The sequence below is a fragment of the Heloderma suspectum genome, chromosome 4 (assembly GCF_057233095.1).
Source record: "Heloderma suspectum isolate Gila_16-S chromosome 4, 16-S_ref, whole genome shotgun sequence".
NCBI lineage: Eukaryota > Metazoa > Chordata > Lepidosauria > Squamata > Helodermatidae > Heloderma > Heloderma suspectum.
Window position 1 is genome coordinate 301,476,781 of NC_139461.1, and position 58,038 is coordinate 301,534,818.

At 44.8% G+C, this 58,038-nt stretch overlaps 2 protein-coding genes across 2 annotated transcripts; one reads left to right on the plus strand and one right to left on the minus strand.

Moving 5' to 3' along the window:
* Positions 1-3,077: 3,077 nt before the first annotated feature.
* On the minus strand, positions 3,078-14,980 carry PSMA7 (proteasome 20S subunit alpha 7). The gene is made up of 7 exons (XM_084854324.1): positions 14,808-14,980; positions 8,886-9,012; positions 7,596-7,720; positions 6,815-6,937; positions 5,739-5,858; positions 5,076-5,138; positions 3,078-3,296 (listed from the first exon to the last, which is right to left on the minus strand). Exons 1-7 carry the CDS (start codon positions 14,901-14,903, stop codon positions 3,204-3,206), a joined length of 747 nt encoding a protein of 248 aa, XP_084710450.1. The 5' UTR covers positions 14,904-14,980; the 3' UTR covers positions 3,078-3,203.
* Positions 14,981-15,496: 516 nt separating this feature from the next.
* Positions 15,497-53,603, plus strand: SS18L1 (SS18L1 subunit of BAF chromatin remodeling complex). Its single transcript, XM_084854325.1, has 11 exons — positions 15,497-15,990; positions 25,454-25,530; positions 29,168-29,252; positions 32,809-32,953; positions 36,560-36,757; positions 37,438-37,602; positions 42,009-42,110; positions 44,067-44,159; positions 46,410-46,529; positions 48,346-48,473; positions 50,261-53,603. Exons 1-11 carry the CDS (start codon positions 15,922-15,924, stop codon positions 50,285-50,287), a joined length of 1,209 nt encoding a protein of 402 aa, XP_084710451.1. The 5' UTR covers positions 15,497-15,921; the 3' UTR covers positions 50,288-53,603.
* The last annotated feature ends 4,435 nt before the right edge of the window (positions 53,604-58,038 follow it).

Below are 58,038 nucleotides of genomic sequence, written 5' to 3' on the forward strand. Positions count from 1 at the left end.
CCAGGATCACTTCTTGATCATCCCAGAGGGCAGGACATGGAATCATGGGCTCAAGTTACAGGAAGCCAGATTCCGGCTGAACATCAGGAAAAACTTCCTGACTGTGAGAGCAATACGACAACGGAACCAATTCCCCAGGGAGGTGGTGGGCTCTCCCACATTGGAGGCATTCAAGACGAGGTTGGACAGCCACCTGTCAGGGATGCTCTGACCTGGATTCCGGCACTGAGCAGGGGGTTGGACTCGATGGCCTTGTAGGCCCCTTCCAGCCCTACTATTCTATGATTCTTTTCAGGGTCTCCACAGCAGAACATTAAATTGCCGCGTGAAGGGAAGTGTTCCTTGGTGGTCATCCTCATGTTTCTCCTTTATTCCACCACAGAAACTATCCTGTTCTAGAATGTCTCCTGAATTGGTGAACCAGGAAATTGGGGGTTCGCTATTGAACCTGCATCCGCCAGGAACCTCTAAGCTCTTCTTGATGTGCTAACCTCTGTGATCTACTTCATTAAGTGACCAAATATGAGCCTCTGGAAATGGGGCAACCTGACTAGCATGTTAGAACTTGAGCTTTAAGCAGTTCCCCCTTACAAGAAAAATGAAGCTATAAACCATTAAGTAGGCATAAGGGCAGAGTGGATTGCACTCATGCAGGCTCTATACAGTTGCATCTTACACTTGCAAAGCCTGAGCTTTCTAGAACACCTGCAAGGATGAAATGTTACATCGAACACCAAAATAAAGACATATGCCTTACCTTCAGCCTTCCTCTATTAGGCATATACCCACCACAGGGTTATTCCTTGTGCAACACTTGTCATTAGGTGCTCAGATTTATGCTTTGGGAAAGTATGGCCTCTTGTAGGGTTACTCACCAGCAATGGTATGAAGGGAAAGATAAGGCATTTAACAAGGTGACTGCTGAAACAAATCAGTTCTATGGGAAGTTCAGATTAAATCCAAGGGAGATCTCATATTGTTTGATGATCCAGTGAACAAGGGGAAGTTGCATACTGTGGATGGAATGTGAAGTGATTCACTGTGCAAGGGCCAGTTGTTGGCAGCAGGCAATCAAGGCCATCACTTGCCTCTTCATGGACATTCCAGGGATGTCCAGTTTTCATTCCAACAAAGGTCTACCCGTTTTACTTGAGAGACATAAGGAAAAATATGCTGGCATGATTCAACCCAATTGCTCACTAAGGTAGTACATTTTAGGACTTCCTGTGTTCTACCCACTCTGTGGGAAAACACTTGGGTAACAGTAGCCCTCAGCAACTTTAAAAACATTTAATGCATTAGACTACTTCTGGTTATTTTTATTTTACATATGTGACTTTTGCTCCTTCCCCTTAGGTTTCCTAAACCATAAAATTTCCAGCTACAGGCCCTGCTCAAGGTAACTGTGGCAGTGCCAGCCTGAATACAGTTCCTAACGCTACTTATAGAGGGGCGGCAGTGGAGCAGCATACTTTCCTCTCTATTTAGTGCCTGGGCTTCTCTGCAGAGATGAAAGCTCAAGACCTGCAGTGAGTGATGGGTGACAACAGCTACTGCTTGCATAGTGCGATGGGCTGGAGTAGTTTCACAACACTACAGATCATGAAATCCCACACATGCAACATTCACAGTGCACTGGAAATTAACTGGAGGTGTAACGTCTCTTTAGGGTGCAATTCTATTCAGATATGCAGCTGCCTCCAAAGTTGGAGGCAACCACCTATTCAATGCAGGGCAGGAGAAGCACGGAGGGGATCGTTCCCTCCGCGCTTCTCCTGTCCTGCATTTTTTGGCTAGATAGCCAATTGCAGCTGTCTAGCCACGGGAGGGCTGAGCAGGGGAGGAGGCTGCTGTACAAGACATTGGATGTGTCATACAGGCATTTCCGCCCTCCCTGCCCTGGAACACCCCTTTTTGGCTGCTCCTGCTCCATGCTCCTCCAAGGCAGCGTGGAACAGTTTCCGGGAGATGAGTTCCCAGAAAACCAGATATCCTATGGCCATCTAGCTGCTGTCTAGTGACCATAGGATTGCTCCCTCCGCCTCTCTAAAAAAAAAAAATTTTCCTGTATGCATACAAGCCATTGGGTGGAAACTCGGGCACTTTTCCTTGCCATGCATCACAACTAGGGCAGTTACTGATTTCAGTAAGCTGGAAGAATATGGACCTGCCCTACTAGTGCTCACTCAGTTTGACACAGACAGCTAGGTGTCTCACCTTTTGTTAGAGTGGCAATTACAGAAATACCCATTTTCCCTCACTACTTTCCCTTTATCACAGCATATTAGAACATGCCTCACCTTCTGCTATTGAGCACACTGCAAACTATTCCCCATTCTTCCTGAAAGGCGCTACTACAAAGATCAGTATGAATAACTAGGGTGTCTCTCATTGCTGCTGCTAGGTGTACAGTTACCTATATTAATCCTTTCCATTTACCATAATGGGGAAATTGCAAATTGACTATTCCATAGAAAACAGATTTTAATCTGCCACAAAAAGGTATTTCACCTGTATTTCAGGTACAAAAAAGACCTTTGAGAAAGAGTACACAGATTAAAATCACATTCCCACATTTCTAATATTAAACTGCAATACCAGGGAAAGGCACAACTGACAAGCATTTTCCCATACTGAACCTACGTGTGAGAATGTGAAATGAATATTTTATTGAAACTGGAAGAACTATTTACTGTCATGCAGTTATAAAGCCAGTTCACATATATAAATCAACTGTCAAAACTTCCAGAGAAAGCAAGTTTAAATTTTTACTTCCATACCCAAGTGCAGCACTGTGTTTTGAACCAGCTTACATTATGCTGAACAAAAGATATGGCAAATGTAAGTTGTTGATGCGATTATGTCAACACATGAGCTGCAGTAGATCAGAACATACAAATCAGCAAGGTACTGGTGGCCATAAACAGTAAGAGAGCAGGGCTGAGTAATTTTCCTCATCAAATTTTGTATTATTAAATATAAGTTATGAAAACAGCTTTTCATCTCTTATAGAAAAGTTGCAGTATTATGACCATATTGCAGTATATACTGAAGAATGGAGTCTTACAGTAACAAGCTTAAAAAACCAGGTGGTTTATTGTCGGCCTCTTAAAAAGAGGCACAGGATAGGAAAATGGAATGCCTACATGTCTACACAGAACTCGTCTAGTTTTGGTTTTTAAATCACAACTGAATTTCATTCATCATGTTGTTTTCTTCTGTTTCTTCTTCTCGTTTTCCTCCTTCTCCTTTTCAATTTCAGCAACATACTTTTCAATTTCATCAGGGCTTAAGATCTGTAAGAGAGGTGACATGATCACAATGGGGGATGGCCTTCGGAGGGCCTCCCCTCTCACTGAAGACCTTCACAGCTCCTGAAAACTGCTCCCAAGGGTGATGCAGAGGAATGTCTTTATTCCAGTACTAATGGGCAGGGTTGTGGGGACCGGACAGGCCAAGTAAGAGAAAGAAAGGTGGGACTAGTAAGATCCATCCCCAACTTCCACTTCTCTTGGTATAACCCAAACAGTCCTTCCAACCTGGATGTTGTTGCTAAATGACAGGGCTGTCTGTAATAAATCCATTCTCCGTGACTTGAACTAAAGGAGAGGGCCAATCTAGTTGCATTACAAAGACCTGAGCTGGGGACCCCCAAGTGGGGCTCTCTCAGATGAATCTTCCAAGTACAGATTTGCTAGCACTGTACCAACATAGTTGCTAGCACTGTACCACCACAGGCTTGAGGCTGGGGGTGAAGGGGGTCGCTGTGGTTCTACAGGAATTCCCTCATCAGGACACCCATCAAGCAAGGACTCCAATTCAAGTGTTTGTACCTAGTGCTGGTCTTTAGCAACAGAATAGGGGTGCTGCTGGTTAGCGCCTACCTTGCTTCCCAACAATCTTCCTACCGGAGTTGTCAGATGGTCTCAGATCTAGCACTGAGCAGCTCAGGAATATGGCCACTATAACAACCATGGGGCTGTCCCAACTTAACCCCAGAAAGACAGATGGACTATGGCTGGATGGTTCCCTAGTCCGGGAAGGAGGAATTCCACCTATTTTGCATGAGGTTGCACTTCCTCTGAAATATCAGGTTCGTAGCTTGGGAGTACTCCTTGATCCAGCTTTGTTGCTTGAGGCCCAGGTGTTTTCAGTGGCACAGAGGGCTTTCTAGCAGCTTAGACTGGTACATAAACTATGACCTCCCTGGGACAGGGATAATCTGGCAACAGTGACCCATGCTGGTGACATCCTGTTTAGACTACTGTGACCTGTTGTCTGTGGGGTGTCCTTCAAAATGGCTTGGAAGCTGCAATTAGTTCATAATACAGTAGCCAGGATTTTGACTGGGATGGCTCACCAGGATCATATCTCACCAGTTTTAACAGCTCTACACTGGCTACTGGTTTGCTTCTATGCCCCATTCAGGGTGCTGGATTTGACTTTTAAATCCCTTCATAACTTGGGGCCTAGGTACATTAAGAACCATGTTCTCTCACATCAACCAGCCTAACCACTGAACTCTTCCACAGAGGCTACTCAGAGTGCTGCTACCATCAGAGATTGAGTGACAACAAAAGAGGGCTTTCACATCTGTGGCACCTTAGCTGTGAACGTCCTCCCAAAGGAGGCTCACCTGGTGCCCACTTTTATTATCTTTTAGGCATCAAGTTAAGATGTTTATTTTCCTCAGAAGATTGAGATCCCTATCCCCCGACTGCAGGTGCAATTACTTCAGGCTGGAGAGAAAGCACTGCTTATTTTACTTTTGTTGATTTAATGGAAAAAGTCAAGAAATGCTGATGGTGTGTATATGAGCTGCAGAAGGGGCTGAAATGGTGAAGCAAGTTTAGGAGATGGCTTTGGAATGAACCTCTTCCTCCATCAGTTTGGCTGCTTATTTGTCTTCATGAGTGTCACATGCACATGCTGATTGTCTACACTACTTAGGATACTGGAAAGCCACTCGATTTCAAACACAGAGCTCCCACTTCAGATGGTGAAAGTGGACCACAGACTAGCTTCACATGCATGAGATTCAACACAAAAAAGCAAAATTACTACAGATACTTTACCTTGAGAGGCTGATTTCTTCTCATAACAGCCAGCTCAATATTTTTCCCACCAGACTGTACAACCTTAAATCCAGGAAAGATGAAGTGTTAGAAAGAGGCTTTAATACAACTCTACTACTGTCAGTTTTTCCCCCCATGTGGAAAGTTGGTATTGCAATCTGAGCTGCATGTCAAAGGTTTGTGCAGGAAGCTTTTTCATTCCAGTAAACTTACTGCACACACAATTGCACTTTTGAACCAATATTAGAACTGAAAAAGAGGTTGTATCCAACTATGTCATACAGCTGAGAGAAGCATTTCTGCAGCCAAAAAAGGAGGAGGCAATATACACACATGCATATACGTGTGGACCCTCAAAATCTGCTTCAGAGGGTTTTTAGGCAGTGTGAAGAGCAAGAGAAAGTTCCATCATACTAGCAGACTTCCACCAGCATGACACTGAATTTAACCCAAGGTATTTCAGTTATTAATCTTACTGAATGAAATCAAAATATGTCAGAGTCTTAGGGTATTAGATCTGGTTTGATAAACCCATTAGAGCCAGTGCTCTAATCTTCCAAGAAATTGAATGTGCATAAAATTTATCAATAGCCACCCAATGTGCTAGCTCACAGAAGAGTCAAATTCAACACTAGGAGTAGGAACTCAGAAGTGCAGACTTACTTCAAGAAGAGCTTTGATAACAAGCTTAATTGTCAGATCATCTGTTTCAATGGCTTCATCAGTGTAGTTTTTTTCCAAAAATTCACGCACCGACTTTGCTCCTCTGCCAATTGCATTAGCCTGGAATGAAAAACAAGTTTATTCTTAAAAGTTTCTAAGCCAATAAAAAATTAAGTAAAGTAATGAATTCAATTTTTGCATTTAGATTTTTTGTCTACACTACACTAACAGAGGAGATAACATTTAAAATTGGAGTAGCCGAGATGAAAGGACAATGAAATCAGATTGTAAGTGATTGGTTGTACCTTAAAACCCCAAATGCAGCATTCCTAATGGGACAGGCAACAATTCTTTCTTCCACACAACTATAAGAAAGCCCTCAACCCACCAGTAGATTTCAGTACAAACCCCAATTGCATACTCCAACCTGCCAAAAAAAAAGAAAAAAAAAGAGAGAGTACAGTCCCCTCACATTTCAAGGGCCTGGGGAAAGAAAGCAGAATAGGGCACAATTCCACACACACCCCACACACACTCACTGCTCAGAGATAGCAGCATTTGGCAGCCAGGGCTACACTTTTCAATTGAAGTGAGCTAATCTCAGGAAGTGGAATTACTGTCTATCATTTACCTCAAGCATTCTAAAGGAAAAACTACTGTAGATAACCTGGAGACAGCAGCATGAGAAGATGGAGATAAAGTTTTAGAAGAGCTAGCTAGTAGTCAGAATACTCAAATCCTGAAGTTGTGGCCAATTAATGACAGCAACAATTAGTATGTTTTCTCCATATAATTAAGCAGGCAGAAATGTGCAGATGATTATCAGTAGTGAGTCTACTATTTTTTAATCAGAACACTGTTACAGACATCAGTTCTCTGAGAGAGACTGTAAGTAGTCCAGAATGGGAGGCAAGGAATAGAGGGCAGATGAGTAAATAAGGCTGGAGCAGACTGTGCACTGTACGCCTGATCTTATATAGGTTATGAGAGGGGGGTTAAACTGTAGACAGGATCTACATGTGTGAATAGAGTGCTTCTATCTCTTTTATCTCAGCAAGACAACCAAACCAACTCACCTTCCAAGCATGGTAAGTGCCAGAAGGATCAGTCTGATACAGTCTTGGAGTTCCATCAAAGTCAAATCCTACAATAAGGGCAGAAATACCGAAGGGTCTGCGGCCATTGCTCTGGGTGTACCGCTGAGGAGGAACAGGAAAAATTTTATGTTAGCAGAACTGTATGCTTGGAGAAGTAGAGATTTCTCATGCAATACATGCACAAAAGGGAACTTGGACAACACTGGATATTTTTCTCAACCCGTTTACTACTAAGGAAAACATACCCATTACTTGCCAAGTGTTTTGAAGTGCTACTTTCTGTAGCCATTTAAGAGTGATCTCCAGGCTGGAACCAGAAAGACTCAACTGCTTTTGGTAATTCCATCCCATATTTGTGCCTGACAAAGTCAAGCATTTTTACTAAGTGCAAGACTGAGGCTGTGATCCTAAGCCCCATTTAATTCATGGCACTTGTAGGACTGCACTGAGACTTGCTTCCGATGAAGTCAGGGCTACGCTCCAAATTTATTGGAAATACCAGGCTTACTTGTGGCCAAAACATACATTCAATAATTACTGTATTAATGATAGGTCCTTCACTGATCCTTACTCGCTACCGAAACTTGCAGTAGCAGATAATAAAAGATCTGATAAGGGAATGGACTTTTGGTTTTAGCTTTTTGAAATGCATTTTTGTTACATACTCTTTTGGGAACTGCATATTCAAATACATCTTCCTTCATTCTTTTTGTACAACTCAGCTAAGAAAAAGTTACCCAATTCTTTTCTTTGTACTTACCTGCTTCAGGCTAGCAATATAACGTGTAATATACTCTACAGTGACAGGATCCTCCACTGTAAGCCTATGGCTTTGACACTCCACCCGAGCTCTGTTTATAACTATCCTGGCATCTGCTGTGAGCCCTGCAAATATAAAAAGTAGCACAATGTTCACATAGTGAACGTGCAAAAACATCTCTAGTTTAGAAAACTTACTACAGGAAAGGAAGAGTGTTAATGACAGGTGACATAGGTATTTCTGTGGCTGATTTTTTAAAATATAGATGTTCACAGTTATGTTATGCACTTCAGTTATCATTTCCTTCATGCTCAAAAAAATGGTGCCATTCTAGAGGAAGTATCCAACGCGTAACCTCCAGTATACTGGAGCAACACTGTTTATTGAGCTTCCCCAATATAATTTCAAGCTGAAACAGGAGGGGAAAGGATTAAGTGGACTCTCTGACTGCCATTCCTCCACTCAAGATTGCCGAGGCTGCTTTTTGGCTAAAAAAAAGAGGAAAGACATGGAATTCTGCATCACATTTGCTAGGTTTTTAGTGAAGGATGAATGGCAGATCAAGAAATGACTGTTATCCTCCCAGTGAATATGACAGCTGCCAATATAATATTGTTTTTAGACCTACAAAACATTCACTTGCAAGTTTTAACTTACCAAGTATAAGGGATCGGGCAACAAATTAGGAAAACTAATACTTTTATACCTAGAATAATCAGATTACCATTAAATAAATAGAAATAATAAGAGCTAGACCTTAGTTCCACTGTTTAACTACTTTTTATATTGAAAGAAAAATATAATACTTTCACTATCTGCATTCAAAGGTTTGAAGCAGCATTAGATTACGTGACCAAGTAATTTAAATGAATTCAATTTGTTTTACAAGAGGTTTAATACAGAAGTGTGCAAGACAGAAAACACAACAGCCCCTTCCTAACATAGTCTTCAAAACACTCTAAATCCAACAAGCAGAAGAGGAGTAACTTTAAGGTTTCCTCCTTCAGTCTGTAACACCGCCTGTTTTAGATTTTTGTTCTTTGTAATAAAGACATTTACAATGCAATCCTACTATACCTGTCTATTCTATAATAAATTCAGTGGTGCTTACTCCCAGGTAAGTATGCATAGGACTGAAACCTTAGAAGATCTAACAGATATATTGTTTTAATCATGAGAGAGGAAAACAAAAGATGACTGCTTGATTTTGCTGTATTGCAAAAGTATTTTAACAAGTAGCACAATTTCATTCCAAGGCATGTTCATAATATTTAAGGGAATTCATGTTACCTGCAAAAGCCATGCAGACATTGTCATCAAGGGCGCAGATCTTTCGGACAGTTCTTTCATCCTGAAGTTTTGCCACAGATTTCTTCTCCACACCAAGAACAACAATATCTTTTCCACGTACTCCAACCTTTAATATTACATTAATTATTAGAGATCCACTGTCCCTATAAAATATATCTAAGACTATCAAAAGCAAAACATATTTAGTTACAGCTCAAGTTCACTGAATTCAATAGAACGTCAACCACTGACTTACACGGGGTGTTGATTGCACTTGGTTTACACTAAGAAATATGAGATTTTAACATGCAATACTGTTTAGATTTGCATATTAGAATCTCATGTTTCTTAGTTTACTGTGTAAACTCTAAAGTTTTACTGTGACAATGTAGCTGGAAAATCATATTTCAATAAGTTGAAGAAAACTGAAAATAATGTACTGCCTTAAATGATTTTAAGGTAGATGCAAAACACTTCAAGTTAAGTTCCAAACAGCCTGTAAGGGCGCAATCCTATTCAGATTGGCGGCCGCCTCCGAAGTTGGAGGCGACCGCCTCCGAAGTTGGAGGCGACCGCCTATACAATGCAGGGCAGGAGAAGCACAGAGGGGATCGTTCCCACCATGCTTCTCCTGCCCTGCATTTTTGGCTAGACAGTCTAGCTGCAGGAAGGCTGAGGAGGGGAGGAGGCTGCTGTACGACACACTGGATGTGTTGTACAGGCATTTCCGCCCTCCCTGCCCCGGAATGCCCCTTTTCGGCCACTCCGCACTCCTCTTGCAAGCATGGAGGATGGGGTTGTTCTGCGCTGCCTCTGAGGCAGCGCAGAAGGGTGGGGAGGTCAATTCCCAGAAAACCAGATATCCTATGGCCGTGTAGCCGCTGTCTGGTAGCCATAGGATTGCTCCCTCCTTTACTCATGTTTGATCTTTTTTTAGTATTCCTGCAAAGTACAGAATTTCGAGAATCTATAGTCTCTAAGGGCGAACAAAACATTAATACAGCTGTATCAGTTTATGTTAAGATTGTAAACATCAACGCAATTATTAACAAAGGTAACCACCTTTTTTCAAAGCTTTTTAGAAATACGAAGGGGAAACAAGTTAAACAATCTGTTAATTTTGTCATCTCAATGACTTTCCAAATGTTTGCTAATCATTCTCATGTTTTAGAGTTTCTACTGACTGTCATGTGGACATGCCGATTTTTTGCTGCTGTTTGTAAAATTCAGGACTGAGGTGTGATATTCTTTAATTGCTAGATTGTCAAGACATATCAACAGAATACTTAGTTTTTCTTCAAGATTTGTATTTCTTCAAGATTAGTATCCTGCCTGTCTATAAAAAGATGTCCAAGGTATCTTATAGTCAAAATTAAAATATAAAAACAAACACTATGATTATAGGGCTGAAGGAGATGTTGTAATCGGTCATAAATTAATTGCATAGACAACCTTTTTTCCAGAACATGCATACATGTATAAGATCAGCAACGCAGCATCAGCAGTTGTTGCATCACCGACAGTTGTCTTGGTTAGTGTTAAGTATTTTCTCTAACTAGTATTTATACATCAATTTATTGTGATTCTCTTTAAGATGAATACAAGGTGATGCAGTTGGGTCCAAGGTAAACATTTCCACATGTCTTCTGATAGCCCACATAAAATGGCAGGCTAAGTTCTTATCCTGATGTATTTGGCACCAATCTTCAAGACATTGCTTGATAGCATCTATCAGTTGTCTCTTAAGAAATGTGCCACAACAAAGTTTCAGTATCATACATATTCAAATACGAATATCCCTAAGGTACTACTGCCTACTTAGGATAAAACAGTTCACCATATCCTTACAGTAGATCCTTAACACACATTGCAAGAACATGTCTGTTGAGACAGAGCAGGGAGTATTCAAACCATGTAAATGTCTGTGAACCTCTTTAAACTCTTATTACAAAGCAGAGCTCAGTATGACTTTTCAAATAAAGAAAGCAACTATGCAAGGTGTATTCCATTGCTCTTGCCCGTTTCCTTAACGTTCCTCTTCTGAATTATCCTTGTACAAAGATTGGATTGTTGAGTCCACATCTAAACTCAATCCTATCTTACTATTTCTTTTTCTTCATCCTAATGAAGCAGCAGCATCTTTTAGGATTTTAAATAGCACAGCTGGAAGACTGTCATCTCCGCTAGCTTTGTTGTTACTAATGCTTCCTAAGGCCCACTTGACTTCACTCTCGAGGATGTCCGGCTCAAGTTCAGTGACCGCACTATCATGGCTATCAGGGACATTCAGATCTTTCCTGTATAGTTCTTCTGTGTATTCTTGCCACCTCTTCTTAATCTCATCTGCTTCTGTTAGGTCCCTGCCTTCTTTGCCCTTTATCATGCCGTCTTTGCACAAAACGTTCCCTTGAGATCTCCAATTTTCTTGAAGAGATCTCTAGTCTTTCCCATTCTGTTTTTTATTTAAAATTTAAATTATTTATTTAAAAGTTATTAAGTTAAGTTATTTAAAATCCTAAAAGATGATGCTGTTAAAGTGCTGCATTCAATATGCCAACAAATCTGGAACACTCAACAGTGGCCACAAGACTGGAAAAGGTCAGTTTACATTCCAATTCCAAAGAAGGGCAACACCAAAGAGTGTTCAAACTACCGCACAATTGCACTCATTTCACATGCCAGCAAGGTGATGCTCAAAATCCTACAAGCTAGGCTTCAGCAGTATGCGAACCGAGAACTACCAGAAGTACAAGCTGGATTTTGAAGAGGCAGAGGAACTAGAGATCAAATCGCCAACGTTCGCTGGATCATGGAGAAAGCAAGAGAATTCCAGAAAAACGTCTATTTCTGCTTCATTGACTACGCTAAAGCCTTTGATTGTGTGGATCACAACAAACAGTGGCAAATTCTTAAAGTGATGGGAGTACCAGACCACCTTACCTGTCTCCTGAGAAACCTGTACGAGGGTCAAGAAGCAACAGTAAGAACCAGACATGGAACAACCGATTGGTTCCAAATTGGGAAAGGAGTACGACTAGGCTGCATATTGTCACCCTGCTTATTTAACTTATATGCAGAGTACATCATGAGAAACGCTGGGTTGGATGAATCAGAGGTTGGAATTAAGATTGCCGGGAGAATTATCAACAACCTCCGATATGCAGACGATACCACCCTAACAGCAGAAAGCGAAGAGGATCTAAAGAGCCTCTTGTTGAGGGTGAAAGAGGAGAGTGCAAAAGCTGGTTTGAAACTCAACATTAAAAAAAACTAAGATCATGGCATCTGGCCCCATCACTTCCTGGCATATAGAAGGGGAAGAAATGGAAGCAGTGACAGATTTTATTTTCTTGGGCTCCAAGATCACCGCAGACGGTGACTGTAGCCATGAAATTAAAAGACGCTTGCTCCTTGGGAGGAAAGCTATGGCAAACCTAGACAGCATAGTAAGAAGCAGAGACATCACCTTGCCAACAAAGGTCCATCTAATCAAAGCTATGGTTTTCCCAGTAGTAATGTATGGCTGTGAGAGCTGGACTATAAGGAAGGCTGAGCGCCGAAGAATTGATGCTTTCGAACTGTGGTGCTGGGGAAGACTCTTACGAGTCCCCTGGACTGCAAGGAGGTCCAATCAGTCCATCCTAAAGGAAATCAAACCTGAGTGCTCATTGGAAGGACAGATGCTGAAGCTCAAATATTTTGTCCACCTAATGCGAAGAGAAAACTCTCTGGAAAAGACCCTGATGCTGGGAAAGACTGAAGGCAAAAGGAGAAGGGGACGGCAGAGGATGAGATGGCTAGATAGCATCACTGATGCAATGAATATGAACTTGAGCACACTCCGGGAGAGAGCGCAGGACAGGAAGGCCTGGCATGCTATGGTCCATGGGGTCACGAAGAGTCGGACACGAGTGAACAACAACAATGAAGCAGCAGGACAGGCCACTAACATTCCCTTGTAGACTGTTACATATCCAAGGCTGTTCAACAAAGCTGTGTCAGAGCAGGAACGTGAACTTAGGTCCTCTGGGCTGTTACACAGTTCACTCTCTTCTTCACTCTCTCTCTCTTCCCCACTCTCTCTCTTCTTCCTCCCAACACAGTCAACATACTTCCCCATCCACCAGCTCAATTCCTGCCATAGTCACACCTACTCCTTTTCTCTCAGCATCTTTCAACCCCCTCTTTCATGCTCACCTGCACCAATTAAGCAACTTCTGAACTCTAAAGTTATTTCTTCCAACACCTATTCTTGCTTCACTTCCTTCACTCCCATCAGCCTTTCAGCTTACCTTCTATGCAGCTCTCCTTTCAAATACCAAACACCCAATTTATGCAGAATCATGAGACCTTAACATATAGAACCCTGTAACAGGCACCTCTCCCTTCCCAGTTGACTTTCACATAGCTCCCACATTCTCTAGTTGCACCCTTCCCCATTCACATTAAGCCCACTTCCCTCATTCCTTATAGAATCTATCTGATGTGCCTAACCCCTCAAAGTCCCTCATGCAACCTCCACCTCTCAGGTATAACTATTTCTCAACTATCCAAAACAGAATTCCTCTGAATCTGTAACTGCAAGCTTTTTCCAGTCTCCTTCAGTCAAGCAACCGCACTAATCTTTTGTATGGCCAGTTTAGCCTACTCCCACACCATCCCCAAATGAACTAGTGTGTGCTGGTTACTGGGGACACTTGGGCTCAAATCGCTTAACCATATATTTGATTTCTATCTCACTCTTCAACCTGCTCTGCAGCTCCAGTGTGGCTTATAATGAAAAAAGCCATAACAATTTCAGTTAACATCTATACAATACGTCTAAAACATCAGAAAGCAGCATAAAAATCAGAACCTTAAAAGCAAATTAAAACCACAATTAAACGGCACTGGTACAAAGTTCTTCACCTACCACTGATGAAGCTCACTAGGTACCTTTGGGTTAGTCACCCTCTCTCTCACTAACTTACCTACCTCACAGGGTTGTTTGGAGGGCAAGATGAGGTACCTATGCTGCCCTGAGCAAATTGGAGGAAGAGCAGAAAGTGATATGGCTGAGGCTTCTGTAAGGCAGGCCAATGATCTATCTGTAACAGGTAGGGTGAGCCAAGAGAGAGAGACTAAAAGCTTTCGTTTCCATGACTCTTAATTCTTCTCTAGCCTCCACCACTATATACATGTGTTATGCATCTTACACATTTACACAATCAACAAGACTGAATAAGCTTTTCTTGGACTGTGTACTACTACAGTCCGTAAGCATGGCGGGAGAAAAAAGTAAAGGAAGTCTGAAGTCGCCTACACTGGGGGGTGGGGGGAGGAGGAGCCGTAAGCACACGAAGACAAAAGGCTTCGTCTAAACACGCGGAAGACTACAGCACCTCGGACTACAGCGGGGCATTTTAGCATCAAACGCTCCTCAAATGTGTGTGTTAAAAAGAAAAAAATCCACGCAACTAGGTAACCACCAGGAAGTAGCTAGAGAAAAAGACCATATCCAAGTCCATCGCCCGCTGCTGCCGCTTTCTATGCACAAGTGCGCGCGTGCTTTAAACGCAGGAGAGCGTTGTTTTCAAAAGGGACCACAACACCTGCCACGGGGCCAGTCCATTCTACGCTCTCAGAGCCCTTGAACCGCTTCATCCTGCTGCACGAGCAGACCAGGTCCAACACGCCATCGAGAGGTCTGGGCTCAACCCTTCGCCCCTCCCTGACATGCTAGCTTTCTGCGTGCAGGGCGGCGCGGCGTTGCCTTGTCACGGCGTTCAATCGCGCCATCTCTCCAGCGCCGCCCGGAAGGGGCCCAACCTGCTTCTCCTCGGTCCCCCCCCGGGAAAACTGAGTCTCTCCCACACAGGCGGCAGCCCTCCGTCCCTCCCTTTCGACCCGCCGCCCCTTCCCCCGCAAGCGCTCTGCCTTTACCGCGGTGGAGCCCTTTTTCACGGCCTCTTGGGCGTACTCGACTTGGAAGAGGTGCCCGTCAGGGGAGAAGACGGTAATGGCCCGGTCGTAGCTCATGGCGGAGGCGGCGGGGCCCGGACCCGACAGCGAAAGGAAGCGAGGCGGCCGCTCGAGCCTTCCCTCAAAACAGCACCGTCACCTTCCCTCAGCGCGCAGGCGCGACCCGACCCCGCGCGCGCAGGCGCGCCACAAGCTATTCACGCAACGCCCTTGCGCAGATTCCGCCGCTTTTACCATAGAGGGAAGCGTCCAACGCACCCCGGGGAAGGCGGGCCGTACGTCAAGTGCGCACTTGCCGCCGCTCGCGCCTCGACCTATCGGCTTCGCCTACGCTCCAGGCGCCCCGCAGCGGCTGACGGGATTGGTCAGCTAGGAAGCGAGTAACTCCCTCCCCCTCCCCCCCCCTCCCTCCCTTCCTCCCCCGTCCCTCTCCTAAGCCGAAGTCATAAGGAAGTAATTAGGCTTCTTGGTACGCCAGTAGCGCTGGTGAGGTAACCGGGCGAGCGGCCGGAAAGCTCGCTGACGTTACTCATATGACGTACGCGCGGGTTCGTCCGCTCTTTCTCCGCCGCTCCACCTGCCGCTCCCACGCACTTGGCGCAACGCGGCCCGCTTTGCCTACGCACTTGGCGCAGCGAGATGCGCCTGTCGGCCGAGGCAGGCAGAGATGCGATTGGCTTGCGACAGGAAGCCCGGCGGCAGGGATGCACCATGTGCACCGCGAAGGGGAGGAGGGGGAGGTGGGCCCGGGGAAGCAGGGGCGGGGGGAGCAAAGCAGCGCAGGTGGCGCCGCCGCCGCCGCCGCCAAACCTCAGCCGCTGGCTCTCCGCCTCGCGCTGCGAGTAGAAGAGTCCAGGTAAAGGGGGCGCGCGGAGGCTCGCGGCGCGATGCCCCGGGCTCCTCGCGCGGCGCAGAGCGTACCATCTGCCCAGGCGCCCCTCCGCGTGCACTGCGGCGAACGCTGTGCCTTTGCGCGGCGGTAGCAGCCGGATAATAACAAGAATATTATCGCAGCCCGGGAGCCGCTACCTCACTGGCGCATCTTATTGAAAGGGGAGCGCGCGACCAGCCCGCCATGTCGGTCGCCTTTGCTTCTGCTCGCCCAAGGGGCAAAGGAGAGGTCACCCAGCAAACTATCCAGAAGGTAACCGAAAAAGAAAAGCGGGGGGGGGGGCGGGGGGAGAGGGAGAGAGAGAGACACGCGCACACACGCACACACACACACACAGGCGCGCGTGTTTTTAATACGGACTAGCGGTTTTATGGCTGCGTGCGTGCGCGTCGAGAGAGGTTTTCCGCCCCCCCTGTGGCCGGGGGGCCGGGGAGGGGGGCGCGGCGCGGCGCGGCGCGCGCGGAGGTGCCTAATTCTGTCAGATGCGCCTGGCAAGTAGTGGATTTGCAAAGGCTTGGGAAGGAGGGATAGCTGGAGAAGGGAAGGAGGAGGTGGAACAAAGCGGAGGTGTTCCGACGATGGCAAAGAGAGGGAGATTGAAGGGATCGAAGGCAGCCGGGGGAGGCTGGGCAAAAATGGCATGGGTACGTTTCGTCGCGCGTGTTATCTCCTCCTGGCAGGGAGGTGCTTTCCATGCTTGGGTACGCTGCAGAAAATAGCCAAACTGTAAAGCGGGGGGTGGTGGTGGTGGTGGCGGCGGGGGGGGGGGTGTTGCGTGTTTTTGACAGCATATCCGCGTTTTGGGAGAGAAAGGAAGCCCCCCAGTCGGAGGCTTTGCGCCGTTTATCTTTTTGTATGCTCCCCGTTCGTTTTGCGAAGGGGGGAAAGGCTTGCCGCGGTTTTAAAAAGGGGCACAAGGAAGCCCCTGAGTCATCACCGATGTTTGTCTCTAGGGTTCCTTATTCATTCATTCATTCATTCATTCCGAAAGCAAACGCGTGTAGGGATGTCGAGCGTTTGGCCTGGGATGGTGCTGTTAAAAAAAATAACTGCAGATTCAAAGGGAAATCCCTAAGCACTTGGTGGAGGGAGGTCTGGGCATTTAAAAAGAAGGGGGGAGCCGAATTGTGACCCGTCATAACCTTTGTAAGGAAAACAAGGCTGGTGTTCTCCTGGATGCAAGTTTGGAATACCGCTTTCTGAAGAGAAGGTGCAAGGTGGGGGGAGACAAGGGAATGTTCTCTCCAAACTGTCCCCCTGCCTCCCTTTCCCAGGGAAGGTGCTGTGAATAATGGGAGAGGTGTGGAGATCTCGGTAATGAGTAATTGATCTGTTAAGACTTAAACAATACCCCAGCCTCCCTCCCTCCTTTCCTGGTCATGACATGCACCTGGCTTTGTTGTAATAATGGATAAGGACTCCGCTTACTCTAGGGCAACCTGGTAGTCCAAAACATCTGGAGGGCACAACTCCCATCAGCACTAGCCAGCATGGCCGACGGTCAGGTATTATGGGAGTTGAAGTCCAAAACATCTAGAGGACACCGGATTTCCTCCCCCTGGGCTTGGGTGTCTTGGGAGAAATTGAGAAAGAAAGGTCTGATGGCCTCTTTGTCAGTGAGTTATTTGTTTATTTGTTCCATTTATATCCCACATTTCCTCCAAGGAGCCAAAGGCAGCCTACAGGATCCTGCTCCCCTCCATTTTATCCCCACAACAACCCTGTGGCGTAGGTTAGGCTGCAAGTTGTGACTGGCCCAAAGTCACCCAGTGAGCTCAATAGTGGAGCACAGGCTGGTCCCAGCCCAATACTTTAACCGCAACACCACACTGGCAAACACAAGAAGGAGCACAAATCTACAGTTCTTGGTCAACATTTTCTCCCACGTGGCAAAATGCAAGGGGTCTGAGTTTTAAAAACTCAGCCCAGCATGCTTAGATCTGGGTGTGTACATTCATATTGGTTAGGAACCCCTGAAGGTGAAAGGTGTCGCCTACTTCCCTCTTAATATAGGTAGGGGAACAACACAGCCAGAGTTAAGCACTCTTAAGGCATTCCAATGCAAACTGTGAGAAGTAAATAGCCTTGGAAGCAAGGGGCTTTCCTTCTGAGCAAACCTTGGGTGAAATTTAACATAAACCTTACTTAGACCCATTGAAATGAATGGATTTTAACTTGGTCATGACTAACTTAAGTCCCATTCATGTCAATGGGTCTACTCTAAGTAGGACTTACGTTGGATTCTACCTCTCAGCTGCTATTTATTTCATAGAACCATAGAATAGTAGGGTTGGAAGGGGCCTACAAGTCCATCAAGTCCAACCCCCTGCTCAATGCAGGAATCCAGGTCAGAGCATCCCTGACAGATGGCTGTCTAGCCTCGTCTTGAACGCCTGCAGCATGGGAGAGCCCACCACCTCCCTAGGTCATTGGTTCCATTGTCGTATTACTCTAACAGTCAGGAAGTTTTTCCTGATGTTCAGCTGGAATCAGGCTTCCTGTAACTTGAGCCCATTATTCCATGTCCTGCCCTCTGGGATGATCAAGAAGTGATCCTGGCCTTCTTCTCTGTGACAACCTTTCAAGTACTTGAAGAGTGCTATCATCTCCCCACAGTCTTCTCTTCTCAAGGCTGAACATGCCCAGTTCTTTCAGTCTCTCTTCATAGGGCTTTGTTTCCAGTCCTCTGATCATCTTTGTTGCCCTCCTCTGAACCCTCTCCAGTTTGTCTGCATCCTTCTTAAAGTGTGGTGCCCAGATCTGGACACAGTAGTCCAGATGAGGCCTAACCAGTGCTGAGTAGAGGGGAATTAGTACTTCCTGGGATTTGGAAGCTATGCTTCTATTAATGCAGCCCAAAATAGCATTTGCCTTTTTTGCAGCCACATCACGTTGTTGGCTCATATTCAGCTTGTGATCGACAACAATTCCAAGATCTTTCTCGCTTGTAGTGTTGTTGAGCCACATATCTCCCATCTTGTAACTGTGCATTTGGTTTCTTTTTCCTAGGTGCAGAACTTGGCATTTATCCCTATTAAATGTCATTCTGTTGTTTTCTGCCCAGTGCTCCAGTCTATCCAGATCACTTTGAATTTTGTTTCTGTCTTCCAAAGTATTAGCTGTCCCGCCCAATTTTGTGTCATCTGCAGATTTGATCAGCATTCCCTGCACCTCCTCCTCCAAGTCATTAATAAACATGTTGAAGAGCACTGGGCCCAGGACTGAGCCCTGCGGTACCCCACTCGTTACCTCTCCCCAGTTTGAGAAGGTCCCATGGATAAGCACTCTTTGAGTCCGATTCTGTAGCCAACTGTGGATCCACCGGATCGTTGTTTCATCTAGCCCACTTTGAGCTAGTTTGCTCATCAGGATATCATGGGGCACTTTGTCGAAAGCTTTGCTGAAGTCGAGGTATATGATGTCTACAGCATTCCCACGGTCTACAAGGGAGGTGACTTGATCAAAAAATGAGATCAGATTTGTCTGCCAGGACTTGTTTTTGGCAAATCCATGTTGGCTTCGAGTAATCACGGCATTGTTTTCAAGGTGCTTCCAGATGGATTGCTTTATCATCTGCTCCAGAATTTTCCCAGGGATTGATGTCAGACTGACTGGTCTGTAGTTCCCAGGTTCCTCCTTTTTACCCTTTTTGAAGATAGGGACCACATTAGCCCTCCTCCAGTCATCTGGTACTTCCCCCGTCCTCCATGATTTCTCAAAGAGAACAGACAGCGGTTCTGAGAGTTCTTCTGCCAGTTCCTTTATGACTCTAGGATGCAGTTCATTTCTATACTGCGCATAGCCGAAGCTCTCCGGGCGGTTCACATGCAAATCATATTGACTTTCACGAGGGAGATTATTATTTATCTAGTACCATCAGTATGCAAGACATTTTACATATGAACAAGAGGACAAACCTTTCCCTGAAGAGTTTACAGTCTAACAGGAGATCTGAGCACATGCTTAACTCTCCCACTGAAATCAGTGGGGCCATAAAATGCTTTACCATTGGCTGTATCAGGTCCTAAGTTTCCTTTTCTTACTGGTTGCTTGTTGGTACTGGATTATGCTGGAGCTTAGTTGTCAAAGCTACTTATTAGGCTGCCACAATGCTGGGAAGTAGATCTCATAATTCAAATAAAACATGCTGCATGTTATAGTTCTGAAAACAGTTTGCTATAAGTGTCTTTAGTGAGATCTATGTATAAATGGCAGCTCCCCTCCCGTTAAGTACAAGTGCCTTCTGTTAAAGTGAGCCCTTGTGGGTTGTGTTGCAAACACTTTATTAGACCCCTTGGAAATTGTTTTGGTCTCTTGGATTGTATACTACTATGCTATATATTTAACCTCGAAGTTGAAGAGAAGGGGAACTAATTAAGGCTGGTTGGTATTATTTATCCTTAATTTGGAATTCTGGATTATTGTGAGTTTAAGCCCCAAACAGCAATGGCTATATCTTATTTATAGGTATACTGTCACTATATATGGAAGTTCCATTGGTCCATCAATACCTGGCCTATCATCTGTATAATTTGACCTATAAAGCTCTTGTTTGGGCCCCAAAGTTAGTTTCTTCCCTGGGTCCCGTTGCACCCTATAAGACTGTTTTTTGTGCGTGTGCAGCAAGTGGCCTGGTTTGCACACAACACTAAGCCATGTTGTGGCTTGTTGAAATCTGGATTGTTGTTGTGTCTGGACCCATACCTGCAAACAAGCCATGGTTTGTTAACCAGCTTCAAACCACACATAGAAGCCATAGTTTGTTGTTGGCTTATGAAGTCTGGCATATTTAAATCATGGTTTTATGTGATGTTTGAATCCAGAACCATGGCTTATCTCTGGCTTTTTTGCATTGCTGTCAGCCCTGAAACACAACCGCCTAGCAAGAGCAACCTGAAAACCAAAATGCGCTGAAGGCTGGCAAAATGGGCAGGAGAGAAACAAACCAGGAATAGGGGGAACAAATGGTGGGTTTTTGCTTGTCTACAAGCTAATTCATGGCTAAAGCATCAAACCATGGTTAACGTAAACCATAGCTTAGCAGTACTTGTGAACGCAGCCGATGCCATGGCCTTTTCACACAACCAAAGCTTATCTCAAGTTGGGGAAGAACCATAGGTCAGTGGTAGAGCACATGCTTTGTACCTCAAGTTTAAAAAAGGATCAGGTAGCAAGTGATGAAAAAGACCTCAGTCTGAGACCCCAGAGATCCACGGCCAATCAAATTAGACAATACTAGGGTAGGTGGCCAAATAGTCTTATGTTATACCAGGAGTCCTGTCTACATGACTAATAAATTCCAGTGTTCCAACCAAACTCCCTGCCATTGGGGGTTATTCACATATCACTGATTCTTTCTGAAACTGTATTACAAGGCGACAATGTTTCATGTGGTCCAGATTTAAATGGGAGAGCTTAACTTTGACTGGATCAGGCCCATGGTCACTTATCACTTAACTCCCTACCCAGCCTTGGCCAACCTCTTCAGATGTGTTGGACTACAACTCCCAGAAATTCATGCCTCTGAATGAGTCTCTCAGTGCAGTTTTAAATGTGTCTGCTCAGAAGAAAATCTCTGGGAGAATCAGAAATCACTGGCAGCCAGTGGGGTGTAGTGGTTATAGTCTTGGACTGGGACTTGGGTGATCTGGGTTCGAGTCCCCACGCAGCCATGCGGCTCACTGGGTGACTTTGCGGCGGTCACTGACTCTCCACCTAACCTACCTCACAGGTTTGTTGGGAGGGTAAAATGGAGAGGAGGGCCATGCAAGCCACCTTGAGTTTGTTGCAAAAGGAAAAAAGGTGGGCTATAAATGTAATAATAAAAATAAAATAATAAAATACAGATAGTGGAACCCTGTGCATATCTAGGACTGTAGCAATCCTACATACATTTATCTGGGAGTAAGTGCCATTGAACTCCATGGGACTTACTTGAGTAGATGTGCATAGGGTAGCACTTGAGCCAGCACTGCAGGGACACATGCATCCCCCCATCCCAACAGGCCAGGGCCACAGAATACCTGGGGTTGAAGGCAGGATTTGCCCATAACCCGCAATGGCTTCCTAGGCACAGAAGTTTACTGTTCCCCATAGGAGTGAATGGTAGCCATGGACTTAGATTAATGTAGCTCATGTAAGTGCATTTGCCAGAGGAGCTACTGGGAAAGTGCTCCCTGACGTGACCTCCCTGTGTAGGGCCAGGGAAGATGTTGGCCCCATTCAGTTGTGTCCCAGATTGCCAGCTGTTTTCTTTGTCCCATGGAATTTTATGGAAACCATTGACAATCAAGTTCGATTGTCCCTCCATCTACATACCACCACCCCATGTTGTATTCCATTCCTTGGACTGGAGCCAGTCCAAGGAATGGAATACAAAATGGGGTTATGTAGATATATATATATAGGTATTATTATACCTTGAACCATTCTTAAACTTGTTTTAAAAAATCCACAAGAACATTATTTCAGGTCTTCTGCATTCTTTCACATTAATTAAAATTTTAGAAATTCTTGCTCCATTTTCGCTGGTTTTCCTTGCATCCCACCCCGCCCCCTTCCCCAGCAGTGCTCCCTGGAAACAGAACACTTCATTCTAGAACCTGGCCTAAGGCATAATTAGTCAATCGTTGCTTTTGATCTGCTCTTCAGCACCATTGCGCTGGTGCATGGCTACACAAAATCTCTCTCCCCTCTCCAAAGGGAAACGTCAGAGAAGGAAGAATGCATTGTGGGTGTAACTCTCCTTTTGACTGTTGCTTCAGCCTAGCCACTGATGCAGATTTCAACCTGCATTTCGCATTCCTGCTTCTCCAGCTACCATCTCCCGGATGGCTTACTGCGGAGCAGCCTCAATAAAACTCATGCACGTCCCTCTCTAGAGTAAGCAAGTTCATCAGTGCAGAGCACAAATGGCCATGCTGGCTCTCTGATTAATTTTAGGGATATGCACACATATGCATTTCTGTTTATCTGTCGAAATGCGCTCTCTGCCTTAGTTCTTACTGAGGTGGTAAACCAGTGTTTGCGCTTTACTGCTTTGGACTGCAGATGAGCACTCAGGTCTGAACTCTTCCCCCAAAATAGATTGCATCCTTTCACATGGAAAACTAGATATCAGGAAGAAGGGTTCCAGACTAGCCTACTCCTTAACCTGCTAGTTTTCCATGGGCAAGAAATGATTTTGTATCCATTAGCACCCCACCTGTAACCTGAGTGGTACAGCTCAGACATGGATTTACCACTTCAATGGTAACTAGGCTCTGTTGTGCCCCTAAAAGTCTAAAATCCCTCAAAAGGCATAAGAAAAGGCATGGGAATAAGATTTAGGAAGGGAGATATCTAAAGCCTCCTGGTCTGCCATCTGCGACAAAAGTAGGGATGTGAAACTCAGCAAAACTCAAGTTCAAGATTCTCCAGATTCCACCTTGAAGCTCATTTCACTTTGTGTCTGTATTGGGTTGTAAGCTCTGTTATTTTTCCCCATGAAAATTTCTATGTATTTTCATCAGTATTTCCCCAAATGTACACTTTTTTTCTCATTGGCTAATGCATGTTTGTGTGCATTTTTCAGAAATACACATTTCACAATTTTAGTCGTGCAAATCACTTGGAATTGTACGGATTTCAGACTGCAGATTACGTTCAGATCCATGTTTGGTTCCAGAAAGTGTGAATTGGATTAATTTTGGTCAGAAATGAACTGAAATGAATTTCTCACGCATCCCTAGTCAAAAGACTATTGGAATCTCGCTCTGCATTAGTAAGAGAAAATACATTGGAAATAATTCAGAGATGGTACTTGACACCATTAAAGCTACATTATATTTGTAAAACTAGTTCACCTCTTTCTTGGAGAGGGACCATGGGTCGTATTTCCACATGTGATGGTAGAAAATACAGTAGTGAATAATTTTGAAGGAGCTTGTACATGAAGAGATCATTCTTATAACAAAATAAGTAATATTTGACCATCTGTTGATGCTCTTAAACATTTTTGATAGAATAAGGACATTATTCATTTAATTTATTAAACATCTCATAAAATTAATTTCTCTAGGTGTCTTATAATTTAATAATGATACAAATAAAATCCCAGTCAACCACATAAAACTAACAAACATGGAAACACAGCATAAAATATATCAACTATAAGAGGTAAAACCAATATTTTTACATATAGATCTAATTGTCTTCTTGAATGGGAGGGAATTATTACATTACATTGGAAGACCAACCAACTGTGTGTCCATTGAAAGTTGCTATCAGGTCCTTAGTATCACTGGAGAAACTCACACATGGAATTCATTTGATGAAGAAACTGGACTCATTATTTTTTTAAAAAATTTGGCCTTCCTTTATTTTTGTGAATCAAAATAAACATGATAAGCAATTTCCTCCTCCACATCAGTCATTTTGAAAAGATCGACTTTGTTGAAATATGGATAAATGACATTCCTCACGTATAATTTTTGAGATTGTGTCAACCACTTGGTTATGGGTTGTTAGGAATGCGTTTCTGTATGTTGTCATCTCATGTTAATTTATGTTATGATGATAAGTCAAGGGGCAATATCCTATACTGCTGCTGCACTCTGGCTATTGCACCAGTGGGACTCACCACTAGTGCTACAGGAATCTAGTGCTTACTAAAGCAACCCTGAAAACAAGCAGAAATGCGCTCTTTTGGAGCAGGACATCATTGGAGCGCCCTTCTGCAAGCTCTGCTGACATGTCCCGTTCTAGAAATGAGCATTTCAAGTCGTTTCCATTTGCCTAAGGATCTGCTTGCTTCCAGTTGTGTTAGCAGTGTGTCCCACTAGTGCACAGGCAACGTGGGATACTGCTCAAGGTCTGTCAACTGGGTGAATATAACTTAATATAAGTTCTTAAAAATAAAAAAAAGCCTAAAACTCCATCACATTCCAGCATCATGCCAAGAAAGATGACCTGAGGTGGGCCTTTGCCGAAAGCGGCTTGCTCAGTGCTCAGGTGCTCTAGTTGCATTCCGTGGGGCAAAATTTGCCCCTCACCCAAATACTGGGAAAGGGGGCAGGTTTAGCCCCATCCCTCTTTATCTCTTTCCATATAAATGAATCTTTTCATTGACTGGCTGACAGAGATGGGGTGGGTGGGGAGTGCTGCTCTTAGGGACAATGTTAGAGTACACCAATTTGCCTTCCAACTCTGACCTTGGTTGCTCCATCCTACGTTGACAAGAGGCACTCAAGGTGGGGAGAGCAGACAGATATACTTTGCACTCTCTCCTAGGACCTCTGCAACATATGCAGGTCCTCCCTCCACATACTTCCCACGTTCAGAGGTGGAAAATGTCCTTTACATGCCAAAGTCCCCAGGTTCAATTCCTGGCATCTCCAGCTTAAAAATGATCTTGGCTGGTGGGAGCCAGGGAAGACCGTGGCTGCAGAGAGCTGGTTCTAGTCAGAGCAGACAATATTGACCAGCGGTCTAACGCAGTAGAAGGCAGCTTTAAACGCTCATTTGCACAATGGGGAGACATTTTGCTAGTCTTCACATAAATACCAGTCATCTGCATATTCCAGCTTGCTTGTTTACATTTAAAAGTGAGTCATGCATCTGTGTAAAGATCATGAAAAAACCAAAAAGTTGAGCATAATCAAAGGAGGAGATATACAGTGTGCTTGGCTACATTTTAGTCAGTAATATCTTGATCTATTTTTCCCCCTTTATTCAGATGTTGGATGAAAACCACCATCTAATACAGTGTATTATGGACTATCAAAGCAAAGGCAAAACGGCAGAATGTACTCAGTGAGTATGAACTTTGTGTGTGTTGCGACATATTAGTTCTGTTATTTCTTTGCTGATTGTGAGCAGGTGAATGAGATCCTTCATTATTATTATTATGCTGAAAATATAAGGCTTGAAATCTCTTTCTCTTCTTAAGCCAGGGTCCTCAAGCTGCTGATTTTTAGAGCAGACCTCTTGGGTTGAACTCCAGGGTTATGATCATGAGGAGTACAGCCTTAACCCTTTATTCTTAGGTGGCGAATCGGCCATTTCAAATGTTGTGACTTAGCACATGACTTCAGAGGCAACAGGAGCCATGGCATGGTAATATGGCGCTGCCGGGTAAACACAGTGATAGATGGCATGGGATTGAGAACAAGCCTGGATGCTGTCTAGGCCTTTTCACATTTTGCAGGGCAAGCGTTTTTGCCTTTGCAATAGGAAACCCCAAAACAGGGGTGGGGAACCTTCACCCTCCTCCTATGTTGTTGGACTACAACAATGCACCATTGTTGTAGTCACTACAACTCCCATCCTCCCTGACTATTGACCATGCTGGCTGGGGCTGATGGGAGCTGGAGTCCAACAACATCTGGCAGACCACAGTTCCCCACCCTTTCTATAAAGTGTGGAGTGAATATTCGTGTTGTAATATAAGCAGCGGTTATGTGTCCATCACAGCTCCCTGGTGTGTTTGCAAACACAGCGACATCTTCACATTTACAGTATCTTATGAATTCCCTGCTTGAGAGGTTAGAAGTCCAGAGGAAGTTTCCTTTGGAAGTTTCCAGGGCTTAGTTTCCTTTGCATACGAGAGAGAGAGAGAGAGAGAGAGAGAGAAAATGAATGCGCGCACTGGGTATTTTTGTGACATCTATTTATTTAAAAATACTCGAGCAGAGCACTTTGAGGAGTGAACAGACTCCTGGCAGACAAAGCAACTTCTAATCCTGCATCAGGTTCCCAAGGAGAGCAACCACGCCCCAAGCATTCCGCCATTTCATCTTCAGGCAACTCATGGCCCTCTCTCGGTCTCTTTGGCCCAACTCTCACTGAGGCGGTGAACCTGTGTTTCGGCTGTACCGCTTTAGACTGCAGGTGGAGCACTCATGCTTGAATGCTATCATGTCAGGCAGAAGATGAGGCCAGAACCTTACTCTCTGACTTCAGGTTTTCTCTCTGGAGGGACTTCTTGTATGGATGAGAGTATTCAGTGAAGTGCCTTCTGAGGAGTTACAGTCGAGATGAAGGTTTATCACCACAGTCGGGACTAGGCCTCAGTCTCTGCCAGTGGATACTGGTGGCTCCGATGTCAGTGGGGCAGTGAATCTGCTCCAGGTTTCAGTCAGAACTCTAATGGAGCTATCCAAGGTGCTTTACACTTTGGATAGCTCCTTTAGGGTTCTGACTGAAACCTGGAGCAGATTGACCACCCCACTGACATTGGAGCCACCAGTCTCCACCCATTTCCAGAACTGCAAATAGGCTTCTCCTGGATCCATCCATGAACATTCAGCGCTCTTGTTAAGTTCATGATCAGCCATGAGGCTTGTCTAGGCAAAACCATAGCCATAGCTCCTTCACGCTAATCAAGACAGTCATACTCGTAACATACGAGAACAAGGCCTACAGTGGTGAGAAAAAGTTTGTGAACCCCGTAGGATTGTCACATATTTCCAACCTAAAATGTTATTAGATCTTAATGCAACCCCATAATCCTAGATAAAGAACAATAGATAACCTGAGTAAATAGATGACACACAGACATGATGCTTTCTCAACATTTATTTATCCACAACTGATTCAACATTCAGCATCCATGTGTAAAAAAGTATGTGAACCTTTAGATTCAGTACCTGGTGGTACCCCCTTGAGCAGCAATGACTTCAAGTAAGCATTTCCTGTAACTGTTGGTCAGTCTCTCACATCGGTTTTGAGGAATTTTGGACTGTTCCTCCTTACAGAACTGCTTCAGCTCCATGACATTTGAGGGCTTCCTTGCACGAACGGCTCGCTTCAGGTCCTGCCACAACATTACAATGGGGTTTGGTCCAGACTTTGACTAGGCCATTCTAAAACAGGGAATTTCTTCTTCCACAGCTATTCTTTTGTAGATCTGCTTGTATGTTTAGGATTGTCTTGTTGCATGACCCACTTTCGGTTCAGCTTCAGCTCACGGACAGATGGCCTGACATTTTCCTCTAGAAACTTCTGATACACTGCAGAATTCATGGTTGTGTCAATGATGGCTCTTAAGTACCCATTGTTTGCCTAATTTATACATCATTTTATTTCACAAGACACAGAATTGGTTCATATAAACCCTATTGGATATTTAGAGAAGGACTGGTTTTGATTCATGAAGGCTATCATGGTAAAACTATGGAGTTTCCGTAATTATCATTAGCGGTCACAAACTTTTTCTCACCACTGTAGCTCTCACTGAAGAAGTAAACCTGACTCTGGGCTGTACCATTGCTAATACTACTGTGCCTGTGAGAAATGTTGCTGGGGATGGGATGGACTTCCATCTCAGACCAGACTGCCCCACGAAGCTTTGGCCAAAGCACATTTACAGGCACCAAAATGCAAACATGTGTAGTGTTCAGATTCACATGTGATTTCCACACATTCCTACACAGAGGAGCTTTTCATGCAAGGAAGGAGTCGTGTGTGTAACAACCCTTTTTCAGGCTTTGAAATACACTGTAGTTCAGGGCCCCCAAAACTTTTTGGGTCAGTGGGCATGTCTGGAACATTGCAAGTGTGTCATGGGCGCTCTCACAAAATGGCTGCCATGGGGGGGCTTGCCCATTCATAAAATGGCTACCATGGTAGGCATGGCTGGTTACAAAACACCAATTTCCCAATCGGCAAACTGGTGAGGCTCAAGGAAAAGTAACTTGCCCCAAAACAAGTACAAGGCAGAGGTGGACTCTGAGCTCCAAAACACAAAACCGCTCTTTTTAAACCCAAATAAAGGTGGTGCCAGAGTGCAGCACTTTGCTTTGCAGCATGCCATTATCCCAGTTAAAAAGTAATACTTAAAAAAATAAAAAATCAGGAGGGGCAGGGAGGCTGGTGGGCACCAAGAGAGTTGCCCGTGAGTGCATTGGTGCCTACAGGCACCATGTCAGAGGCCCCAGCTAGAATGGCTTCAACATATTCCTATTAGGGTGTTCAAATCCCCTTGCATTGTCCTCCTGAGTTGGAGTGTGAGTGTTTTCCATGGGAGGCCTGTCCTACTCATGGCCCACTCCCTTCACAATTTAGAACCCTGATTGTCCAGGGTTCTAAATCGCATGGGAAGTCTACACAGGTAGACCAGAGTCCCCCGCACAGACGTTCATCCTCAAACACTTGGTGGGCAGCAAGGATGTGATGGAAGTAGGCAGAGATAGTACATTTGTCTCCATTCTGCCTCCCGTGATAGTAATCACGTGGCAGATTTCAACACCCGAACACAGTTTATGAGGATGAACCCTTTTCCTATGCAACACATCCGTACCTTGCCAATTTTGCAAAGAAGAACACAAGTTAAATCAGATGTACACAGCTGCCTCCAAAGGATAAAAGGTGTAGTTGCATTTTTTAAGGAGAAAACTTTCCAATATGGTTTCTTTTCATTGGCTATAAGTTGTTTTTCTTTTGTCTGTAGATATCAACAAATCTTGCACAGAAATCTGGTGTACTTGGCGACAATAGCAGACTCCAACCAGAATATGCAGTCCCTGCTTCCTGCTGTAAGTACCTGCATGAACTCTAGATCTGGCTTGTAGAACACTGACTGATGAGATTTAAAGACGTCAATTACTTTGAGCTAAACCATTTGGTGGTTTTAGATCCAGTGTGGTGTGGTTAGGGTGTCAGACTAGAACTGTGGAAACCCAGGATTAAATGCCCACTTTGCCATGAAGCTTGCTGGATGATCTTGGGACAGTCAGTATCTCTAGCCTAACCTACTTCCCAGGGTTGTTGTGAGAGCAAAATTAGGATGGTGCGGGGAGGGAGGAACTATGTGAGCCACCTTGAGCTCCTTGGAGGAATGGTGGGATATAAATGAAACAAACAAATGATACATAATTTATACAGGAAAGTAAATAATGCTGAGAATTAAAAACCCCACCCAATATGGGTTATCCTGGAGCTGATTTTTTTTCCTGCATGTATATTACAGACAATATTGGGGCATACAAAATGCTCTTTCTCACTTGAGGGTTGGGTTACACATGCAACAGGATGAAGCAGGAATGAACTGGTGAGGTTTGGAGGCAGTTGAGCAGACTGCCATTTCTGATGAAGGGCAAGGGATTACGTTTCTGAATGTTCCCCTGCACTGTAAAAAAATAAAAAGAATAGCTCCCTGCAAGTACACTAGAATAGTGGGAACAGGGAAGGGCTTCCAAAACACAACTTCTAGACAGGCCCGAGTTCTAGCACCTCATTATAGAAACTGGACACTTCTAAACCTGAGAGAGGCAGCTTTTCTTCTTTTTAAGCATTCTGGGGGAGAGGGAGATGTTGCTCAGTGTCTAAGCAGCATTTTCAGTGAGTTCTTTAGAGCTAGGAAAATGCAGCATTTAATTGTGAAATCGAAAGGAAGTGTGATTTCCTCTTGTGTATTTGTGCTATTCCGCTATACCACAGTGCCACCTGGAGGTTATGTAGCAGGAAAGGCAGATTTCTCATGTAGTGCTCGGATCTCAATTCTGCAACGAAACCAAAAATAGATACAGTGGATGAACAGCCAATTAACAGCATCAAATATCCCTGCCCTCCAGATGGGGGTCTTAAGAATGAATCCCATCTCCAGTTGGAGGTTGGCAACCCTAGGCTAGATGGTGAATGGGTGGTAAGACCCCATCCCTAGTTAAAAAAAATAATGCTTGCTAGTATGTATATGTGTCAGTTAACTGAGGATGCAGATGTGTATTTCAGAGACTTTTATGTTTTTGCTATCTAGTAAAGTTGGAGAGGCAATTATTTTAGATTGGCTTGTGGTGAAGCAAAGAATGTAAAGAAAGGATTAATTGAGAATACTAGCTATTTGATGTGCATCTGTTGAGTGTTATCCCTCCTTATCTTTCCTTAGTTTGCATATCACAACAACCCAAGGTTGTGCATCATCATCATCATTTCATCATCATTTAATTTATATGCCGCTTTTCCACAAAAAGTGCCCAAAGCGGCTAACAAAACAGCAATACAACAACAAAAAAGCATACCAATACATCATTACAATATGGCAATGTCCTGGTGCGTGCTGCTCAATTACTCCCACTGCAAGTGGGAGCAGCTGAACAACCCAGGAACGCTCCATCCCTGGCTCGTTTAGGGCACAATCCTATGGGGATAGTTGGCCGTCTCCGAAGTTGGAGGCAACCGACTGTCCAATGCAGGGTGGGCAGAGCGCGGAGGTGATAGTCTCCTCTGCACTCTGGCTGCCCTGCATTTGCAGTTAGATGGCCAATTTTGGCTGTCTAGCTGGAACGGCTCAGAGCAGGGGGGGTGGGGAGGCTGGATGGCACGTAAGAAATGTCATACTGGCACTTCCACTGTCCCCTCCCTGCCCCCAGGAATGCCCCCTTTTCCCCCATTCTGCGCTGCTCTTCCAAGCGGGGAGCCAGTGAAGAACCACACCACCTGCGAGGGGGAGGGGGCAGGGAGGTGGTTTTCTGGGAACCGACCTTGGACTGCTGGCTCCGAGATCTGTTCCCAGAAAACAAAAATCCTATAGCTGTCTAGTGACCATAGGATTGTGCCCTTAGTGTTGTATCCAAACAACTGAAGTCTGGCTTGTCTCTCCCCAAACCAGCCAGAGAATCAACCCTAGAACAAATCGTGGGTTCTTTCTCTGGCTTGTTGGGGGCAGGGGAGAAAAGCCAAAGGTCTGGATTTTATTTTATTTATTATTATATTTATATTCTGCCTTCTTTCCTTTTGCAACGAACCCAAGGTGGGTTACATGATCTTCCTTCTCTCCCCCCAACAACCCTGTGAGGTAGGTTAGGCTGAGAGTCAGTGATTGGCACAAAATCACCCAGTGAAATTCATGGCTGTGTGGGGACTAGAACCCAGATCATCTGAGAGTCCCAGTCCAACACTCTAACCACTACACTCACTGGCTCTCAGATGTAAATTACACTATACCAAGGGATGGAGTGTCCTTGGGTTGTTTAGCCATTCCCACTTGCAGTGGGAGTGATGGGGACTCTGCCTTGTTCACGACAATCCACAATTGTAAAAAAATGTGTGCTTTTATGTAAATGTCTTTTAAGACTTTATATTGCATTTAATGTTGTACTTCTGTAAACTGCCCAGAGAGCTTTGGCTATGTGATGGTATAGAAATGTAATTAATAATAACAATAATAACAATAATTGTTGTGGCATGCAAAGATCTAGTGAGCTACCTAATTTCCTTAATATTTGGTGAGCTATCTAATAACATGGTAAGCCAGCAGTATGTTTTCTGCAGGTGATTGAAGAGTACTAATAATTTTCTGTCTGGGCATGTGCAGAGTGAACTTTAGTGCCCACCTGCCATCTAACCATGTGCTTGTGGGATTGTACATGCATGTTTTGAATCAGGGCCCGGCCAAGTTTGGATTTGGCCATGTGGAAATGTTGGCTTTGTTGCTCTGACAACACAGAGCAAATCCCCTTTTGAATTTGAAGGAAGCTTTCCCTGCACTGGAAAACCAAATTCAGACCTTTATTTAGCAAATGTATCCTTTTTGTGTGTGGTTAAAGCCAGAATATTTCTAAGTAGTCAAGAGGTGTGGCTAAGTTTTGTGGTGTTCTGGCAGTGCTCCCATCTCTGAGGAAAAAAAAAAAAATAACAGCCCAGGCCGTGTGTGTGTGTTTCAGTGTTCTCAAATTAACTGCTAATTAAAATAGACTACAAAATAGCAGAGCTGCCTCTGTCTGACATGCTTTAGTGGTTCTTCCTACCCCATCAGTTAACCTCACAACCTGATATTAATCTTTTTGTAAATATGGGGGGGGGGTGTCCAAAAAGTCTGATTATTATATACACCCCCCCCTAAAAAGCATGGGATTGTTTTGGGCTATTTAGATTAAAGAGCTGATCATATGTGGTATTCCCATATCTGTTGGCTTGCTCATGATCGAAACTCCTTATTCATGAGGTGATTCGTTATTAATAATGCATGACACTAAATTAATAATAATAATAATTAATGGCAGGAATTCTGCTGGATGATTTTTTTGAAAAGGAAGGCCAACTCATAACAAACCCCTCTCACTGAATTTTTCTTCTCCTTCTTGCCATCTGCAGCCACCAACGCAAAACATGACCCTAGGCCCAGGAGGAATGAATCAGAGCGCATCCAACCAGTCTCTTCATTCTCAGAGCAACCTCAGTGATGCAATCGGGACAGGCCTTCCTCCTTCCTCCCTCATGCAGAGTCAGATTAGCAATGGTGAGCTTTCCACGGTTGCCTGGCAACCACATCCACGGATGCAGAACGTGCTTCAGAAGTGGTCTTTTATGGCTGTTTAACTAGCCTCTCGGGCGTGTGGGGGAATCTGAGCGCAGGCTTTAAATATGCACAGATTGGTTGCAGTTCGTGTCGTTGCTGCTAGTATATTGCAGCAATGGGTTTCCGACAGGAGGAATCGATATTTGAAAACTGAGGCTGGCGCTGTTTAAATTGTTGAGCGTATGGATGTTGATTTCAGTAGCTGGTGGGTTGCTTGAAAGCACTGGAGGCCAAAATCAAATCCTCGCCCTGATTTAATTTCAAGCATTTTGAAGACCGGAGAGAGTCCATGAGAGCATGTATATGGTGCAGAGGAAGAAGAGGGAGAAAAGGGTGAAAGACCAAATGATTTAGCAGTCTCATGTAGCCTGATCCTATGCATATTTACTTGGAAGTAAGTCCAGCTGTATTGATTGTGTCTTATTCCCAAGTAAGCAGCCTAAATCTCTCCCTGCCCACCACCTGCCATGCAATACCTACACATGTTTACTCAGAAGTAAGCCCCACTATGTCCACAGGGGATGTATGCCCAGGTAAGTGCATAGGGTTGCAGTCCTAGAAGAATAAGGACCAAGACCCACCCAATACTGGAACCTTTGAGTGTTTCGGCTAATAGTTTTGCTACTTTTTGATAGTAAAGCAAAGGGCACAATCCAGCCAAATTAAGCCCTGAGTGCCAGTGATTTCAGTGGCAAACATGTGCCTAGCGTCCTCTGAGAACACTGAGGCTTGCACCTTGATCTTGTGCATGTTTACTTTGAATTAAGTTTCACTGGATTCTGTGGGACTTACTCCTAAGTATTAGGCATTCTTACATTTGGGTGAATTGTGCTCAGATATAATAAGCATAAACCTATGAGAAGAACAATTACAAAACAAATACCAGAGGTTATTTGTGTTAGGCACAATCCTGTGCATGTTTACTCAAAAGCCCCACTCTGTTCAGTGGGTCTTACACCCAGCAGAGTGTGCATAGGTTTGCAACCTTAGTGTGTTACAGTAAAAAAAAAAGAAAAGAAAAAAAAGTGGGCTAAAAGACTCACATATTTATTACAGTATAAGTTTTTTGTGGACTTTAAGCTACAAATAGTGTTTAAATAGATTAAGGGCACAATCCTATGCACGTTTAGATGGGAAAAAGTCTTACAAATCCCAGCGTTCCCCAGCCAGCCATGGGTGGCTGGCTGGATGCTGGAAGTTGTAGGACTTTTTTCTGTCCAAACATGCATAGGATTGTGTCCCCCCACAATTTAATCAATTAGGTGTGCCCTGCCTCTGCTCACCAAATAACATCCGTGAGTCATCTAACCTAATTTTTAAAAGTAGCTATGATGGGACATTTTGTCCCTTGATGCTCCACAACTATGTTCTTCAAAAAAAGAAGTTTTACTTTCATTATACCTAGGTCTCTGAGCACAAAATGTGACACCATGTCTAAACAGAATCCTTGTTCGGCTGTATCAGTTTGACGATGAGGGAATACAAATGTATGGAAACCCTTATCAAGCCAGGCAGGTGTTTTCAGAGGGCTTGAAACGAAAGAAACAGCTTCATTTGAATTTGTGTTATGTTGTGATCTGCACTGGCTTCCATTCCATTTCTGGGCCCAATTCAAAGTTCTGGTATTACCTTCAAAGCCCGAATTGCTTACCGGAAGGATCGTCTCCTCCCATATGATCATCTCCTCCCACTTGCCCAGACCCTATGATCATCTTCAGAGGCCGTTATCCAGGGGCCCCTGCCAAGTGAGGTGAAGCATGTGGCTACTAAAGAGAGGACCTCTTCAGCTGTGCCACCCTGGTTATGGACTGCCCTCCCCAGAGAGAGGCTCCCCTGGTGCCTACATTGTGGTCTTTTAGGTGCCAGGTGAAGCACTTTGTATTCTCCTAGGCTTTTTAGTCCTTCAGTATTAGGATGCATCCAGACGGAGGGTTCCTATCGTTACCTATGGGAAGGTATTGTGCAGCTGGTCCGTCTTTCCTTTCTTAATGGGTTTTCTGCAGTAAGAAAAAAGATGGAAGAAGCAGTGGGAAAACACAGGAGGGCTACAATTTGAAGCCAACTTTGTCTGGAACCCCTGTAAAACTCCATGAATGAGGCAGGTCATTGGCTCCATAAAAGCCTCATCTGGAAGCACCTTTAAAAACTCTTTTTTTTACACTGCGCTGGATTTTTACTCTGGCTTTATTCTCTTTTAAACTTAAAAAAAAATGTATTTTTTTTTTGTTCGCATTTTATGGTTTTAAGCTTTGTGTTGTGAACCAGCCAGAGAACTCGGCTATTGGACAGTGTAGAGATGTAATAAATAAATGAAAACAAGTAATCATCTGTTTGGCAAACACTTGGTTTCAGCCTTTCCCAACCTGGTGCCCTCCACATGTGCTAGGCTGCAAGTCCCATCATTCCTAGTCCAACACATCTAAAGGGCACCAGGTCGGGGAGGGCTGTTTGGTTTTGTAGTAGCGTAGCTACGGATTTTGTTTGTTTCTATCCTGCTCTTCAACATCAGGTTTCAAGATAGTTTCTCCTACCATCATTCACAGCCATTAGCCATGCTGGCTGGGAAAGATGGGAGCTGTAGTCCAACACCTCTGACGGGCACCAGGTTGGGGAAGGTTGGTTTAAAAATACAACAATAAAAAAAACCATCTTCATGAAAACAACAAAAGCAGCAATTAGAAACAGCTTAAAAACCAGCTCAACCTATTTAAAAAGCCTGGGAGAAGACTTTGCCTAGCACTGGAAAGATAACATGAGCATGAGGAGACAAGTCTGTCTGGAGAAAGAGTTCCAAAGACAGTGAGCAACAGCCCTAAAATGTCCTTTCCCTAATTGCCATCTGCCTCATCTCAGATGATGGGCACCCGGAGGAGAGCAGCATTCGATAACCTCAGCACCACAGGGAGGTTGATTGGGAGCAGGCGTTCCTTCGGGCAGATTGTGCTACATAGCAAAGAACAAACCAGAATTGCCTGTGGTGGCTTCTGCAGGATCCTAATTGTAGCTTCCATTTCTTAAAAACAAGAGCACACTTCTAGTCCTCATGATCAATGTGTTTGAAGTTAGAAGCAGTCTGCTCAAGGTATAGACACGGAAAGCAGGCTCTGCGGTGCATCTGGCAGTCAGAGTGGATGCTCTATTTAGTTTGCATGGCATCCGATGCCTCCTTTGGTCTCCCCACTCCGAGTATTTATTTCTTGCTTCTGTCCTATACATCTCTGGCTCCCTGGCTGTTCATCACTGGTTATCATCCCCAAACTCTGAATTATTTCCAGTTGGAGGGGATGGGTAGTTCTTAGCCTGCAAAGCCCTTAGCTATGGATTTTGGATCTAAAATGAATAAAGAAAAGTTTTTTTAAAAATAACATCAGTGTTCTAAAGTTAAATAACCTGACCACGATCTTTGGGCTTTCTGGCTACGCAGTTTCAACTGCAGAAGTCTAGGGCCCCTGAATATCAGCAACTCAAGATGGATGGGAGGGCAAGATCTGAATAGATTCAGTAGCACCATTTTCTCCCTTGTTTCCTTCTTTGCTTTCTGCCTAGGTCCCAATCACGTGTCTATGCAACAGTCAGGCCAGAACACGATGCCCACGACTTCCCTGAGCATGACTGTCAGTAGCCACGGAACCGGAACTGGCTATAGCCATACAGTGCCTGCGTCTCAGAATGTACCCATGCAAGGCCAGGGATCAATAGGCAACTATGTCTCACGAACAAATATCAACATGCAGTCTAATCCTGGTAAGGTTGGCTTAGCCTTGTTGTTGTTGTTTAGAGATGTCGTTACATAAGGTGTCGGGGCTAGCTGGACTCTGAGGGCTGGGGAAGTAGTCTGCGGCAGGGAATCGAGTTAAGTGCATGACCGCTGAATTGTTCTTGCGTAACACTGAAGCTTGCATACTTTTGGTCTCATTCATTCATTTATTCATTTATTTATGTGCACGTCTCCACAAATGAGAGGGCAGGTCTCTGCCCGAAGGGGCTTACATTCTAAAAACAGATGGAGGAAGGGGAGGGAGACCAAGACAGGGGTAAACATATGCGATTAATTATGTACCTAAGCTTAGTTACAGTAGGGTGTTGGGACTTTACATTTCTTAAATGTTACTTTGAGGTTTCAGTTTTTCTCAGGGTTGGGGATGGGTGGGTACCACGTGCACTGCTCAGGGGTGCAGAACTTCTGGCCTGTGAGACTACTCGGACCCATGGGGCACCCCAACGCAGCCCATGCAGCCTCCAGGGGACAGAGCGTAGAGAATTGTACTTTTTACTGTTTTAACGCTTTTGTATTTCATATTGTTTTTATGCTGTACTTGTGGTTTTGATTTTTGTGAACCACTCAGAGAGCTTCGGCTATTGGGCGGTATAGAAATGTAATTAATTAATTGGATAGAATTTTAGGGGGTGTGTGTGTGTTGCAGTGTCCATGATGCACCAGCAAGCGGCGACGTCGCATTACAATTCTGCACAAGCAGGGACCCAGCATTACCAAGGGCAGTCTCCCATTGCCATGATGAGTCAGAGTAACCAAGGCAACAGCATGATGGGCCAGCGGCCGATGGGCCCTTACCGACCTTCGCAGCAAGGTGAAGTCTTAATACGGTGGCCCTTTGCTGTGCTGCGCGTGTCTTAAGGCCGCAGCTAAGGGAAACGCAAGAGCTGTGATTGGATGTCCAGGGGGTGGGGGGGTTTAATGGCAAATGCAGCTGCAGAAGGGGACTTGTTTCATATTGTAACTACGGAGCAGGAATGAATCCTCCAACTTCCTGCGCCATTTTCACAATTGTGGGGCAAATAGCTTTCGTGAACGGCTGGGCGGGTTATCCAGAAAACGGCAAAAGAGAAATGGGTTGAAATAACCCTTCCACAGCAGCACAGTCCTGATCCATATCAGCCTCCCCCACAGCTGGTTTTTACAAAAATGTAAGAGACTACATTTTAATGGGGCTTACTCCCTGTTATGTGTGTATAGCAGGGGTGAGCCCTCCAGATGCTTTGGCCTACAACTCCCATGACCCCTGACCATTGGCTATGCTGGCTAGGGCTGATGGGAGTTGTAGGCCAAAACATCTGGAGGGCCACAAGTAGCCCACCCTGGATGTATAGGATTTCATCCTTAAATGCACATTTACCTGGGTACGAAATGGCAATCTTCATCGGTATGCTTCTCTACCCACATTACCATGGCTAGGCCTGTAACAGGTTTACATCATGAAAGTTGGGTAGAAGTTTCGGCTGAGCTGCACTCATGACCAAACCCTTTATGTTTGGCAATAGGCTTTTGCCCTTGACCCACCCCCACTTCTCTCCCCATTCTCTGCCAGAACAGCTGCAATCTTGACGCATTTCCCTCCTGGTTCCAGAGAGCAGGGAGGCAGCAGGGGCTTACTAGGCAGCTATCCAATTCTCCCATCCTGACACATGCACAGAGACAAGCAAATTTGCCTTTGGGAAAGGATGGTGGCGGAAATACCCAAGGTCAGCACCGCGATGCCCTAAAGCCTGATACAGCTGACATTTTAGCTTTCCATAGAATGGCTGGAAACAGAATCCCTTTGGTGCAACACATCCAGTCATTTCCCCAACCTGCGGCCCATAGATGCACATGGCTTTTGGGAAGGGAAGGATTAGGCTCATACCACTTCTCACCTTCCCAAGGTAATCTTTGGCTCTCAACCCCCTTCCTGGGCATCCTCCGCCCATGTGAGTTGCATCCTCTGCCTACAGTCAGGGCCAGAAATATTGGAACAAGGATAACTGTTTTGGCAGTTGGCCTCTGTACACCACCACATTGAAGTTGAAAGGAAACACAACCAGATGGGAGCGAAGTCAGGACTTTCAGCTGTAATTCAAGGGGTTTGACAAAAGTGGGGCACTAATCATTCAGGAAGGACAGCCAGTGGCATACACATCCCCCCATCGTTGGTGGCTCATACATCCCCCCATCGTTGGTGGCTCATAAGTAATGGAATGAATGGCTGACAAGCAGCTGCATGGCCAGGTGTGCCCTGTTTCCTGGGTACCCCATGACCAATCAAGCAGATCAAAGGCCTGGAGGTGGTTCTGAGTGTTACATTTGCATTTGGTAGCTGTTCACTGGAACTCCCAACATGAGGTCCAAAGAGGTGTCCATGTAAGTGAAGAAGGCCATCATTAGGCTGAGGAAACAAAATAAACCCATCAGAGATAGCAAAAACAGTGGGAGTGTGGCCAGTACAACAGTTTTGGAACAACCTGAAAAAGAAGGAATTAACTGGCAAGCTCAGCAACAGCAAAAGGCCTGGAAGACCACGGAAGACAACTAAAGTGGATGACCGCAGAATTCTGCTCATGGGGAAGAGAAACCCTTTCACAACATCTAGCCAGGTCAAGAACGCTCTTGTGGAGTTAGGCATGTCATTGTCAACATCTGCAGTCAAGAGACAGCTTTATGAATGTAAATACAGAGGCTTCGCAACAAGGTACAAACCACTGGTAACACTCAAGAACAGACAGGCCAGATTAGCCTTTGCCAGCAAACACCTCAAAAAGCCTGCCCAATTCTGGAGTAAGATCCTTTGGACTGATGAAACCAAGATTAACTTGTACCAGAATGATAGGAAGAGAAAAGTGTGGAGAAGGAAAGGAACAGCTCATGATCCAAAGCAAACCACAAAGCATACCACATCATCCAATGGAGCCGGGTCACTGATGTTTATTGATGACCTGACTGCTGATAAAAGCAGCAGGATGCATTCTGAAGGGTACAGGGCTATACTTTCTGCTCAGATTCAAATGTTGCCAAACTAATAGGACGCCACTTCATATTGCAGATGGATAATGACCCAAAACATACAGCAAAAGCTACCCAAGAGTTTCTCAAGGCGAAGAAGTGGGATGCTCTTCAATGGCCAAGTCAGTCACCTGATCTCAACCCAATAGAGCATGCTTTTCACTTACTGAAGACAAGACTGAAGGCAGAAAGACCCACAAACAAGCAGCAGCTGAAGGCAGCTGCAGTAAAGGCCTGGCAAAGCATCTCGAGGGAGGAAACTCAGCATTTGGTCATGTCCATGGGTTCCAGACTTCAGGCAGTCATTGACTGCAAAGGATTTTCATCCAGGTATTAAAGTCGATCCTTAAGTTTGAAATGATATTGGTTTGTTCCATTACTTATGAGCCCCACTTTTGTCAAACCCCTTGAATTACAGCTGAAAGTCCTGACTTCACTCCCATCTGGGTGTGTTTCCTTTCAACTTCAATGTGGTGGTGTGCAGAGGCCAACTGTCAAAACAGTTATCCTTGTTCCAATATCTCTGGCCCTGACTGTATATGCCTTGATGGTCATTGGCTAATTGACAGGTGTCAATCAAAGTCACCTTTTGCCCAATGACATAAAATATGACACCATGCCCATTTTGAGTTGTCCCTTCCTTGCTCCCCTCCACCACCTAATTTATTTAATAATGTTTCTATACCACTTATATTGAAATCCCTAAATGCTATAAGGAGTACCACGAGGGATCCTGACATAAGTTACTTTGTTAGCTTACTCAGTATGGATCTGAACTAGATTTGGTATAGGTTTTGTTTTCTTGTGCATGCTTTCTTTCCCCTACCCTATTTTTACCTTTATTTCAATAAACTTCCCTAATTGGATTACTGGGCTGTTTTGCGTTCCTTGTTTACACCTTCAAGGATTGGATCCCCCGCATGCTGCCTTGACCATTTGGGATACCCTTGCCAAGTTCCAAGCAAGGAACTGAGAAGGGAAGGGCAGGATAAATACTGGCCAGCAGAGACTGGAGTTTAACTGGCTGCCTTCCTCAGGGCTCTGCCTTTATGTGCATGAAAGAAAAAAGAATGGGAAAAGCAGTTTGCATTTGGAATGTAATGAGCAGACGAGCCAGGGCTGATTTTTGCAGTGACTGGCTTGAGGGAAAAAGGAGCCATAGTATTGTGGAGTGGAGTGGAGTGGAGTGGAGTGGAGTGGAGTGGAGTGGAGTGGAGTGGAGTGGAGTGGTCAGACTCCAGGTGGATGTTGTTTGCTTTTGAGGAACTGACTTTGCTTTACAGCAGCGGTGGGCAGTTTTGGGAGGTCCAGGGGCCATTTTTGCTCCCCGCCACCCCCCATGGATGCTGAAAACAGGAAAATAATAAAAACAAAATGACATCTGTAATTGCTGCAGAGAGACCCCAAAGTCAAAATTAGCTTGTTTGCAAGCTATTTTTTGACCTTTTGGACAGTCTGTAGCAGTTCTGGATGCCATTTTGTTTGTAAAATATATATTTAAATTTTAAATATTTTGATGGGCTGCAGGGGCCACATATTGCCCACCTCTGCTTTACACTCTAGCACTATCCATCTGGATGCCTGCCTGCTCTTCCATGCTCGACAGATAAGCAGATCTAAGGCAGAGTATGTCTGCAGTGATCTTTCATCGAAAAGAAAATTGAATCCCTGAAGGGCTGGCCCCGGAACGTCTTGCTGCTGGGGAAAGCAGAGAGAGCACATAGCCATACGAAGCTGCCTTTCACTGAGGCGGAGCAGGACTTTTGGCTCCAGCTGCCTACAGGCTCCCCAAGGTCTCGGAGAGAGGTGGCATCTCTGTTTCTCTCATAATGTCAATTAAGCCATAAAGACATGAGAAGAGCCTTGCTGGACCACAACAAAGGCCTGTCTTGGCTGTGCCCAACCTGGTGCCCTCCAGATGTGTTGGACTGTAACTCACCATTCTCTTTCAATACGGCCAACAGATCTGGAGGAAAAAAGGTTGGGGAAGCATGCTGTAACCCCTACACTACGCTGCCTCTCATATTGGAAGTTCATAGTAGAAGCAAGATTTGAAGAAGACTTCTGATTCTTACCCACTCTGCCACACCAGAACCTTCTCTGTTGGGGGCAGGCCAACACATAGGAAAGACGGGGCATAACATGTCCTTTAAAGAGGTTATTTCGTCCTTCTTTGCTGTCACTGTGGACTGATTAAGATGCTTTCACTCTGCTTTTTAGGTTCCTCTCAGCAGTACATGGGCCAGGAGGAATACTACAGTGAACAATACAGTCACGGACAAGCTTCATCGGAGCCCATGAACCAGCAATATTATCCTGACGGTAGTTTTGCTGCGCATAGGTTTACCATGTTTCCACATGCATTTGAATTTCAGGAGGCTTCTGGCTCTCCCAGGATGAAATTTTAAAAGTGGAGGCCAATCACACACACTCTTAAGCCTTTACTGGACAATCAGACCAGTTGATTTAATTGGGGCTTATTTTTCCAGCTGGTTGGAAGCTAAGGATCACTTCTGTCAGGAAGCCAAGCCGGGACGTAGGTGACATAGCAACTAGCAACTGCATGAATGGTTTTGAAAGAGTAAAATGCAGGGCCCTGGAGTGGAAAAGGGACTTTAATCTCGTAGCCCCCTGCCAGGGCCCCAATCTAGATAGAAACCCACCCCCACCCTTGCTGTGTATCTTTAAAAAACAAACACATTCACACATTTGCTAAATGCATAAATCAGCCTCTCCAAACTTGGTGCTCTCCAGATACGTTGGACTACGACTCCCAGTATTCTTGACCATTTTGCCATGCTGGGTGAGGCTGAAGGAAGTTGGTCCAGAACATCTGGAGGGCACCAGGTTGGGGAATTCTGGCGTAAATAGTATCACCACATCTAGTTTGGCCCTAACTGATGCTAGCCAAATGGCCAGGACAAGAGAAGGAGAAAGAGATCAGAGATGAAATCGCAGATGCAGAGTTAGAGAACCCTAAATACAAACTGTTGACCAGCATGTCAACAGCCTCTTGTTGCTTCCTTTTGTAGGGGTTGATGGGAGGCGGGAGCCAAACATGACAATATGGGGAGTGCTTGGCTGCCACTGAAAATGGCAGCCCCACCCCCCCTTTGCTGGCAGCATCTGGAAAAAACACATGAGATTTGATGTGATGTTACCACACCAAGCATTGCTGCACACAGGCTGAAGCCAATGTAGTGGAATGGGCATGAGGCAGCTCTCAGCGTGATGACATCATGCCATACGTTCCACTTTATTATGTGTAATTGGGAAAGGGGAAGGAGGAGGTGCAGCGTTGCTGTTTTCAGCGGCAGCCACGTATTCTTTCTATTGTTAGTTCAGCTCAAACTGCATCGGGTGGGCTGGCATTCCGGGTAGGGCAGACAGGGAAGCATTTCCTGACAACAGCTGTAGGGTGTTTCTCCTACGGTCTGTTATCCTAACTGCAATGCAATGCCACAACTCTAAGGGTTGCCTCAATGCAATAGATGTTTCCATCAACACAGCCAGCAGTTCTCATGGTGTTTTTGGTGCATTGTACTGCTGGGAGGAAGGAGCTAGGCAAGGTGACAAGAGGGGTCAACCAGCTGTAAAAGTATTCAGGGAAACAGGGAAGACAGCTGTAAAGAAAAATCCTGCACCTTTATCCCTGAAGTGTTGGGGTGGGGGTTCTCACTAGATATACACTTTATCATGGTAACATTCAGAAAAGTAAAATCCAAATTTGAACTCCGGAACCTCTCATTGTAGAATCTTTAAACAGACAGGTGGTAAATCTAGCCATGAACCATACATTGGTCATGTTCACACTACAGATTTTGACTAGTTAATAGTGCAATCCTATACATGTCTACTTTGAAGTGAGTCCCATTGTATTAAGTAGGACTTTTTCCCAGGTAAGTGTGTATAGGACTGCAGCCTTAAAAGTCTTCCTAGGAGGAGTATAGACTTCCTATACTCCTCCTAGAGCAACCTTAGGCTTGGGAAGGCTGTTCTCTGAGGAACTGTAATTCCGTAAAGGGGTGGTGGCATGGGGGTAGAGGTCAGGATCTCCAGCAGAGTTCTCAGCACCTCATCACACTACGATTTCCAGGATTCTTTAGGAGGAGCCATAATAGATCAACTGATCCAAAACGAGTATACATTTGTAGTGTACACATGCCCTTTCCATTTTAAATTGTCACACATTTGCAAATGCGTAAGCACTTATTATTTTTAATCCTCCATTTCCAATTAATCTTTTTCATGGTTGCTGCTGCTGCTACCTGAGTATAGGTCATGGTGATTATGCATACCAGCAGTCATCCTATTCCGAGCAAAGCTACGACAGATCGTTTGAGGATTCCACACAGCACTACTATGAAGGAGGTAAGCAAGACCCATTATGGGTCCATTTTGTGGAAAGCATTTCTTGCAGAACGTGGCGTGTGTGGGGTGTGCACGCTGACACCTTCTGTTTTTACACTTCCTTGCAGTACTAAGCATATAATTGCCCCGTTTTTCTCTAGGAAGATGCAAGCCACCGTGCAGGTATTAGCCAGAGGTAAGAGCCAAGGGGAAGACTAGCACTGGTGTCTCTCAAGACAGCGCCCGCAGGCACCACTGTGCCCACAAGGCCAGGCCGAGATGCCCACCAAGCTGCTTTCCCCCTCTGCAAATGAATTGAGTGGCTTCTCCTTCCACTCGTGTAGTGGGAGGGAGGAAGGCACCCTGTCAGAAAAATGGCTGGAGGGGCATGGGAGCCCACCCCTTGCCAAGGGTCCTTGTGACAACAGGATCCTTGAGGGAGGGCTTCGTCCCCTCCAGCTGATTTCACCAGGACAGCTTTTCTTTGCCCCATGCAAATGGGTCAAGAAATTGCTGCATTCGCTCACAGAGGAGAGAAAGAAATAAAGATCCAGGCCGCATCTACATGGCACCGCTTTGACCCCCCACCCCGTCGCAACTGCACAGCAACGCGGCTTCGAGTCAGCATGCCCTGTGATACACTCGCGATGTACTGCGTGCTTCCCTAACAGACTCGCCGTGCCCTTTTTTTTGCCATTTTACTGAAATGTGCAGCTGTGCAGTCCTGCGAGTGTGGGGTTGCGACACTTCAGTGGCTGTTTTGTATTTCAGGGGCTCTGCTGTGTCTTTCCGTCCCTTTTAAAGTAAAAAGTGGGTGTTTTGTGCTCCTTCATTTCCGCACCATCAGTTTGTCAGTTCCCCAGCCTGAGACTCTCGTGATGGGTTGCACTCACAAGCATGAGCACTACTTGCCTACCCATTGCTCCGAAATGGTGGCCGGAGCGATGTTGGTCCTTCCCCAAGACCCCCCACCCCAGCCCTTGGGTCCTGAGTCCGCATCCGTTGTGAAGATACGAAGCTGCAAAACTGTGCGAAAGTGTGATTAAATAGATGAAAACACCCCTCTGCGCCTCTGTAACTGCGCAGCTGCGAAGGGATGGGGGGAGTCAAGGGGCATCACAGAGTGATGCAGGCACTATGCACACCTACAACACACCCACCGTAAAATGCGAAGTCGGTTCGGGGAAGGAACAGACAGCCCACAACCGCAGGGGAACCCACAGCAAACCCAAAAAATCGCAATAAAATGACTCCTTGGAATTCCGCATTTTCCGGGCAAAAATCACGGATGGCTGCGAAGTCGTGACTGTGTCATCTATTGCGAGGGACCTCGACTCACACCCGCCCCGGAGTAAAAGCCTGGTGTAGTTGGGGCCCCAGGCAGAGAGAAAAGAGGAGCCAAAGTGAAAGGCAAGCCAGAGAGTGAGAAGCACAGACAGAGGTTGCACCTTCCTGCACGGAGAAGGGGGATGCTCCCGACATTTTTGTGATTGCCTACCTGCCCCTGCTCCCTTACAGCAGCCAATTTATAATGGTGCCCAGGGCGCGTTTTCAAAATTCCAAATGTGCCCGAAGGTTGGTCTAGAATGCCCAAGGAAAAAGACTCGCCTAGGAACGTCTGTGCTAGTTTGGCCAGGGGGTAGCCCTTCCCCTGCACTCTGAAATGGCACAGCAGCAGGCAGGTCACTGCTGCTTTTGTGTTTCAGCTCTTTAGTTGCACTCCCAGGGGAGTGGCCATCTGTCTGAGAGCAAGCACTGCTGGATGGATTGACCCCCTCGTGCCACCAAAAGGTCTACAGCTTCAGGGCCAAGGGCTGGTGGTTGCAGATTCAAACCAAGAGGGACACCCATTCCAGAAGCACATGTGGGTGCATAGTTGGGGTGCTGGCATGTAGTGCTTGAAGGATGGAGGTGTGGGGTCGGACTCAGAGTTGACTGACCACCTGGCCTCATCCTTCCAAACGTACGAGATGCTGGAGGGCATGCAACTGGCTGCAGTGAGTTTTGCACGCCCGAGGTTCCAGGTTCAGACTTCTGTGAGGTGTGATACAGTCAAAACAGCCAGGCCCAGTCAACTGTCTTGCCACCCTATTTTGGACCAGCTGAAGTTTCCAGAATGTTTTCAAAGGCAGCCCCACGTACAACACATTGCTGTAATCCAAACAGGAGGTTATTGGAGCATGGAGGATCTGGGAGCATGTGAACTGGCCCTATGTGAATCAAGGGCCCTGGTTAGCCTGCCAATCAAACCCAATGCCTTTCTCTTTTAAGGGAATTCTCAGTATAGCCAGCAGCAGGCGGGATACCAACAGGGAGCTGCACAACAGCAAACGTATTCACAGCAGCAATACCCAAACCAACAAAGCTATCCAGGACAGCAGCAAGGATACGGTGAGAAAATCAAATCTGTGCTGGCATGTCTTGCTGTCCTTGTTGCCTGACTGTGCATAACCGTGTGCCCATTCATCCTTTAATTTTTATCCCCTCCTTCCTCTAAAGAGTTTTAAGGCCAGCGTATGTCATCCCAACCCCATTTATTCTCACAACAACCCTAAGAGGTAGGTTAGGCTGAGAGAGAGTGATTGGTCCAAAGTCACCCGGTGAGCTTTGTAACTGATTGGGGATTTGAACCCTGGTCTCTCCGGTCTAAATCCAACATTCTGGCTACTATGCTCCAAAGGCTGTCTTTCTTCACAGTAGTCTGTTGATTCAAAAAGAACCACGGAAGCACCATTCTAAGGTTGCACTCCCATGCATACTTACCTAAGCATCGCACAAAGTGGGACTTATGAGTAACAAGCATAGGATTGCACTGCAGTACCTATAATGCCTGTGTCTGTAGTGATCTTCTAAGCTGATCTACATGATCAGAAGTATCAGTCTTATTGTGAGGTTTTTTATTTGTCTCAGCCCTAACAAAGGCATTGGGCTGGATCCAGACTTAGTCATGCTTAGAGAAGACCTGTTGAAATCCGTGAGACAAGCTAGTCATTACTAATGTGAGTCCCACTGATTTCAGTGGGTCTACTCTAAGCATGACTAGGTTTGGATCCAACCCATCAAAAATAAGTGCTGTCTCAAAACCTTTAATCTAAAACAAAAGACACCAGCAGTTCTCACGCCATTCCACCATAGCTCTAAAGAAGTTTTCATACATAAAACAACCTGCTCCACCTTGAACATCAGCCTCAGAGGCCCTGCTTGTAAGCCTGCCATCACTTTCTATTAGATTGGTGGCAAGTAGGAACGGGGCCTTTTCATTGGTGGCCCCCGCAGCTTTGGAACTCCATTCTAAGGGATATATGTATGATCCCTCCTTCATTATCTTTTAAACCGACTTTTTTCTGTTCCAATCCACTTTCCAAAATGCTTCTGTTCCGATCCAAGTGTGCTGAGGTTTTGTTTTTTTACATTATTGCTGGTTTTAGTTTAATTTGTTTGTATTAAATAATCGATTTATTTCAGCTGTTCTCCGATTCCAAGACATCCGTCTTAATCGTCAAGAATTGTTCTTAAATCATTTTGCCCACAGGGTTGGATGCAGCCCTTGCACATCAGCAGAAGTATGGGACTTCCCCATCCTCTCCTCCCTTACAGCCCCCCTTGTGCATCCCAGATCTGCACCAGAGGTTTGGGGGACCCACTGGAGCAGATCTGGGGGGCACAGGAGGCTGCAGGGGGGAAGGGAAATCCATTCTGCCAGCAGTTCCCTCCTGCTGGCAGAACAACACAATTGGATACAACCCATAATGTTTTACTTTGGGAAGCCTATCCACCGTCATCTGCCAGCAGCCATCCCATCAAACTGCAGCAGAGGCAGAAATGGGACTGCAGGGTCTCTCTTATCAGCTCTGCTGAGAGACCAGCTCCATCAGGCTCTTCCGCCAGCTGTCGCCTAGCAGCAGCCATTCTGTCAGGCTGTAAGAGAGGGAGAGATGGGAAGCTCTCACTGTCTGTCCAAATACAAATTGCCTCTTCCCTCTCTCTGTCCCCCGACTCAACTCCGATGCATGTGGCATTTCAAGGTTTGGAGAGAGATTCCAGGCAATCAAGGGTCATCAAGCTCCTGTCCACTAAGCCCCTCATCACCTATCAGTTGCTCATTAGGGAAAGCCCATTCACAATAATCCAGACAGGGACAGCCAAGGATATGACCCCTCCATCTCTCAAACTCATGTCAGGAGTTTTGCTGTCTTCTTCTTCCCAGGTCCTGCACAAGGAGCCTCATCACAGTATTCCAGTTACCAACAGGGCCAGGGGCAACAGTATGGAAGTTACAGAGCTTCGCAGACAGGACCAACTGCACAGCAACAGAGGCCTTATGGCTATGAGCAGGTAAATTGAAGAGAAGGCCATTCCCCTTAGAAATACAGAATGCTTGAGACGGTGTCCTCACAAAGCTCTTCATTATTGTGCGCTAGCAAACAGACCCAGCTTTGCACAGGTCAGAATAGCCCTTAGTTTGATACAGCAAAGCCTTCACGGAAACCTGTGCAATTGTCAGAGAGCTGGATACATTGTGCCTGCCCCGTCTGAGTGAAGGCACCCCTAGACACAGCTACTGCCAGGTGCACCTCTGTAGCCCCTTAAGGAAGGGGTCTGTCTACTCTTTCCCCTGAGGGGGGCGGCTCCACAGCAAGGGGAGGGGGAAGGTGTATAACTCTGCCCCTCAGCCTACTAATCTCCCTTGGCTTCGAACTGTATGGACTGTAAAGCTATGTGCTGGTTAGGGATGTCTTCCCCTAGTGGCTGAAGAGATTACAGCAAGCTTTGACCTCATGAACACATTTAAATTAATTTAAATTAATTAATGCATTTTAAAAACAAAATAACCCCAAGATGCAAACCCCTAGGGTCCCCTTAGTATGCATGCCAAGGTTCAGGTGCTGCAGTTTCACGGGTCTTGAGGCTATGGCACTGACAGACACGCACATCCTTTCATTAGAGGTTGACGAAATGTCCAGTTCAAGGAAGTGAAAGGAGTCTTGACAAGGCAGGAGCTGGGGAGTTTGCCCCAACAATGCAAAGTTTCACAGGGACCCAGGGTCCAGTTGTGTTTCAAAGGCCTGGCAGGCCCTGACTTTTTAGGTATACATCGGGTTTGGAGAACATGTGGCCTTCCAGATATTGTTGGACTGAAACTCCCAGCATTCCTCATCCTTGGCAATGCTGGTTCGGGCTGATGGGAGTTGCAGTCCAACAACCCCCAGAGAACCACACCTCTGCCACCCCTGGTATACACATTCTGCATGCTTAAACTGATTTTAACTGATTTCTTCTCCCCATGGAACCCTGGGTATTGTAGTTCAGTGAGGGCGCTGAGAAGCCTCCCGGAGAGAATTCTAGCCAAAGAGGATTTTCCACACTCTGTCCAACTATGGTTGAAGACAGATGGAGACATTCTAGAGTGGAAGTAGTTGGTAAATGAATACACATTTACTGCAACCCAATATATCTGTTTTCAGGGCAAAGAATGTGCCCTGAAAACAAATCACTTCCACCATGCTTAGAGCACAATCCTACATTGTTTACTTGGAAATAAGCCCCTCGTGGTTCACTGGAATTTACTCCCATGTCAGTGTGGATAGGATTGCAGCTTTAGAATGTCTGTCTTCATCTTACAAAGGATTGCTTGCAGGAAAGCAAGACAGTTAAACTTGTATATAAAAACAATCATGTTGTGGATATATATATACGGTGGAGGCTGGTGGCTCCAACATGAAGTCTATCCCCCCAAATAGGTTCAGCAACTTGGATCCCTCTTTTAGAGTTCTGGGTAGTTCTGACTGAAACCCAGAGTGGATTCATAGCCCCACTGAAATCAGAGCCACCAGCCTCCACTCTGTGTGTGTGTGGGGGGGAGGGTGTGTGTGTATGCGCATATATACATGCCTATCAAGGGAGGCTGGTGGCTCCAGTTTTGGTGGGGACCCATCTCCAAAATGGGTCCAGCACCTCGGATCACTCCTCTAGATTTCTGGCTGGTTCTGACTAAAACCCAGAATGGAATCTCTGCCCCACCGAATTTGGAGCCACCAGCCTCCCCTGACACACACTCACTCTGCCTGTAGCAATGACTGAATTAATTTTTCTCTCTCTTCTCCCCATCTCATCTCTAACAGGGCCAGTATGGAAACTATCAGCAATAAAAGGACAAGCACCTGCGTTAGATTTGTTTCAATATTTATGTCCGTCTTTTGAACTTGGATGTACGGGCAAGCTTTTGATTAATCGTAATATGTTGGTTACCCCCTTAGCACAAAAGGAGCATCTGTATGTGAAATAGTATTCATTTCATGCTGGATATGAAGCAGTGCACTACTGGTAACAAGGCAATGCTTTGATGGTTTGTTATGTTTTGGTGCTGTGTACAGTATTGTATGTTGATACAATGCAGAGGTTCTTCCTTCTTCCACCCCGCCCCCATTTGATGTTTTTAACTAGCTTTAGAGATCATGTGATCATCAGTTTCATGTGCCCAGCCCCGCCTCCTTTTTGAAAACAAGGCTACAATATTCTGTAACACGTTAAATGTGTAATTGAGTTTGTCTCCATTTTCTTCCTTTCGACCAGAAAATGCACTGCAGCCCTAATGAGCTGCAGCTTATCTTATATGTACTTCTCTCTGAATTGGACCATAGTAGAATAAGCACATTTTTAAAAAGCATTTAATCGATTTATTTTTTGAATTGCACATACTGAAATGTACGGATGCAAGTTTGATTTGCTGATTTATACTTTTCTTGTGGAACAGAAGTTTTCTACAGCAGTAATTTGGGCTTACTTAAGCTACTGTATATAATTTTCCACCAGTTATTTACCATTGGGGTTTCTTGCTGAACTGACATAGGAACTGATCCCGTTACAGTGAGATGCCCATATATCAAATAATAGGTCAATACAAATGAAGCATTAAACTGCAGAAATGTGTGCAGTAGTTCCAGGGAATTTGAACTGCTAGAGAGGACTATTTAATCTTAGCTGTCCTGGAAATGTAACAGTGGGTTCAGTAAGGGGGTGGCAAAACATACAGGGGAACTAATTAAACCTGTAGGATGATGGAATCCAGCCAAAGCAAAGCATTTTAAAATCCCATCAAGTTCATTGGGAAAGCACTGAGCGCAACCTGTATACAAGTTGAGCATATACAGCACTGAGCGTGCCCTTGAAATTGGTTGGATGGACCAAGAGTGCTTAAATCTGAGTGTATCTGCATCCTCTTACCTGCAGAACCAAAAACTGCTGGCATGGGCTCTTTTAATCTGTTTATTCAGGCTATGGATAAAATAAATTAAACACTAAGGCTCAAACTGTCAGAAGTCCAAATAGCTTCATATCAAACCCAGATTGACGAAAAGGTCGAATCACGATCCAGGCTCTCTTACAAGACAATCGCAGTGTACACACAGATTGTGCAAGATTCCAAAGCTGCCGAAGAGTTGCCCGTTCATTTTCTGGTTCTTCCACTTACTCAGATTTTCCAGCAAGAAGTACAGCCGTAAACCAGCCTTCCCCAACCTAGTGCTCTCCAGATGTGCTGGACTGCAATTCCCATAATTCCTAGCCAGCATGGCTATGCTAGCCGGGAGTTCTGGGAGTGACAGTTCAACACATCTTGAGGGCTCCAGGTTCGCAAAATAAAATCAGGTTACATACCTCTGCTTCTATAGTTCTTCCTTGGTATTTCAGCTCTGGTACTTCCAAAGATAGTTCAGAAATAGTAAGTTCGTTTCCATAAAACAAATATTCAGATGTAATTGCCAACTGTTGATTACATATAACAGACTAGAGCCAGAGAGGTAGAGCGAAGGAGTGCAGCCATGGTGGTATTTAAAAGGCACAGTTGCGATAAATAGATGTTTGTTCACTGTGTGTCTCTTGGTCACACTGGGCTTCTGGCACAGTCTGGCCTCCTGTGTGGGAGGGTGATGTACACACACCAGGTGTGTGGCATCACAAGGATGCTGCCCGTGGTGTGTGGGGGAAGGTGAGTCAATGGGTATTCTGTCTGCAGGGCCCTTCCCTGATTCCTGCCTGCCCGCCCTTGCTTATCTGTAGTAAAGCTGAGCCTACACACCTTCTGTAGAGCCTGGCAGCATCTGAGAGAATATGTTGTTGCTGAAGGGCCATTCTAGGAGGGGGAACCAGCTCTAAGAGATCCTTGTATCCCTTAACCTGCCTCTGCTAGCACTGGTTGCTCAACCTCCCTCCTGCATGCCCCAAAGGAAGCCACCCACTCCATCAGACCTTGCTTCAGACACCACTCAGCTCTGAAAGTGAGCACAGCCCATCATACAGATTACAAATACATGAAGTAAAGATAATGTTATATCAACTATGTTTTAGGTGTTCTTGTATTTACTTCAAAATCCATGGAGTGTAGTACCTTTATTAGGCTAATTCAAAGATCTAAAAAAATGTGCAAATTTTTGAGATCTCCAGATCACTTAATCAGGCAAGGTGTTTTGAAAAGCACATTGGCTAGGGGGTGGATTTGGACTATGCAGGCATCCTGACTACAACATTCAGTCAGCTTTGTCCCATCCCCCCTGGCCAACCTGCTTTTTATAATGAACACCTTGCCTGATTAAGAAATCTGGAGATTTCGAAAGCTGGCAGATTTTTCTTTGAGTTGACCTAATAAAGTTATTATGCAATATGGATTCTGGCATTTTTCTTAGAGCCAACTTGGTTGCCTTTCTGTATTTATTACATTTGTAACGGTTGGAAAGATGCAGCTTGTTTGTTGTCAAAAGTTACTGTGCATTTAAAAATAAAGAACCTAAGATTCTTGTATACAGCCAAGAGAACTAGAGGATCAGCAGACACCTATCTTCGTGCTGCTGTGGCATAGAGGGTGGTATAATGCACGAAGTTGATGCAGTCTCTGCTGCATCGCTGAATACATCTGTTTGTCCCTTATACAAAAAGGGATTTTTGTCCCTTTTGTACCCCTGGTATAGCAGACAATATGCAAAAAAACTTCTTCCATATACAAACCCAAGTTTGCTCCATTGGAGTGGAAGAATGTACTAAATTATAGCCCTTAAGGAACATTTTAATTATATTTTTGTTCAAACTTTCAAATCTTTAAATTTTATGGTGAGATACCAACTTACAAAAACTCTGGACCGCCAGAAAATACAGATGTGAGCCGAAAAATCTCAATGTTAGATGTTTAGAGAAATAATCCAGTGTTAAAGGCCCATTTATAGATGAGAATACTGATGACAGAGCAATTTATGTATGAGTTCAGAGGACATAAGGGGCTTAAGTGTGAGGTGCTGCGCAAGATAGGTCCTTGCAAATTTTTATCTTATCCTAATTTTCTTAAGCAAAATCAAAAGCAGCTTGCAAAAATTGTAACAATGAACAATAAATAAATATGTAATAATAATGATATATTTAAAAAGGCAGCAATAAAAAACCCTCCCGTATCTCTAGCACTACTAACAATTAATCCGCAGAAATAAAAAAGAACACAACCCCTGAAGAAAGAAAATGGACTTTTGTATAGCTGCTCATTAAGTGGAATAATTTGTTTTCCTGGTCTTCATTTTTGTCTTCTTTCTAAAAATCTTCATTTCATTAAGCATAGTTAGGGTGCTGTTGCCAACTCTACAGTGCCATATAGCACTATGGGCTGACGGTACTTGACCCCTTCACTATTCCTACTCAATCATACCTGCAGAAGGAGACCACCCAGCCCTGTGCTGCAGAACAATCAGCAACTATGTCTGGTGAGAGCCAGTGCAACAGAAGCCCGTGGTGCTATGATCCCTGGCCAACGGCCATTGCAATGGCTGGGTTCACAAAGCATGACAGCCCACAGTCAAGGTTGAGTAGGGGTTGAAAGTGGATTGTTGTTGTTGAAATGTGGGTTGTTGTGTGAACTGAGCTGCACTAACAAACCATGGTTTGTTAACCACCAACAGCCCACAAAGAAAACCCATGGTTTGTTGTTGGGTTCGAACTGTGGGTTCTTCGTGGTTACTAAGCCATGATTTGTTAGCACAGCTGGGTTCACACAGCACAAGAACCCATGGTTTAACAACAACCCTCACACAACCTATACTCAACTTTGAGTGTGGGTTCTTGTGTTGTGTGAACCCAATCAGTGCATGGGGTTGCATGATCACCGCAGCCCATGAGCTGTTTTAGGGTTATGCAAGGGTTGTTTAACCATCGCAAAAGCCACCCTTGCCAGGCTTACACAACACAATAAGCCATTGCACCTCCCTGCCACAGCTTGAATATTCAAAAGGGTGGCTGGCACATACCACAACCCACCTGGGTTTAAATAAGCTTTAAAAAGCCATGGTGGGCTGTGATGATCATGCAAACATGGTCAGTGTGTCTAGCAGTTCTTGCAGGGCAACTGTGCTGTAGCGTCTCCTTACCCAGCTGTCCCTGGCATTAGCCAGGCTTGGCTGTTTGTACTGATGTGGTAGAGAGGGTCACATCAGTGCAGTGGGAAATGTTTCTGAACTGCACTCTTAAACATCAATGGGGCATTGTAAGAAAGATGGCCACTTCTAGGTTAGAGTTACAGCTAGCCACAAAAATCACCCTGCGTTGTTCGTTACCAGCTTTGACATTTGCTTCTCATGTGGTTTTTAGCATTGCTGAAAATCTTTTTTTTTTTTTAAAGACTGCAAGCATTTTAACGAGTGAAACAACAACATCACATCAGTTGGAAATGTCTTACATTAAGAATTTCTTGAATGTTGTATATATACTGTATTTGAAAGAGCGCTTTGGAAATAGTTTGTACATTATTTCCTAATTTATACATGATTTTTAGTGTTAATATTTCTAACTGTTAATAACAAAATATTTAATGTGTTGTCCATTTTTATGTATTGATGTGGAAACAAAAAGGTGATGCCAGCATTTTGACTTTTTTCATTACCTGTATCATATTTTCTGTTTTGTAATACAGAATGTTTAAACACATTTTAGGTTAAAATGAATTGATTGTGAAGCCAAGTAATGGTACTTTTTCGTATGATGGAAAGACTTTTAAAAGGACTGGTGTAATCATGTTTGAAGTCTGTTTTTATTTGTTTTAATTGCAGGTTTAAGGAAAATGATACATCAGTCACACTCCATTTATAATCTGAAATATTTCAAGTAAAGATCATTGCATGAGAAAAAGTGTTAATGTCAGTTTTCAGAATGTCAGATCTTGATTTTTAAGATCAGATTCTTTAGTTTCTTATTTAGCCAACAGTATCACTAAGAGGCATGACCAGTGAGCATAGAAATGTTGCATTCCCAGAATTTTGAGAATGGCAGCACGGATTCAGATGGCACATTAGTAACCTGTTTGCATGGAGACAATTTAAGATTAATTAATTGATTTGTGTATTCCCTGCCTTTTAGTATTAAAACCTTCCAAAGAACTCTCATTATGAATAAAAACAATAGTAAAGAACAACTGAAAGTAAATCATAGAATATACAAGCAGAAGATATTAAAAACAGTATGTAGGAGTCAACATAGAGATAAGACTTACTTGCAGAAGGTCTTGCAGGACAAAACGTTCTTACGAGCGATGTCTAAAGACAGTGTGTTGAATTTCCCTGGGGAGGGAATTCCACAGCTATGGAGTCACCCTTGACAAGGCCCTACTACTGGCTGGTGCCTGCCAAAATGATCTTCCTTTCGGACAGGCCAGACAGCAGGGTCTGCAAAGCCAATCTTAGAGCTCAGGTAGGTTCATGTGGATATGAGCAATCCTTCAGATCATCTGGTTTGAAGCCTTTTAGGGCTTTAAATGTCAATAATGGCACTTTAAATTGAGCCTGAAAACATTGGTAACGAGCATAAGTGATGTAGGATCCGTTTAATATGAACCGACTAATTTGTTCCAACCAGCTTCCTGGGTCTCACGTTCTGGACACTCAATTCCAAACTCATTTTAAAGGCAGATCCACCTAGAGTGTATTACAGTAGTCCAACTTGAATGTAATCAGTGCATGAGTGATTGAAGCTGCTTGTTGTTTATTTGGTCAGTCGCTTCCGACTCTTTGTGACTTCATGGACCAGCCCACACAAGAGCTTCCCGCCAGCTGTTGCCACCCCCAGTTCCCCCAAGGTCGAGTCCGTCACCTCCAGAATATCATCCATCCATCTTGCCCTTGGTCGGCCCCTCTTCCTTTTGCCTTCCATTTTCCCTAGCATCAGCATCTTCTCCAGGGTATCCTGACTTCTCATGATGTGGCCAAAGTACTTCAGTTTTGCCTTTAATATCATTCCCTCAAGTGAGCAGTCTGGCTTTATTTCCTGGAGGATGGACTGGTTCGATCTTCTTGCAGTCCAAGGCACTCTCAGAATTTTCCTCTAGCACCACAGTTCAAAAGCATCTATCTTCCTTCGCTCAGCCTTCCTTATGGTCCAGCTCTCACAGCCATAAGTTACTATGGGGAATACCATTGCTTTAACTATGTGGACCTTTGTTGTCAGTGTGATGTCTTTGCTCTTCACTATTTTATCAAGATTTGTCATTGCTGTCCTCCCAAGAAGTAAATGTCTTCTGATTTCCTGGCTGCAGTCAGCATCTGCAGTAATCTTTGCGCCTAGAAAGACAAAGTCTGTCACTGTCTCCACGTTTTCTCCCTCTATTTGGCAGTTATCAATCAAGCTGGTTGCCATACTCTTGGGTTTTTTTGAGGTTTAACTGCAACCCAGCTTTTGCACTTTCTTCTTTCACCTTCGTCATGAGGTTCCTCAGCTCCTCCTCGCTTTCAGCCATCAAAGTGGTATCATCTGCATATCTGAGATTAATATTTCTTCCAGCGATTTTGAACTCCAGCCTTGGCTTCATCAAGCTCAGCACGTCGCATGATGTGTTCTGCGTACAGGTTGAATAGGTAGGGTGAGAGTATACAACCCTGCCGTACTCCTTTCCCAATCTTAAACCAGTCCGTTGTTCCGTGGTCTGTTCTTACCGTTGCTACTTGGTGGTTATACAGATTCCTCAGGAGGCAGACAAGATGACTTGGTATCCCCATCCCACCAAGAACTTGCCACAATTTGTTATGACCCACACAGTCAAAGGCTTTAGAATACTCAATAAAACAGAAATAGATGTTTTTCTGAAACTCCCTGGCTTTCTCCATTATCCAGCGGATATTGGCAATTTGGTCTCTCGTTCCTCTGCCTTTTCTAAACCCAGCTTGTACATCTGGCAATTCTCGTTCCATGAATTGCTGGAGTCTACCTTGCAAGATCTTGAGCATTACCTTACTGGCATGTGAAATAGGTGCCACTGTTCGATAGTTGGAACATTCTTTGGTGCTTCCCTTTTTTGGTATGGGGATATAAGTTGATCTTTTCCAAACTGTTGGCCATTCTTGTGTTTTCCAAATTTGCTGGCATATGGCATGCATCACCTTGACAGCATCATCTTGCAAGATTTTAAACAGTTCAGCTGGGATACCGTCATCTCCTGCTGCCTTGTTATTAGCAATGCTTCTTAAGGCCCATTCAACCTCACTCTTCAGGATGTCTGGCTCTAGCTCACTGACCACACCGTCAAATCTATCCCCGATATTATTATCCTTCCTATACAGATCTTCCGTATATTCTTGCCACCTTTTCTTGACCTCTTCTGCTTCTGTTAGGTCCTTACCATCTTTGGTTTTGATCATACCCATTTTTGCCTGGAATTTACCGCCGATGTTTCTAATTTTCTGGAAGAGGTCTCTTGTCCTTCTGCACATTGCTTGTTTAAAAAGAATTCCTTATCTCTTCTGGCTAACCTCTGGAATTTTGCATTTAATTGGGCATATCTCCCCCTATCACTGTTGCCTTTTGCTTTCCTTCTTTCTTGGGCTGCTTCCAGTGTCTCTGAAGACAGCCATCTTGCCTTCTTGGTTTTCTTTTTCTTTGGGAT

Coding starts and splice junctions, on each gene's coding strand:
- PSMA7 (XM_084854324.1), bottom strand. CDS start 14,903: ATGAGCTACGACCGGGCCATTACCGTCTTCTCCCCTGACGGGCACCTC. Junction 7,721..8,885: donor TGTCTGCATGGCTTTTGCAG/GTAACATGAATT, acceptor TTATATTTGCAG/GGCTCACAGCAGATGCCAGG. Junction 6,938..7,595: donor ATATTGCTAGCCTGAAGCAG/GTAAGTACAAAG, acceptor GTTCCTCCTCAG/CGGTACACCCAGAGCAATGG.
- SS18L1 (XM_084854325.1), top strand. CDS start 15,922: ATGTCGGTCGCCTTTGCTTCTGCTCGCCCAAGGGGCAAAGGAGAGGTC. Junction 32,954..36,559: donor GCAGAGTCAGATTAGCAATG/GTGAGCTTTCCA, acceptor CTTTCTGCCTAG/GTCCCAATCACGTGTCTATG. Junction 48,474..50,260: donor GGCCTTATGGCTATGAGCAG/GTAAATTGAAGA, acceptor CATCTCTAACAG/GGCCAGTATGGAAACTATCA.